The sequence below is a fragment of the Bidens hawaiensis genome, unplaced genomic scaffold, assembly GCF_021521415.1.
Source record: "Bidens hawaiensis isolate Kalapana, Puna unplaced genomic scaffold, B.hawaiensis_p1.1 tig00007223_1, whole genome shotgun sequence".
Classification (NCBI taxonomy): Eukaryota; Viridiplantae; Streptophyta; class Magnoliopsida; order Asterales; family Asteraceae; genus Bidens; species Bidens hawaiensis.
In genome coordinates, this window is record NW_027491495.1 from 62,183 (window position 1) to 134,271 (window position 72,089).

Here is a 72,089-nt window from a genome sequence, read left to right on the forward strand (position 1 = left end):
GTGAGTTCTAGTTAATCAGACGACATGCAATACATTCACATATTTACATATGCACCCGATGGTCCATACATACTTTCATTCATACATGTACGTTTTAAAGAGCATTCCACCCTATAACCTTCGCCAATATTATTAGGGTCGGTTCCCTACATTCACCGATATTATTAGGGTCGGTTCCCTACATTCTCCGATATTATTAGGGTCGGTTCCCTTTTCTAACAATACCTTATGTTCGTCATATAACCATACGTACCTTTCTTTATATAATCGTCCTTTCGTACATACTCATTTCATTACATACTTTCATACATACATATTTCATACTAGGCATTCTATATATTACTTTCACTACCGATACGTGTAATATCCGGAGATCGTTCACGCACCGACAAGCATTCATTCATAACATTCATACATACTATCACATCAATCATTATGGCATACACTTACCATTTAAGGTAAGTGTATTAACGTTCACATTGAGTAGGCACACATCCCTGAAAACATAACAAGGAAGTAGGACTAGAAACTCACCTAAACTCGGTTACGTTAACCGTTAATGGTTATTCATTTCTTTAGCTGTGCACGACTAACTGTATAACATTTACACGTATCAATTAACTATCACTACCATGTCATATTTCTGGTTTATTATAACCCTCGACGAACCGGGGGTCCGGGGACAGCACCCCTGGCAGCGGGGTTCTAGGGGCGACAGCCCCTAGCAGGGTCAAAGGGGCATAGCCCCTGGCTCGGGTCGAGCTGCCAGGTCAGCTTGGAAAATTTTATTTCCATTAACTATCTTAAAACATTTTTCATTAGAATTCTAATTTATTATTTTATTTGCTAAGTCATAAAGTTCGAGAGCTTCTTTGTAATTATTTCAATTTATCCTAAGTCCATGGACCTTTCTGTCATTCTTTCAAAGTTTAATTCGTTATCCAGTTTCTTAACGAATGGGGCTCATCGTTACTTCTTGACGAATGGACTTTATAATGAATAGAACCTTTATAACGAGTTGAACCTTTATAACGAACTGGTCTTTGTAACGAATTGAACATTTTTAATGAACTGAACCTTATAACAAACTCGGGGTTCATTCATCAGTTCTCCGTTAACGAATTACTTAACGAATGGCTTAACGAACTGCTTCTAATTCGTTATCTCTTCTTAACAAATGGGCATAACTAATTGCTTGATAATTCGTTATGTCTCTGCTAACGAACTAGGGTTAGGTCAGAGAATGTCATAAACATTCTCCAACATGCGTTAACCTCGTACCCACATCTCCGGCACCGCCTTTCCGGCGCCGTCATCGCCGAAAACCGGGATCTCACCAGAAAAGCGAGATCTCAGTTTTTTTTCACCATTTTCATCGTTTTTTCGTCCCGTTCGATCCAGATCTGAGCTACCATGACCCCTAAGCTCATCTTTTGATCGGTTTATACCTGATTCCATCCGGATCTCATCACTTTAACGGTTTTGGGTGTCGGCTCTTCGTCTCACGACTAGATCTTGCGGGTTTGGATCCATACAATCTCACACTATCATTACCTCGGGTCGGGAATCGATTCTTTTTCTTGGTTTCGGCTAAGCGAAGGAGAGATGAGAGAAAGAGCTTAAGTGTGTGTTTTGGATGGTGTATGGAATGGGTGGAAGGAATGGATTAGGGAGTAATTGTGGTTTATATATTATGGGTCATGAGCTTAAGCCCATGGTATTTTCTTCCTTCATTTTTAACCTAAGTCCATTACCCATATCTATTTAACTCAACACTAGCCCGACTCATAATAACTCATATTTTATTCTATTAACCGAAACGAGAAAATGGAATGTTACATCAAAGGTTAAGTAAAACTTATGGATAAAAACACCAAGACTCGATTTCAAGATAACTTCATTTCAAAACCGCCACTTTAATTACTTAAGTTCTACACTTTAAACCCCAAAAGTCTGTTTATATATTTTTACTTGCCTTTTTCTTTACTTTAAGTTTTCTCAATACATCCTTACTAACTTAAGGATATTTTTAACCTAAGACTCGTACGTTAACTCTTTGAGCTCGTTTTCCCGAAGCATTCTCTTGAACAAATTCGTCACCAAAGTCTCATATCCCAAGCGAGTAATAACACTCCCCCTTTTTACGCTTTTATACTATTGGGGGTGGCATGCGTACCATGTTCAAACTTACATGTTTTATGACCTCATTACTAAACCCACAATTCAACATTTTGTGTTCATATGAATATTTGCTCGATCTTTGTTTATGCCTCAAATTAATTACGTGCATGAGTGCTTATTTTTATGTAGATGTTGAGCCTCAATAAGTATGATCATATGCACCCTTAACTACTTTAACCTTGTGCTAGTAGAATAGGGTCTCATACTCCGAGTAGTTTGGTTGTTACCTAATAGAAAGGAGCCACATTTAATTACTTTACATTTACAATGGTTGTTGCATTTTTCTATTCACATTGAATTGTGATTGTTGCCTCAATATATACATATATCAAAAACTAGTGTATTGTTCAGCAACATTCGTGTTGATCAAATCTATTTTTATGCATGCTATAGGTTTACTTTTAGGTTGCTTGTGAAGATTGAAGACTCATCACTTAGATTATACCTTTAGGATACTTTAATAAATTTATTGTTGATGAATTTGTTTGTGTTTTATCTTGAACAAGTTGTATTGTGATTATTGAATGAAATAAACGAGTTGAGTAAATATTTTCACTTTAATAGTGTCATAGTGTTCTTGAGCAATCCGTTGCACCCCGGCATCTTCCGCCGCCTTTGGTCGGGGTGTGACATGATGATAAAATAGGCGGTTAGACGTAACGGCTTAGTATAGGTTTTGCTTTATGGTCCTTATACGTGTTGTTTAAACGTGATTGCCCTACTTGATTGTTCATTGCACTTATTTACTTATCTACCTGTGTACTTCATTTAATCTCATATACACACATACACAAACACTCAAAACATTCTCAAGTATCCTTACCCTACCTTACCTTCATTTAATCTCATATATATACATGCATACACTCTCTCATATTATAGTAAGGTATCCTTACCTTACCACAAAAGTTAGTTTTATGATGTTTTATGGATCAAACTTAATTTGGATCCCGTTATTTATCATCTCCTTAAAGCTTGACTGTATAACGGGTTTGTAGCCACCATCGGGGGCAAAACACTATGAAACGATCATTTGACAAAAAAGATTCCAAGAATCGAAGGTGATTTACTTACATGGGATGATTGAATTGAAGTGATTTCCTCTAGGCCAACGAATCATGTTATACATGTCAACAACTTTAAGTTGTCGAATGCAAGCGTTCCGGTTGCCTCCTCATATTGTTGGAAACATAAAAGCCACGGTGGTACGTGGACTAGTGTTTTCAACATCTCAATTATCTTATTTTTTACTTGTGATTGTTATTATTTCGATTTTTGGGACAAAACGTGTAAAACATGGTGATACGTGCACATGTTCGACTCCCCATTTTATTACAATTACATTTAAGATTTATTGATTTGAGCAAGATTCATGGTGGTACATGAGCGTTCTCACCGTTAAATTTTTTTTTTAAAAAAAAATTATCCTATAAATGTTTTTGAAGGGCTTATATATTCAAAGTATTTATTTAGTCACTATATATACATTAATTCCCCATTATGAATTTTCATTACATAATTTTATTTTTTCGTTATGAATAATTCTTTTATATTTTTATTTCACATGGTAAATTACTACACAAATTTTCTCACTTTGTTTCTTCACAACATTTTTCATTACATAATTTTTATTCATTATGATTTCTCACAACAAGAAATTTCATCATACAATTTCAATCATTTTAACTTTTTTTCTCATGACAATTTTACTTAGATATCTCACGTAATTCTCATTGTATATTTTTTTATTCTTTGATTTTTCTCATACAACATTTTCATCAAAGTTCTAGTTTGATGACAATATTATTAATCTTGATTCCTCGTTTCTCAAGAAAAATTTATATTAAATTCTCATAATCATTTATAATACACAAAATATTATATAACCCTTTTGGTAAAATTCTTGTCACGTAATTTTGTTCTCATAACGATTTTCATTATATATCGTGATACCTCATAACAAATACAATATACTTATTATGAACCCTCATAGTAAATTTTATTCCCATAAAGATTTTTGTTGATTTCTCATAACAATTTTGTTTTATTCCTTATGGTAATATTCAATATACGATTTTGTTCATTCTTTTCTAGTTTGTAACTTGATGATAAATTTCTCCCACTTAGTTTTATTCAATTCATGGACTATTTACATTAAAAGGATTCGTTTAATTCAAAATTTTCTCTTATAAAAATATTTGAGACAAGGCAAGCACGGCCCAGTGTTTTCATGGCAATACTTATTTTAGTGGGAATCGTAAGCAAGGAAATTGTGGTGGTTCACTAACTTGTTTCTCAATCTTTCTATAAAACCCTAAGTTTTAAATTTTTTTAACAATACCTCATACATACATACATAAATACATACACACACACACACACACACACACACATATATATATATTCCTTTGTCTATAACATTTATATCGAAATATTCACGTCGTTATTGAAATGCAAACAATCTATGGTGATTCACAAAGAGTTTTCTGTTTCGCATAAAAACTTTAATTTGTAATTTGGTCCACAAAATTTCTTAAGTGTTTTAACCTTTTCAATTTAAATTTAGTGGTTTGTAAATTATGATACGTTCCATTTCAAACGTAATGTTGGTCAAGTTCCTTTAAAAACGCAATCACAAGTTACCGAACATCCTCACTCAATCCATCACTACAATCAACATGTCGTTACCACTATTATCATCGCTACAACTTCCTCCTTCAAATACCATATCTTCACACGCTATCGATTTTGCCCCAACCTCGAAGAGAAACGAAACCTAACTAACCGAAGTTATGCCATCACCAACTCAAACTCCATGCAAAACCAAGATGTACAAAATCAACCCAACAAAGAGCCCCAATACCGACACTTTAACCCTAAATAACACCTACTCATTTCACTATCCTACTACTACGAAACACTGATAAGAATCACATTAACTCATTCCTTGGACCCACACCAACCAAAGTTTGCCCAACTATGATTCAAACATTTGACCCATACTATCTCGAGCTAAAAAACATGTTGTCATACCATTACCACCCAACCTTCAAGTTTTAGTACCACAATAGTCATCCGAACCATCTTCGCAAAATGCATATGCGCCCCATATCCAAGCCAAGCAAGTCAGTCTCAACTTACCCAACCCATCAAGCTCAAACAAACCCCACAATTACCAAACCCAAGTAAACCTAGTTACACAAGATGCTCGAGAACCCACTCATTTCTCAAAAGGTACCCAAACCATCAACCATTAAAGCCTAAACCTCTATACACACGCAAGCCTCATTTCTCGTATTGAAATATTACACACACACACACACACACACAAGTAATGCATTTAAAACGACTCCTCGTACTCAAATTTTAGGTTTATAACCTTTGTTTTCAAGATAATGATTTACACTTATTCATAATGCTCCTTCCTTTTGAAATCCTTTTGTATAAAAATGATATGGTCATAACAACTTTACACACTCGAAATTTAATAATCGGTCTTGTTTTCAAACATTTTCAACAACTATTTTACGTGTTTCGCGATATCTCCTTGCCGCAATACTTATTACACTTATGATTCCTTTTTAATTAAAGTAATAATACCATAATGACTTATGCACACAAAGTTTCAACTCGAATGTTGTTTCAAGATTTATTCGATAACAGTTTTCAAATTTCATTATTTCGCGTTGCCTCAATGTTCCTTTTCGTCTTATGAATTATTTTTTTGAATGTTTCCACAACAACCTTATATACTCGATATTTCGGTATGAAATTTCTTTATCGAGGATTATTCAATAACAATTTATGCGTTTCATTACCTCACATTTTCACATTTCTTATTTCTTTTACGGTTTATTTTAAATAGAAGCGATAATTTCATAACAATTTTATATACTCAAGAAATTTCGTTTAAGAATTTAACCATCGAGATTAACTTGATTAATATTTTTGAATTTCTCTAATTACACGTTACCACGATGCTCAGTTATTATATTTCTTTGTTGGATGAATGTAACCACTTTACTCGAAGTTTTGTTTTAAATTTTATTTTTCGATGATTTACGATATGCGATTTATATATTTCACCATTATCCAAATCTCATTTCTTATGATGTTTTTTACATTTTAACGAGATATTTCCATAACATATCTATGTACTCGAGATTTCATTTTTGTGTTTCAATTATTCATGACCGGATCCAGATTATTCGACAACAATTTGTGTGTTTAGTATGCACTACTTCAAATTTCAGTTTCACTACAATTTCGTTTTATTTTAAACGATATTTCTATCGCGCTAATATTGTTCATTTTAAACTATATTTTATGCATTTCGTTGCATGATCTTATTTATGCAATTAACGGCCTACGCATGGCTGTCCATAAGCTTTGGTGCTATTGGAAACAGTTTCTATAGTCATGATTATATGAAATGTTTCACAATTGAAGTTGTATGCACATTTTATCACATTTCTTCGATGTTTTGTTAAGTTAAACAATTGATATTTCATAATTGATATATGGTTACGTTACCGCATAAAACTCACCCCATCCTTATGATATTTAAATCGTATTTCACGCAATCATATCCTCAAATACTTATAACCTCAAGTTTGTTTCACGTATGAAACTCATCGTACGATGTTATTGTTAATGACATCGTTGTTTATCCCAACCTCATGTATTCACTTATCGGATTTCTCATTTTAACTTATCGGATTTCTCGTTTTCACTTATCAGATTTCTCCTTTCCACTTATCGGAGTTCTCATTATCATGTTTCACTTATCAATTTATAGTAATTTAGTGTCTCGACTTACAACCATTATTTTTTTTTACCTTGATGACTTTCGACTTCAAGTCTCGTTTCATATTTTTTACTCTATAACTCTATCTATTTAACCATCTATACTTACTTAACCGAATTATTTTAACCCCGGGTCATATCATGTGACTCATTAAATTTTTAGTTGTTTCAGTTATATACCTCATCTTTTTCTTTTTTTTTCCAACTTATTTAAAAGCCAACCTCGAAATGTTTTTTCAATTGCTAGTATTGGTTTGTCAATGCTGGTAAAAATCAACAGGTTTTATTTACATTTCTAATATTAAAAATTTCAAAATAAATATGTATTTCAAACCACATAATGGAACAAACCATGTGGACCATACGACGATCTAAATAATTATGGGTGCACACTTAATTATCGAAATCCTCGTATGGAAGCCATAGTAAGTACGGTTGTGTGAGATAACTCGGACTTGAGAATGATAGAAGAAAAAAACAGTGTAAATGCAAGATGATAAGAGCATGGTGGATACGCCGCTGGTACATCACACACACACACACACACACACACATATATATATATATATATATATATATATATATAAGTGCCCTTATTATATTTCACATTTGTGGCGTTTTTCGAGTCATGCAAAGATTTGACGTTATTCTTCTAATTTATAATTTTTCTTCTAACTATTTCTTTACTAAAAACAAAATCCGTTGGTAATTGGCTATTTTTCTTAAGTTTATTTTAATTTCGGGATAAAATTTCTTAAAGTATGGAAGACTATGACATTCGTCATTTTCGATATAAAGTCATATTTGTTTTTGTACGGTAAAACCACCCGTTTTATCTTTCGGATTCGATGATATTAATATAAATAGTGGTTTTTATGTTACAAATTTGTTTTGACACTTGTTGGATCACGAAACGTCCTTTTCGGTATTTTTAAACGCCCTTGTTATTATTAAAAATGACTTAAAACGAACTTGAGGGACCTAACTTAACCAAAGATAAAGACCAACCCACCCTTCCAAAATGCCACGCCGCACGGCCATGAAGGGCATGGTGGTCGCGGGTGGTGGCCACCCACCTGCAGATGCATCAACTCGTTTTTTGTTTGTATTGCACCTTATTTGACCCTCTAAACCAATCAAAATGCATGCAAATCCCTTGATAGGGACATTATAGATAACCCTTACTTTTTCCCCTATAAAAACAAGGTCAATACACCCATTTTAAGTTGCTCTTTCACATCAAACACTCCCCATCTAAGTTCTAAGATTCATCTTTCAAACTCTTGATAGTTTGACTTCTTAAGGTCAAACTAAAGCTAATCATTGATTCTAACTAATTCTTGGTAATTAAAGCTTGTTATTATAGTTATTTTAAAATATATTTCCCTTGTTTCCTTAGCTTTTCCTTCTCCAACCATGGTTGGAATAGGTGTATTGCTATTATAAGGCAAGGCTACATGGAGGGCTATTATAGTCCTTGTTAACACTTTAATTATTTTAAGCTTATTAATATTGTTTAGTTTCTAATTATTTTAGTTTCCAAATTATTTTAATAGTTCAATGGTATTTGGGTATGTGGTAACCATCCTCGGTTTCATTCCGAGTCAAGGACCGAACCAAAACCGAATTCTCGTATAAATACATTATTATTATTAACATGTTGTATGTAAGACTTGAGTATTATCATTTCTAAGTTTATTTTAATTGTTCAATGGTACTGGGTATGTGGTAACCATCCTCGGTCTCATACCAAGTCAAGGACCGAACCGAAACCGAACTCTCGTTTAACTCTTTATTTAATTGTTTTAAAACAAGTTGTATGTAAGATTTAAGTGTTTAAGTTCTTTTATTTACATTTTGTATTTGTTATAATAATATGGATTTGTTGGACCCAAACTTAGTCACATACCAAGTCTTGAACCAACCAAATTAAACAAACCGAACTAAATCGAGTTCACTCGCTTAAAACACAATAGTTGTGTTTCGGGCCACCGAATCTCACATTTTCTTTTTAAGATCTTTTACAAACTAATTATAGTTTTTTTCTTATAGTACTTGGTATGCCGGGTCTAACTTGATCTTATAACAAGTTTGGACCGATAAAACCGAACAGTCGCTTAACATTGGTGTTTGGAGTTTCTCCTTAATAGAATTTCTAACATTAGTTAAGTTTCTGTTTTAAATAATTTATATCATGATATTTATAACTTTGGAATGTCGGGTTTGGACTTGAGAATTTATCAAGACCCGAACCGAATAAACAGAACACTCGTTAAAATCCCGCTTAGGTATTTATCTAACAAGGGGTCGTGCACTATTGCATTTAACCATTCCCCACATATTTACTTAACAAAGGTTAAGTAAAACTTATGGATAAAAACACCAAGACTCGATTTCGGGATAACTTATTTTCAAACCCGCCACTTTAATTACTTAAGTTTTACACTTTAAACCCCAAAACTTTGTTTATAAATTTTTTACTTTCCTTTTTCTTTAGTTTAAGTTTTCAATACATCCTACTAACTTAAGGATACTTTTAAACTAAGACTTGTACGTTAACTCTTTGAGCTCGTTTTTCCGAATTCTTCTCTTGAACAAATTCGTCACCAAAGTCTCATATCCCAAGTGAGTAATCACACTCCCCCTTTTTACGCTTTTATACTTTTGGGGGTGGCAGGCGTACCATATTCAAACTCACATGTTTTATGACCTCATTACTAAACCCACAATTCAACATTTTGTGTTCATATGAATATTTGCTCGATCTTTATTTATGCCCCAAATTGATAACGTGCACAAGTGTTTATTTTTATGTTGTTGTTGAGCCTCAATAAATATGATCATACGCATCCCTAACTACTTTAGCCTTGTGCTAGTAGAATAGGGCCTTATTCTCCGAGTATTTTGGTTGTTACCAAATAGAAAGGAACCACAGTTATTTACTTTACATTTACAATATTTGTTGCGTTATTCTATTTACACATGTGAATTGTGATTTTTGCCTCATTATATACATATATCAAAAACTAGTGTATTGTTCACCAACATTCGTGTTGATCAAATCTATTTTTATGCATGTTACATGTTTACTTTTAGATTGCTTGTGAAGATTGAAGACTCATCACTTAGATTATATCTTTAGGATAGTTTAATAAATTTGTTGTTGATGAAATTGTTTGTGTTTTATCTTGAACAAGTTGTATTGTGATTATTGAATGAAATAAACGAGTTGAGTAAATATTGTCACTTTGTATATATATATATATATATGTGTGTGTGTGTGTGTGTGTGTGTGTGTGTGTGTGTGTGTGTGTGTCATAGTGTTCTGGAGCAATCCGTTGCACCCTGGCATGTTCCGCCGTCTTTGGTCGGGATGTGACATATGGAGGAAGATGAACATCAAAATATTAATAATGACTTGGTTGTGACTTGGCACGTTGAACGCGAGTGGATTGGGTTTCTTCATTATTCAAATTGTAGTGAGTGGTACTGTTCTCCATTATAATTTCATTTTTTGGAGTTTGTCTCTCGGCTTCTGGGCTAGGATGTTCAGCGTTTGGGTTTGGATGAAGCCCACAAGCTTCGTGTTGTTGGTCTTCAGTAGTTGGGCTCAAGGTCTGTTGATTAGAGTGATGATCAAGCCCTAGAGACTCATTATGGTCCAGAATGGCAGAATGAATAGGTTCCACAACACCTTCATTTGGTTTTTTTTGCCACACAATGGTCCTCATCAATTATGGGATCAAACAAATTGTGTTTTTCTTCGCTACTGTCAAGTTTATCAAACGGAAAAATGCTTTCGTGAAATTTAACATGCCTTGAAACACAAATTTTTTATTTTGGATATCATATATTTTATATCCTTTGGTCCCTTGCGGGTACCCTAGAAAAACGCCGGGTCTTTACTCTCTCTTCAAACTTGTCACCTTTAGTTTCATTGCTACAATAGTAAATCAAACAACCTAAAGTTCGCATGAAGTCGTAGTCGGGTTTTTGATTAAAAAGAACTTCATAAGGGGTTTTTTTGTCGATTACTTGTGGAAGGTAATCGATTAATAATATATATGGCAGCCAAAACACATTCACCCCAAAAAACTTTATGTAAGGCCAAATTGGCCTTACACTTTAGGTAAATTGTCTTCAAATCTTAGTGCACGGATGGTTTCAATGATATGCCTATGTTTTCATTCCACAACCCCATTTTGTTGTGGAGTGTGTGGACATGTTATTTCAAGGAGGTTTCCTTGTTCACTATAAAATTTTAACATCTAGTTTGATGTAAATTCACCGTCATTGTCACATCTAATCCTTTTAACCAATGTCGTAAAAGTAGGTCTACAAGGCCCAGTACTTCCCGATTACTCACTACAAGGTCTGGCGTCGAGGGGAGTTTCTTTAACTCCACTTAGTTACTAAGAATCGATCAAAGGTGTTCAACATCAGCCATAATCACATCAAGTTAATCAACTTAGCCCAATTTTGACTTAAAAAATAAAACATAATTCACATTTCGATAATCTTTAAACATGAATATCACTTTCTATAACTAATGATTAGAAAATTTTAGAATAATTTTGTGTTTAAAAACTTATTTATATTGATATTCATTTATATTGTTATAAATATTAGTAAACTTATGATATTTGACATATATATAATAAATAAAAGTTGATTTTCTTTATATTTACTATTTCAGAGTACTCCCAACTCCCAGTCGGCAGCCTAGGGTCCGCCTAGCGATTTTTGCAACCTTAGTTTTAACCAATTTCCCAAATTGGGTGTGTACCATTTTATGAAATTTATAAGCAACTTGCTTGCTTGACATTTGAATTTTAGTAGGAACACTACTAAAATCGCCAATAATGGTTAAAAAAATTATATTGACCCCCGAGTGGGAAGGAAGTCTATATCTTCCCCAAATTTTGTGCCAAGTATCAATAGTCGTTATCACGGCTTTTATATCATTTCCGATCATCCTCATCTAGTATAGACCACTCTTGCTTTAACTCGCACCAATTATGCTCCTTGTGTGAAGCTTCTGCATAACACAAAATTCTGGAAAAAAGGTTATAGTGGATTGAAGGTAATTACTTAAACGACTAAACGAAAAAAGGTTGCAAGTAAATTTAGGAATAAATAAAACGTCTTTTATATATATCCCCCTGGTAAAGCACATTCTTTACATCCTTCAACGGGTATGGCATTACCGTTTGGAATAACGATCGGTGGTTCAATCCAGTTTTTAATTTTGTTTCGGAGTATCTCAGCTTTATAAGTGATATGATCGGTTGATCCCAAGTCTATCAACCATTCATCATGATCAACTCATATTTCTACCATGCATGCCATACGCTTTGGTCCATCTTCATTTAAATCACCATGTTCTGAAAAATGCTTCAAAAAAAGGTTGTATTGTTCATTTGTCAAACCTAGGACGTGGCTTGAAACCGAATCAACGCAAGCTGCCTTAGGTTTGGTATCTTCTCATTTTCGATTAAATGGACTAGTTATCATTTAATCAAGCCCGTATCCTATGTAACGATAGAGCCATCGACATTCGAACACCCAATAACAAAACCATTCGTATAACCGGAGATAAAGAAGGAGGAAAGGTAGGAATCATTTCCAAGATTAAAGGAAGTCATTGCATAGGTAAGGGGTGCCTTGCATTCATGGCTTATGTAACGAAAGAACCTGAACCAAAGAAAATGAAGGAAGTGCCAATTGTGTCCGAATTTCAAGATGTATTTCTTGATGAACTACCAGGAGCCCCGTCTGATAGAGAAGTAGAATTTAAGATCGACCTCGTGCCAGGAACATCACCAATTGCCAAATCACCTTATCGTCTAGCACCAACGGAAATGAAAGAACTAAAGAAACAGTTAGATGAACTTTTGGAGAAAGGATTTATACGACCGAGTTCTTCACCATGGGGAGCCCCAATTTTATTTGTAAAGAAGAAGGACAGATCGATGAGGATGTGCATAGACTACCGAGAACTGAACAAGGTCACGATCAAGAACAAGTATCCATTACCAAGAATCGACGACTTGTTCGACCAGCTTCAGGGAGCAAGTTGTTTTCTAAGATTGATTTAAGATCGGGTTACCATCAATTGAAGGTGCAAGAAGAAGATATACCAAAGACAGCCTTTAGAACCCGATATGGACATTATGAGTTCCACTGTGATGCCTTTTGGACTCACTAATGCTCCGGCAGCTTTTATGGACATGATGAATCGAATTTGCAAGCCATATTTGGACAAGTTTGTTATTGTTTTCATCGATGACATACTTGTTTATTCAAAATCCAAAGACGATCATCAAGTTCACCTTAAAATCAAACTTGAAACCCTAAGGAATGAGAAATTATACGCCAAATTCTCGAAATGTGAATTTTGGTTGTCCGAAGTACAATTTCTTGGTCATGTTATAAATGAGAAGGGTATTCAAGTAGACCCAGCAAAGATTGAAGCTATAACCAAATGGGAGAAACCCAAGACACCGACTCAAGTCCGAAGCTTTCTAGGCTTAGCCGGATACTATAGAAGATTCATACAAAATTTCTCTCGAATAGCTGTCCCATTAACTTCACTTACAAGGAAAGCAGTTAAGTTTGAATGGGGACCGAAGCAAGAGGAAGCATTCGAAATACTAAAACAAAAGTTAACTAATGCAACGATTCTGGCTTTGCCAGGAGGGCTAGAAAACTTTGTCATTTACTGTGATGCTTCGCATACGGGAATGGGAAGTGTTTTGATGCAAGGGACAAAAGTGATTGCTTATGCTTCGAGACAATTGAAAACTCATGAAAGGAATTATACCACACATGATCTTGAATTGGGTTCTATAATCTTTGTGTTAAAGTTATGGCGACATTACTTGTATGGTGTATGATTCACGGTATATACTGATCACAAAAGTCTGAAGCATATATTCGATCAAAAGGAATTGAATATGAGGCAAAGGCGTTGGATGGAAACACTTAATGATTACGACTGTGAGATCGTATATCATGAAGGGAAAGCCAACGTAGTGGCTGACGCCTTAAGTAGAAAAGAACATGAAAAGCCAAAGAGAGTTCGAGCTCTTAGATTAGAACTTAAAATTGATCTAACTAGTCAAATCAAAGAAGCTCAGAAGTTGGCACTAGAAGAAGGGAACATTAAAGCCGAAAAAAAAATGGTACAATCGATCAGTTAATTAAAGGAAATGACGAAATCCTTAGACTTGGTACTAGGATTTGGGTACCAATGGTCGGAAGTCTAAGAGATAAGATTTTAGAAGAAGCACACAAGTCAAAGTACATGATGCATCCGGGAAGCGATAAGATGTATCATAATCTAAAAGATGATTATTGGTGGATCGGGATGAAGAAAGACATTTCTCTGTATGTAGCTAAGTGCCTGACGTGTTCAAAAGTGAAAGCTGAACATCAAAAGCCGTTAGGATTACTACAACAACAGGAAATCCGGATATGGAAATGGGATATGATAACTATGGATTTCATCATGAAGTTACCTAAAACTTCTTGTCAAAATGAGGCGATCTGGGTTATTGTCGATAGACTTACCAAGTCTAGTCATTTCATTCCAATTCAAGAAACGTTTAGTATGGATAAGTTAGCACATCTATATGTCGAAAACATAGTATCCTTACATGGTGTGCCGCTATCCATCATATCCGATAGAGATAGTCGTTTCACTTCAAATTTTTGGTCAAGTTTTCAAAAGGCTATAGGGACACGATTAAACCTAAGTACTGCTTATCATCCCCAAATTGATGGCCAAAGTGAACGTACAATTCAAACCTTGGAAGATATGCTTCGTGCCTGTGTTATCGACTTAGGAGGAAGTTGGGACACTCATCTAGCACTGATGGAATTCTCGTACAACAACAGCTATCATACGAGTATCCAAGCAGCACCATTCGAAGCATTATATGGACGTAAGTGTAGAACACCTGTATGTTGGTCAGAAATAGGTGATAGTCAGTTGTCAGGACCTGAAATTGTTCAAAGAACCACTGATCAAGTTATACAAATCCGAGAACGATTAAAGGCAGCAAAAATTGACAAAAGAGCTATGCGGACGTTCGTCGAAAGCCATTAGAGTTTAAAGAAGGCGATAGAGTTTTATTGAAAGTGTCGCCTTGGAAAGGTGTAGTAAGATTCGGGAAGAAAGGAAAACTGAGTCCAAGATTCGTTGGACCATTCAAGATACTTGAAAGAATTGGACCAGTTGCTTATCGGCTAGAATTACCCGAGGAGATGAAGGGTATTCACGACGTGTTTCACGTATCCAATCTACGCAAGTGTTTAGCTGACGAAACTATTGCTATGCCATTGAAAGATGTTAAGATCAACGACAAGCTTAAGTTTGTGGAACAACCTATTCAAATAGAAGATAGCATGATCAAGTTTCTCAAACACAAACAACTCAAGCTCGTAAAAGTCAAATGGGATACAAGACGAGAACCCGAGTATACGTGGGAACTCGAGTCAGTAATGAAGAAAAAGTATCACAATCTATTCCAATAAATCTCGAGGACGAGATTATCCAAAAGGTGGGGAGGATGTAACACCACGTCCCTAACCCTCTTAATTTAAGCTTAAAAATACTAACTTAAGAAGTACAAGGACCAAAAGTGCTAATTCTGAAACTTTGTTCCCATCGCGATACGTGACGGGGTAACAATCAACCCATCGCGTAGCGCGACGAGCTTGGTGAGTCAACAAACACGTGTCGAACACCGTGTCGACACGTGGCACAATATGACAGGCCACGTTTCATCACCGCATAAGGCTGTGTAAAATGGCGGCGTCGCGATACGCGATGGGCCACAAGGGACCTATCGCGTATCGCGATAATCTATTCCAACAAATCTCGAGGCCGAGATTATTCAAAAGGTGGGGAGGATGTAACACCACGTCCCTAACCCTCTTAATTTAAGCTTAAAAATACTAACTTAAGTAGTACAGGGACCAAAAGTGCTAATTTTGAAACTTTGTTCCCATCGTGATACTTGACGGGGTAACAATCAACCCATCGCGTAGCGCGATGAGCTTGGTGAGTCAACGAACACGTGTCGAACACCGTGTTGACACGTGGCACAATATGACAGGCCACGTTTCATCACCGCATAAGGCGGTGTAAAATGGCGGCGTCGCGATACGCGACGGGCCACAAGGGACCTATCGCGTATCGCGATAGGGTTCAAAAACGACTATAAAAGGGGAGGACGGGTATGAACCCCATTCATCCCAAACTCACCTTCATTTTCACATAGTTAACCTAGGGAGGCGTGCCCAATAGCTGTGACAAGCCGACGTGCCATTTTCTCGTAATACGTGCAAGAAACGAAGATGGAGTTAAGCTGGCTATCACATAAGCGAGTAGATCAAGTCCAGTCTTATCGTGTTATCAATCTAAGCATCCGAATTAAGGTAGGAGTTATGTTTAAGTTATTTGAATTATAGCTTAGACTATCAATCGAGGCTATGGCCTTTAACCTTGATCATATTTTACAAACATTCATTCACAATCATGTTTTCATAAAACGTTACTTCATGATGAAGTAATGTTAAACGAAAGATATATTTTGACAGGCGTGTAGTAACTGGAAGGGGGATATCATTAGTAGTAAGTTTCTTGCCTAAGGAATAGTAATTCGCATAAATCCCAATCAACCGAGGGACCCGTTTACTTACCTGGAAAAACTTACCAATGTGATAGAACCTATTAGGCCAACGCATGCTATATCAAACGTCACATAAAACTAAATGTTTTCATTCACAATCAAAGATAAACGATTTCAAGGTTAAGCCTACAATCATAGCTTAACATAATTCAAAACATTCATATGAACCTATTTATGTATAGGTTAATATCATTCACAGTCGATCAATCAATCAGCCAAGGTTTACAACACCGACGGTACAGGTGAATACATTCAAACCTTTTTGATCAGTCAAAATATATTTATACTCAATGAGACGAATGGGTGTTTGTCTTAACGAGTCAATCAATGTCTACATGAGATCGATTAATCTCTAAAACTTTATAATACAAGATAGAAAATAAAGTCAACTCAGACCGAATACACATGTGTCTGGATCCAAACATAACCGTTCAGCCTAATCATTCTAAGGCTACGTGGCCGCGGGCTAATGGTCATAACTAGTCTCCCGGAAAGGGCTACGTGGCTCGGGAACAATTGTGTGTGTAGGGCAGTGGTACATAGACCAGAAGTAGAAATGCTTCTGATGGGCTTGTAGATAAAATTATATTTGTATTATATTGTCATTCAAATGTTTTATTGAGTCATACGTGTTCACCAGCATATAGCTGACGTATTTTTCCAACCCATTGCAGGTAATTAAGCATAAGTAGCATTAACAAGGATCAGAGTCTTATTGAAGATAGAAGCGCGTACAAGATGGCTTCATTTTTTATATAAAATCCTTGTAATATGAAAACATATCTTTTGTAAACCAATACTCGGGTATTTAATTCCCGAGTAAATTTTCAATGTAAATTAATATTATATTCAACCTAAAGTCTTCCGCTAAAATTAACCCATAAACTCTTATATATTTACAAAACAGGTACCAACTTGTGGTCACGCGCCTAGGCCCTAAATCGGGGTGTGACATTAGCCAGTAGCGAAGTTAGGGAAAACTTCGCCAAGCATGTTTGGCGAAGTCGTCGAATTCTATATAACCTAATTTCGTCTGGTTTGTTTTGAAGGGTTTGGTCATAGCTTGTGCAGCCGTCTTGCTTATTGGTTAAGAGCTCTAAGTAGCTAATAACAATTAAGTGTTTGGTTTACGTGTTTGTTCTTGTTACGTGTTTGTTTTGTTACCTTGTCCATACACTCGTAATTGTATACCTAGGGGATTCCGCACCCTCCGTGTATGAGATACTCCTGTGTAGATCCGGCTGGGAACCTACAATTGGTATTAGAGCTTTTGCTCTTGATTGTGTGGTTCGGGATTATCACACGAGTGTTAGAAACCTTTCTGTAAGAGTTTTGTGAATTATTTCACGTAAAAAACGAGCATACAGTCCATCCTTATACCCTACATTCATTTACGTCCACCCTACCACCTTCAACCATTCCAAAATCGTAAAAAATGTGCTCGAAATCAGATCCAAAAAATTCCAAATTCAACTAGCGAAGTTGTCGTCTTTGCATATTAAGGTTTTGTCGAAGATATAACCTGCGAAGTTGTTATTTGGCGAAGTTGTTATTTGGCAAAATTGTTGTTTGGCGAAGTTGAGAATTAGCGAAATTAAAAGACTTGATTTTAATTAACTTCTCCTTACATTGTTCACAGAACAAATTTGGAAGAATTTTAGTTCTCGTTCATTTAAAGATGACATCGATAAACATCTCTGATCAGGTAAAGGTGGAGGTTGAGGCTGGTTAAGTGTATAAGGCTCCAAAGTTACTTAAAGGTACTGACTGTGTTGCTTGGAAAGACATATTTGAGCAATATGTACCAAGATGCAAAGATGTGGGTATGTATTCAGGATGGTTATATTCCTCTAACCATAGAATTTGAAGGTCGTGAGCAACTAAAGAAGTATAATAAAATGGAGGATGATGAGAAGAAAATGTATGAAGCATAAAGCAAAGCCCTAGCAGCTATAACTATGGCGCTAGCTCAAGAGATCTTACATACATTCAGAAAGTATAAATATGCTCGAGAGTTATAGGAAGCATTAGAAAATCGTTTTGAAGGAAATGTTGGCATTCAAAACTCAAAGACAAAGTTGCTGAAAACTCAATTCTTTGTATTCAAGCATTTTCAAAATGAATCACTTGATGAAATTATCATAAGGTACTACCATTTGATGACCGAGTTGACCAACTACTCCATTAAGTATACTGAGTTTGAAATAGTCGAAAGGCTTCTAGATGCTCTTCCACCAAAATGGGAGATGTATACTGTGTTGATAAAAGAAGACAAAGAGCAAGAAACTTTGACCTAGAAACGGTAGTCAACAAGTTACGTATGTATGAGCTAAATATGAGAAGAAAGGAGAGATTTACTGATCAGGTTCAGGATCCGGGAATGTATGGTGCAAAGGGTTCTCCAAGTTCAAGTTCAAAAGTAGGATCCATTGCCTACTATTCTAATTGAGAAACTAATTCAACTCAAGATGGTCAAGTGATAATGAACATAGATGGAGACTTATTCTTTGTCGCTAGTGGTAGCTCTTCTTCAAAACCTCAATCTGCTACTAGCATCTCTACTATAAATTCTTCAGGTATGAATTATTCAAGGATGCCTATGAGTGTGAAATCTGTTGAACAATAATTTTCCCTCTATGCGTCTTTCATTGCCTCATATGAGAACTACATAAAGGGGAAGATATTAGACCCAACCACTTTAGATGAGGACTACGATCAAATTGATGCTGATGATATGGAAGAGATGGATCTTCAATGGCAGATGGCCATAATCGTGATGAGGGTGAAAAGGTTCATGAAAAAGACAGGAAGAAAGTTCGTGGGGGAGAAAACGAGATTCGACAAGTCCAAAGTCCAATGTTACAATTGCCAACAAAATGGACACTTTGCAAGAGAATGTACTAATGAAATGGTTGAAAGGAGTCAGAACAGGTCGACTTCTCAGAATGGAAATGGAGCTGAGACGAAGGCTATGGTTTCTCAACACGAAGGTGGATATAATTGGAACATTCAGGTAGAGAAGGTCAGTGAACAAGCGAATTTGGTGAACATTGTGTCAGGAAAAGATGAAATAGACGTAGTGGAGGACCAAGCTTACATGGCTGAGATGAACGATCAACTCTCAGAGGTATGTTCTGAACCCCAATGTGAACAATGTGAGAAATTTTCTGAACAATTAATTGCCTTAACTGATCAGAATTTAAGTTTGGAAAAAGAATTAAAATGTTTAAAAGAAGAACACCGCTATTCTAAACAAAAGGAAAAAAGTTACTCAGTTAAAATAAAATCTAGTGAAAAGACATTAGAAGCCTTAAGGCCACTTTAGCTTATAAAAATATAAGTAATTGATTTGAGTTATGAAGTTGTGGAAGAAAAGACCAAACTTATGGCTGAAAAAGATAAACAGATAGCTGATTATCAAGTGAAAGTGGTGGAAATAAATAAAAAACTTGAACAGTTTAGGAATTATTCTATGATGTTAAATGATGTACTAAGTGTTCAACGTTCCTCGATCAACAAAGAGGGAATTGGATTCTCTGAGGTTCCACCACCTTATAATAACAACTATACTTATAATCCTAGTAATCAGCCACCTGTTTAGGTTCAGACTGATCAAACCATACCGGGTTCTATAAGCATGGACATGGAACCCGATAAGGTTCAGTTAAGCAAAACCTTCGTTAATCCTGTCAACCTTGAAGAGGTAGACAAGATAGTTAACGAACCGGTTCAGACAAATTCCTCTGTTACCGATCAAGAGTCCTAATCTAGTGGTAAGTCTGTCAACACTAATAAAGTAGATGATCAAGTTGTTTTACTGAAAAGGGGGTCGAATGTCACCTTTGGCGCAAAGATATCTTCTTTAAACCCATCTGTTCCCCCCTATGTGAAACTAAATGTCAGTAAACCAACCTCATCTTCTAAAGCTACTTCTGAAAAGGGTGTTCAATTGAACACAGGAATATTGAATAAGAGTTGCTTCAGATGTCATAACAAGGGACATGTTGCCGGTACTAGTCCCTTGAGAAAAGAGAAAACTAATAATATGAGACCAAAGAAGACTGAGAATAAAACGAGACCTAAAACTAGTGTTCGAACTAGAGTCAATTCCACAAACACCAAACCTTGGATTAATCCAAGATTTTAAAGAAATCAACCTCGTTTTTTCCCAGTTAACCATAAAACCCGTAACTTTGAATCATCAGAAACTTTTAATACTAGAAATCAGGGCTTTTTGGTTGGTCTCATAATCATTTCTCTAGAAATCCTCCTTTCAGACCAAATAGCAGGTTTCCCTAAAGGAACTTTCGACAACCAGCTAGTTGGATGTCGTTTAACAGGTTTGAACACCCCATGACCGGAAGGTCTTGGGTCCCCCACTTTTAATTGATTTCTTTAAATGTGCAGGAACAGTCTGAAAGGACTGTGAACAACAGGTGGGTTGTTGACAGTGGCTATTCCCAGCACATAACAGGTAACAAGAAATTGTTACTTGACTGGAAGGCTGTACAAGGAGGTAGAGTAAGTTTTGCAGGAGAAAGTGTAGGAAGGATTTCAGGCATTGGTACGGTTACGAATGGAAGGATCAAATTGGAAAAAGTAAATTTTGTGGAAGAATTGAAGCATAATCTTCTGAGTGTTTCTCATATTTGTGACAAAGAATACACTGTGCACTTTATAATTGACGAAGCCTTAGTGCTTTATCCTGGTTTCAAGATTCCAGAAAGTTGGATTGTCATGAAAGCTCAAAGAGAGAAGAATACCCGTGTGATGGACATGAGGTCCACCAAGATAGCAATAGAAGAATCATGTCTTTTGTCCAAAGCAACATAATCTGAATCTGAGTTGTGGCACCGAATAATGGGACACATCCATCTACGTAAACTGAATTACATTGTCAATAATGGGTTGGTACTGGGGATTTCATTGAAGAATTTCAACTTTGAAGATAAATGTCTGTCATGCAAGAAAGGAAAACAGCACAAGAAGCCACATCACTCCAAGCTGATTAATTCGATTGTCACACCTCTAGACCTGCTCCACATGGATCTCTTTGATCCTATAAAATGTTAGAAGTTTGGGTTGGACGTCTTATTGTTTAGTAGTGACCGATGACTACTCCCGATACTCATGGGTGTATTTTCTGAAAGCTAAGGATGACACAGTGCATTGGTAAATAACTTGATTACCAAGGTGGAGAACCTCATTAGAGGAAAAGTCAAATTCATCATAAGCGATAATGGGACGAAGTTCAATAATTATCAAATGGAGATGTTTTGTCTGCAAAAAGGGATAGAGCATCAGTTCAGTGCACCATACACTCCACAACATAATGGAGTAGCCGAGCGAAATAATAGGAAGCTAATCGAAAGAGCCATGACTATGCTGGCAGATGCTAAGCTTCCAGTGGTGTTCTGGGCTGAGGCTGTCGCTACAGCCTGCTATATCCTTAATCGTGTTTTGTTTGTTAAAAGATTAAACAAAACTTGTTATGAATTAATGCATGGTCGAAAACCTAATTTGTCTGGTCTCGAACCTTTTGGTTCCCCTTGTTCGATATTAAAGACTAATTCAAAATTTGGTGAGAAAGCTAATGAAGGTATTCTCGTTGGTTACATGGTTGGTTCTCTGATGTGTGTATAATGATGCTCTCACATTAGCTAAACTATTTTAAACTAACAAACAAAACAAGTAGCAAACAAGGTAACTCCTAACTCGAGTCGTTCTCAATACGCCTCTAACCGTGTCCCCGGCAACAGCGCCAAAATTTGATGTGTATATAATGATGCTCTCACAACTAAGCTTTAAATTTATTAGACGAAAATCCTAACGAATCCACACACAACAGGCAAGTGTACCGATCACTAATAGTACAGACCTAAGGAAGTCCAAGTATCGAACACAAGGACACGAGAAAACGTACTTAATACTTAACCCTAACCAAGACTCACCTAAGAATAATATATTTTAAATGATTTTTAATTATTAACTACTTAACCTAACTTAAAATAACTTAAAAGACTTATATTAAGAAAACTAGACGAAACTTTGAAAATAAGATTTATCAATAGGAAAAACGTCTACCTAGGTAAGAATCGTATTGAAGGTATAATAAGCTAACGGATTGTAGAATCTCACGACACCGGTTCCTAAGGATGACACAACTAAGGTTCACTCAGGAAGCTAGATTACCTCTCGGTCTCACTAACAAACCCTAACCTACCTTTAATTGATTTTAAGAACAAAACCGGGTGACGAATTGTTAAAGTGCTCTAATGCCGACTCTCCTCTAGGTCTCGCCGACACACTACCCTAATGGAGACGAATACTACGCAACCAAGGATAGAGGAACAATTTAGTTTAACTTAAACTAGGTCAACTTATCGCTCACAAACCCAAACCCGACAAGAACCGAACCCGCTCTCGCGCGATCCTAATCCTAACAAGTAAAAGCTATGAGACGACCCTACTTCATATCACCTCTCGGTCTCTAAGAAGGTGCCTAACAGCTGATTTTAACTAATTAATATACCCACTTAAACCCTACGGTTGTACTTCCCGCAAACAATCTCTAAACACAAAGTAAAGAGTTTAAAGAAGCTAAAATCAACTAAAACCGATTCAATCAATCAAAGCAAGAGGTAATTGAGTATAATTAATCAAAACACAGCCACTAAACACAACCTAATTCAATATTAAACCAAACTTTACATTAACAATTCAAGTCATGATCATCAACAATCCAATTTACTTACTAAAACCTAACAATATTCATCTAACCTAGGTAGAATTAACTAGTTTAGCCTAACATATAATTTGGACAGCAGAAAACTCTTAATTTAAACATCATATAACTCAACCAAAATATAATTAAACTCATTCAATGATCAATGAAGATCAATGATAATCAATGGCAACTCAATCTTCAATTCAAATGCAAAACAAGCCAAGTTAAAAGATCAAAACAACTAGTTATGAATCTTGAACAAAAGACCAAAGTTTATGAGATTAATACTTAAGATTAGGGCTGAGTTTCTTGATGTAGATGATCCCTAGCTGTTGTACCAAGTCTCCTTCGATGATCTCCTTCTTCTCCTAGCCACCACAAAGCCACAAAAAGATTTTTCCTCTCTTCTTCCCTTGTTGAATTGCTGATCGGACTGTATGTGGATGTTAGGGACTTTTTCAATCAACTAGTGCTACCCACGTGAATTAGCAGCCCCACAAACCAAATTTGTGTGTGTTTCCTTAAAAGAAACAGCCCACAAATCTCTCTTGCCGACCAGAACTTCACCACCACTTAGATTATTAGTTTTTTTTTTGTTCTTTTCTTGTTTCTGTCTGATCGCAACTTTTGGACAGGAGTTAGGGTTTTTGTTTTTTTATTTTCCTTGATATAATATGCAAGATAGGCTTCTAATTTGTGGGCTTGGTTCGGGCCTTGACTTGTAGTATTCAAAGTTGCTCAAATAAGCCCCTAGAGTCTTCAAATTTGCCACTTTTTTCCATTAAAGCTCAAAACCTACAAGTAATCAATCATCTTTGTAAAATCAAGCATAAACAAGCCAAAACTCTTAATAATTAAACTAAAAAGCAATTAAATCATGATAAAACGATAAGGAAAGTAAGTGTGTTTTACAACACATCAAACATCCCCACACTTAAGTCTTTTTCATCCTTGAAAAAGTCTAATGTAGTTGGATCAGAATCGGAAAATTATAGTCTTACAAACATATAGGTTAATTTTTAAAGCTCAGAAAAACACAAAAACCGCAATCACCGATATTGTTGTCCATTTAAACCCATGCCTTAATCTTTACTGGGACAAATAAGATCCGACAATAATATTACTCAGTGGTTTACACAACTAAGACCCGCTTATTTTCAGCTTTAACGGACTAGACCACCCCAACTTGACTTAAACCTCAAAATTAGCAGAAATTAAACTTTTGTTGCTCTATTTTTTTTCATGAATAGTTAAGACGATCAAGGGTATTGTTTATCCACCTAAGCTTAAGCATCAAAGTCTACCAAGCAGCCATTAGATATGATAAAGATTCAATTAATTAATAGCTAGTGTTCCCCACAACATGACATACCCCCGTTATCAAGCAATACACCGAAACCATCACCATAGGTGAGTATGCAAAATTTCATCTGTAGGGCTTACATGTACCGTGTCCCTTGTGGTCCGTTTCTTAATGGTAATGAGACGCGAGCAAGGGGACCCCGCATGGCTAACAGCGTGGATGATCAAGTTTGTAGTGTATTTGTACTTTGTACTTTTGTGATCACGTTTAAAGACTTATAAGCGTTTGCACTTTTTGGCTTTATTTTAAATATCCACAACCCCACTTAGAAATTGTGAATACCCAGATGAATAGATTGCATACAGACCCATGGTCTCAGGACCCGAGGCATCCCATCAATACAGGATTTAAGGTTATAAAACCATACGCCAATGAGGTGTAAAACACTAAACTAGCAGTTTAAGATTTATATCACAGGCTACACGGCATACTCTAACGTTAAACCTACCCAAGCATCATATGATAACGTATTCAATTTTTTTAAAACTCATGATATTTCCACTTTTTTCATACCAAAATTTGAGGCTTGAGTATGGCCCGACCTTTCATTACTTATTTTCCACGGACAAAAAGCTTTACCCACAAAAGATTTCCGTTTTAACCATTTTATCAAATTTTCCCTTTCATTTTCAAGGCTGAGCCTACCGACACATCCCAAGTTAAGTGCGTTTTCTTTTATTTATCTCATATTATTAGTAGTTTGAAAAACCGATTTCCGATAAAATCATCATCTCCCACTTTAATGCAAAAGAAACTAAAAACAAAGGACATTTTTTTTTTATTATTATTATTACTATTATTTTTTTTTCACAAACTTGAACAACGTACGAAAACGAAAAACAAATGAGAACTTTTTATTATTTTTTTTTTTATTTTTTTTTCTACAACTAAGTAAAATAAATTCCCATCCCCACACTTAGAACGAAATCGTCCTCGATGAGAACAAGGAAAAGAAATAAAATGAGATAAAAACTTAAAAAATAAAATTAAAACTTAAAATAGCAAAAAGTAAAATAGAGAACGGGTTACTCCCCTGATTTATATGCATATTATTCATCAGCTGTGTATCAAACGAACGACCGTATAACATTTCATTCGCGGCCGCAACCTCGAAAGAACCAGTTCCAAAAACGCCATCAAAGCTAGCATGCGCATAATAATACCTGTAATAACTCAAACTCGCTCACATGTAGCGGCGTACAAAATAGAAAACAGAAACATAAGAAATAAACATATTTTTTTGTTTTTGTATTTTTTTAATTTCTTTGATTTTTATTAATTATTTATTTTTTTTTTTGTAATTTTATGTTTTTATAAATAACAAAAATAAAACAAATAAAAACAGATAATAAAGAGAATCATAATACAAACTCTACAACTCGGGCTGTCTCCCGAGTGATACATCCAACACATATACGCCTCGGTGAATGAGTCAAGGTAGAATACCTCGATTGTCTGATCAATAATCGGCTCTCCTATGTGGTGCTTCAATCTATGACCGTTCACCTTAAACTTCCCGCTCGAATCTTGTAACTCAATGGTGCCATACGGGAATACCTCAATGACCGTGAACGGTCCCGATCATCGGGATTTCAATTTTCCCGGGAATAACCTCAACTGGGAGTTATACAGTAAGACCTTATCCCCACACTTGAACTCCTTATTACCCTTCAATTTCATATCATGCAATTACTTCGTGTGCTCCTTATACCTAAATGATTGTGCATATGCGTGATCCCGGAGCTCCTCTAACTCGTGTAACTGATGGAAACGATTACCCTCTATGGCGGATAAATCAAGATTAACCCTCTGAAGGGCCCAAGACGCGCAATGTGCCAATACAACAGAAAGATGACAGGCCTTCCCATAAATCATTCGAAATGGTGGTGAACCAGTCGGAGTCTTGTAGGCTATACGGAAGGCCCACAAAGTGTCATCTAATTTGTCGGACCAATCCCGACGATTTGAACCAACCGTTTTCTCGAGAATACGTTTGATTCCCCGATTACTCACTTCCACTTGCCCACTAGTCTGTGGGTAGTAGGAGGTCGCAAGCCGATGGGTGACCCCATAGCGTTGCAACGCCTTATCCATCCGCGTGTTGCAGAAGTGAGTACCTCCATCACTGATCAAGGCTTTCGGGATTCCAAAACGAGCAAATAGACTTTTTAGAAAATGTACTACCACTCGGGCATCATTGGTGGGTAGAGCTTTGGCCTCAACCCACTTAGACACATAATCGACAGCCACGAGTATGTACTTGTTCCCACGCGAAGATGGAAACGGTCCCATGAAATCAATGCTCCAAACATCGAAAACATCACAAACTTGAATAGCATTTTGGGGCATTTCGTTTCGCGAAGAAATGTTGCCGACACGCTAGCAACGATCACAACTCTTAACGAACAAATGAGCATCCTTAATGATAGTCAGCCAGTAAAAACCAGAATCAAAGACTTTCTTCGCTGTAGAACTCACACCGTGGTGACCTCCTGTCGGTCCCACATGACAATGGCTCAGAATCTGCCATCCCTCCTTCACATCTACACACCTCCTAATAAGCTTATCAGCACCGATGCGGAAAAGATACGGGTCGTCCCAAAGGTAAAATTTAATGTTAGCAAATAATTTCTTCTTTTGCTGGTAAGGCATCTTCGGGAGGTACCCGTCAGCGAGATAGTTCGCGAAATCAGCGAACCATGGAAAACCTTCCTCTCATGCCGTAACAAACATGAGACTCTCCGTCGAAAAACGATCGTAGATCCTGTCCCCCGAATCTCCTAACTCAACTCCCTCTAGACGTGAAAGATGGTCGGCCACCACATTCTCGGCCCCCTTTTTATCACGGATATCTATATCAAACTCTTGAAGCAACATGATCCAACAGATAAGGCGAGGCTTAGCATCCTGCTTGCTGAAAAGATATCGAATAGCAGCATGGTCCGTGTAAACAATCGTCTTGGACAGAACCAGATAGGACCTAAATTTCTCGAAATAGAACACCACAGCTAAAAGCTCCTTTTCGGTGGTGGTATAGCTCCCCTGTGTGCCATTTAAGGTCCGGCTAGCGTAGTAGGTCGGATGGAAGTGTTTATCCTTCCGCTGTCCAAGAACCGCTCTGACTGCGAAGTCGCTCGTGTCACACATCAACTCGAATGGTAACGACCAGTCGGGAGCAACCATGATCGGGGCGTTAACGAGTTTGTCTTTTAAAAGATCAAACGCCTCGATACACTGCTCAGAAAAAAAAATGGAGCATCCTTCTCCAGTAGTTTGGTCATGGGCCTCGCGATTTTTGAAAAATCTTTGATGAACCGGGGTAGAACCCGGCATGACCTAGAAAGCTACTAAAGGATCTCACAGAAGTGGGCGGGGGAAGATTAGAGATGGTCTCGACCTTCGCTCGGTCAACCTCTATCCCCGCACTTGAAATCCGATGCCCCAGAACAATGCCCTCGCGAACCCTGAAATGACACTTCTCCCAGTTAAGGACTAGGTTGGTGTCGACACAGCGGGACATCATCTTCTTAAGATTAGACAAACAATGATCGAAGGAACTCCCAAATACGGAAAAATCGTCCATGAACACCTCCATGGAGTCTTCGATCATATCATGGAAAATGGCCACCATACACCTCTGGAATGTGGCTGGAGCGTTACAAAGTCCGAACGACATACGTTTATAGGCAAACGTTCCGTAATGGCAAGTGAAAGTGGTTTTTTCCTGGTCGTTGGGAGCTATCAGAACCTAGAAGTACCCGGAGAAACCATCTAAGAAGCAGTAGTACTACTGACATTCTAAACGCTCTAACATTTGATCAATGAAGGGTAAAGGAAAGTGGTCTTTCCTGGTGGCATCATTTAGTCTGCGATAGTCAATGCAGACACGCCATCCCATCACAGTCCTAGTGGGAATAAGCTCGTTCCTCTCGTTGGTGACGACAGTCATGCCACCCTTTTTAGGAACCACTTGGACTTGACTCATCCAGCACTAACAGAAATGGGGAAAATGATCCCCTCATCAAGGAGTTTAATGATCTCCTTATTTACGACCTCTTGCATTTTCGGATTAAGCCGTCGTTGCGGCTGAACGACAGTTTTGAAATTTTCCTCCATGAGGATTTTATGAGTGCAAAACGAAGGGTTGATACCCTTAATGTCGATGATCTTCCATGCAATAGCCTCTTTGTACTCTCATAGCACCCTCAACAACTTCTCCTTCTCGTCCTCCGTCAAAGCAGATGCAATGATAACCGGCAGCTTCCTCTCTTCATCTTAAAATGCATACTCAAGGTGGGCAAGAAAATCCTTAAGCTCTAAGGAAGAAGGAGGAATCTCGACAGAAGGTCGGCCAATAGGATCGTCTCGTACGATCTCAGCAGACATGCTAGGTTCAGGATTATGCGACTCGGTGTCGTCATCTAAGGACTGATTGGTCAAGGCAACCATCTCAATCTCTAGAATCTCCCTATCAAGAATCTGGGTGTCGGAGGCAGATCCTCCACAGATTTTGCTGAGAAACTCAACAACATATTCCATGATGGTATCAATGAAGTATAAGGAGTTGTCAGCAGACTTGGGGTGCTTTAGTGACTGTCGAATGTCAAAGGTGACATTCTCATCCCCAACTCTTAAAATCAACTTACCCTCGCAGACATCGATCAACGCATATGTAGTGGCAAGGAATGGTCGGCCCAAGATAAGTGGGACACTATCGTCATCGTTCATCGTTCATGTCCTAGATGACAAAGTCCACCGGGAAGATTAACTTGTCGACACGAACAAGCATATTCTCGACCACCCCTCGGGGGTATTTCACAGAACGATCAGCAAGATGGATACTCATACGGGTAGGCCTCGGTTCGCCTAGACCCAACTTGCGATACACGGAATACGGCATGCGATTAATACTGGCACCAAGATCTGCCAGCGCATGAACAACCATATTATCACTCAAGATGCAGGGAATTGTGAAACTCCCAGGATCAGACATCTTTTCTGGTAACTTTCTCCGCAAGACTGCAGAGCAACCAGCACTCAGAGGAATGGAAGAGACTTCAGCTAACTTCTCTTTATTCGAAAGAATATCCTTAAGGAACTTTGCATATTTGGGCATTTGCGTAAGTGCCTCAAGGAAAGTAATATTAAGATGAAGTTGCTTTAGAAGATCAAGAAATTTGGAGTTCTGCTCCTCGTCTCTATCCCTACGAACTCTCCCGGGGTATGGGAGTCTAGGTTTGTAGACTCTCGGTGGTGTGCTGGGTAATGGTTGGTTCTCGGCCTGTGCTGTACTTCCTGGGTTGCGCCTCTGATGCACCTTGGCCGATGGAGACTCCAACTGAATCTCCTCGTCTACCTGCTCCTCTACATCTACTGTAGGCTCCTCCTGACTCACGGGCTCGCTATGTGTCCCTGCACCATTCCTCGTCGTCACAGCCTTCGCGAACGCCTTAGGATTTTGTTCAGTGTTACTTGGAAGTGTTCCTGGCGACCTCTCATTCAGACGACTTTCTATTTATCCCATCTGCCGCTCAAGATTTTGAATTGACGCTCCTTGATTTCTCATGAATGACTCGTGCTCCCGAAATTTCTCTTGAGTCTCTTTGTGACGGGAGTCCTCTCGAGTCACAAGTTGCGACAACATCTGTGTCTCCTGTGCCATCATCTCCTCTAACGTGGGCTTCTTCTCCCCACTACTCGTTCCCTCATCGGAATCCTGGAATAGGCTCTAACGCTGCTGGCAGCTGGACTGATTTTCGTTCCTCCAGTTGGAATTTTGGTTACCTCTCCACCCCGAGTTATAAGAATTGAAAGAGTGTTGATTTCGGTTTGGATTACCAACAAAGTCTACTGCCTCATTCTGGAAACCTACAGGGAACTGAACGGTATCATACCCCCCTCTACAGATCTCGCACAATTTACTTTTCACTTGCAAGTCCTTCACAATCTTTGCCAACGCCTCAACCTGTGCCGCAAGTGCGGTGCTCGTTTCGACTGGATGCATGTCGCGTGATAGGGAATCGACGGTCCTGGTACTCTTAGCTAGTGGTCGCTGGTATCCACTCATGGCTAACCCGTTAAACAAGGCAATACATTCATCTGTATCCTTCGTCGTCAATAAGTTACCTCCTGTAGCCGTGCCGAGCATACTCTGAGTCGCGTACGTCACACCGTTATAGAATTTTTCAACAACTGCGTAGTCTTGTAGGCCGTGGTTCGGACATAAAGCGAGTAAATTTTTAAATCTCTCCCACGCCTCGTAGAAGCTCTCGGTGTCCTCCATCGGAAAAGAATGAATCTGGTTGCGCAAATGAGCGGCCTTAGCCGGAGGATCGTATTTTTCTAGAAACTGGGTCTGCATGGCAGCCCAAGTAGCAATGAATCCCTATGGGAGGGACTCAAGCCACAGACTCGCATGATCAACAAGTGAGAAATGAAAGATACGGAGTTTTATGGCGTCTTCGGATACGCCAGCAAGATAAAACGTGTCGCAAATTCGTGTAATGCGAGTGAGATGAGCATGTGGGTTCTCATGGAGCAACCCGTGAAGTTGAGCAGAATGAGCAATCGTGTTCAAAATATTAGATGGTATCTGCTAAGTCGTGAGAACTCCGATAGCTAGTGGAGCAATGCTGGATTTCGCGCCAGCGTCTACCGGACGGGCCCGGTCTGCAACTGTCCTCCTCGGTGGTGGACTCGCGTCGCCCATAATCCTATCCCTAATGACGGGTTCAGAAAAAGTAGGAGAAGAGAATGTATTACCGACGGACATAGATGAACTGGAAGACGGTTTTGTACGACGTCTCTCACGAACCTCTCTCTCTGGCTTGGAAAATCCTTCGGTTTCCAGTGGTCCTATAGATCGAGTACGTCGCATACAACTATTAAAATAAACAAAGTAAACTAAAATTAGCTAAACTATTTTAAACTAACAAACAAAACAAGTAGCAAACAAGGTAACTCCTAACTCGAGTCGTTCTCAATACGCCTCTAACCGTGTCCCCGGCAACAGCGCCAAAATTTGATGTGTATATAATGATGCTCTCACAACTAAGCTTTAAATTTATTAAACGAAAATCTTAATGAATCCACACACAACCGGAAAGTGTACCGATCACTAATAGTATAGACCTAAGGAAGTCCGAGTATCGAACACAAGGACACGAGAAAACGTACTTAATACTTAACCCTAACCAAGACTCACCTAAGAATAATATATTTTAAATGATTTTTAATTATAAACTACTTAACCTAACTTAAATTAACTTAAAAGACTTAGACTAAGAAAACTAGACGGAACTTTGAAAATAAGATTTATCAATGGGAAAAACGTCTACCTAGGTAAGAATCCTATTGAAGGTATAATAAGCTAACGGATTGTAGAATCTCACGAAACCGATTCCTAAGGATGACACAACTAAGGTTCACTCAGGAAGCTAGATTACCTCTCGGTCTCACTAACAAACCCTAACCTACCCTTAATTGATTTTAAGAACAAAACCGGGTGACGAATTGTCAAAGTGCTCTAATGCCGACTCTCCTCTCGGTATCGCCGACACGCTACCCTAATGGAGACGAATGCTATGCAACCAAGGATAGAGGAACAATTTAGTTTAACTTAAACTAGGTCAACTAATCGCTCACAAACCCAAACCCGACAAGAACCGAACCCGCTCTCGCGCGATCCTAATCCTAACAAGTAAAAGCTATGAGACGACCCTACTTTCTATCACCTCTCAGTCTCTAAGAAGGTGTCTAACCGCTGATTTTAACTAATTAATATACCCACTTAAACCCTACAATTGTACTTGCCGCAAACAATCTCTAAACACAAAGTAAAGAGTTTAAACAAGCTAAAATCAACTAAAACCGATTCAATCGATCAAAGCAAGAGGTAATTGAGTATAATTAATCAAAACACAGCCACTAAAAACAACCTAATTCAATATTAAACCAAACTTTACATTAACAATTCAAGTTATGATCATCAACAATCCAATCTACTTACTAAAACCTAACAATATTCATCTAACATAGGTAGAATTAACTAGTTTAGCCTAACATATAATTTGGACAGCAGCAAACTCTTAATTTAAACATCATATAACTCAACCAAAACATAATTTAAAACTCATTCAATGATCAATGATAATCAATGGCAACTCAATCTTCAATTCAGATGCAAAACAATCCAAGTTAAAAGATCAAACCAACTACTTATGAATCTTGAACAAAAGACCAAAGTTTATGAGATTAATACTTAAGATTAGGGCTGAGTTTCTTATGTAGATGATCCCTAGCTGTTGTACCAAGTCTCCCTCGATGATCTCCTTTCTCCTAGCCACCACAAAGCCACAAAAAGATTTTTCCTCTCTTCTTCCCATGCTGAATTGCCGATCGGACTATATGTGGATGTTAGGGACTTTTTCAATCAACTAGTGCTGCCCACGTGAATTAGCAGCCCCAAAAACCAAATTTTTGTGTGTTTCCTTAAAGGAAACAGCCCACAAATCTCTCTTGCCGACCAAAACTTCACCACCACTTAGATTTTTAGTTTTTTTAGTTCTTTTCTTGTTTCTGTCCGATCGCAACTTTTGGGCAGGAGTTAGGGTTTTTGTTTTTTTATTTTCCTTGATATAATATGCAAAATAGGCTTCTAATTTGTGGGCTTGGTTCGGGCCTTGACTTGTTGTATTCAAAGTTACTCAAATAAGCCCCTAGAGTCTTCAAATTTGCCATTTTTTTCCATTAAAGCTCGAAACCTACAAGTAATCAATCATCTTTGTAAAACCAAGCATAAACAAGCCAAAACTCTTAATAATTAAACTAAAAAACAATTAAATCATGATAAAATGATAAGGAAAGTAAGTGTGTTTCACAACACATCATTCTCCTAATAGAAGAGTCTACAAGGTTGAGGTTGTCTGTGACACTGACATTACCAGTTAGAGGTCTCCAAAGCCTAACATGGGACCAGATGAGGTTTTTGATTATGACAAACTATTTAAGTCTTTTAATCTGTCTTTTTATGAATCTAAAGATATGGAAGAAAGGATGGCCACTCAGATGTTAATTGACGAAGAAGAGAGCTTCATGAATAACTCAAAGGTTGAAGATAAAAGAAAACCGTGAATGGTACTGAAGAAAGGCATGTTGTCTCCGATGAAGAAGAGTTCATAAATCCGTTTCATAATCAACATAATTTTGATGAACTCACTCCTAATCTGGGAGAAGACTTGGTAATTGCTCCTGTCCAAACAACAAGAATTCACAAGGATCACCCTCTAGAGAAAGTGATCAGTAATCCTTCTGATGGAGTGCGAACCAGAAGGAGCTTGGAAGAAAACACTTGTGTGTATGTGAGCATCAAAGATACTGGTATTATGAACGAATGTCTGTATGCATGCCATATCAGTCAAATAGAACCAAAAATTTATCAGATGGCGTTGAAGGATAGCTCGTGGCTTGAAGCCATGCAGGAAGAATTGGCTCAGTTTAATAAAATGGAAGTATGGAGTTTGGTTGAAAAGCCACACGATGTGCACGCAATCGGTACTAAGTGGGTATTTAAGTTCAAAAGATATGAGAAAAGGGTAATCGTTCAAAAAAAGGTGATGCAGCTGTGTAAACAAAAACGAAGAACGAATCACGTTCATTCAATGAATACCCGTGATGAACTTCAAAACTACCAAATCCCACCTAAAGGTCTAGGGAAAATGAAGAGAAAAACGAAATTTATTAATATTCAAGTTTGTCTTTCTGAATTACATAACCAACATATAAATAAGTGTTCTAATACGAAATGGGCCTAAAACGGGCCATGGGCCAAACACAAACCCAAAAACAAAAACATAAAAACTGCTGAAAAAACATTAAAAGACCCATAACTTTATTTAGAAGGCGTTTTTGGGCTTCGAACCCGAAATTTCAAAATTATGGGAACCAAAGAACTACCCTTCATTTCTTTTTGGGCTTCGGGCATAGCTTGTGCCACAATGTGCTCCTCATCTCAAGCTTCGATTTGACTGGTAATAGGCCCGAAACGGAGCTTCGTGGGACAAGTAATGCCCGTTTTCGTGGGCCACCTTTGAAGACACGATCATGGGCCTCCAAATATAACATGGCCTGGTCGTCAATACTTGGGCCTTCATCATTCCCTCCTGGATAGAAAAAATTCGACCTCGAATCTGCAGTGACCTCATCATCAGACGAATCCCCATAAAATGGCAGCAAGTGTTTGACATTAAAAACATCCGAACAACGAATATGACTTGGTAACTTCAGACGGTAAGCATTCGGATTTATTTTCTGCACAATCTCCACTGGCCTGATTTTCTTGGCTGACAATTTGTTATACTCCCCAACTGAAAAACGATCTTTAGTTAAAACAGCCCACACAAAGTCTCCTACTTCAAAATCAACTTGTCTTCGCTTTTGATCAGCAGCCTGCTTGTACTTTGAATTGGCTAGAACCAGGTTGGCATACACATCTTTATGAATCTCATGTAGCCCTTCAACGAAATCTTTCACCTTCTTAGGTACAGAACCAGAAACAGGAAGTGACATCAAGTCAAGGGGACCCCGTGGCTGAGCAGAATAAACCACCTGAAAAGGACTAAATCCGGTACTTCTATTGACAGCATGATTATGAGCAAACTCAGCTTGACATAGCTTTTGATCCCAAGACTTCACATGATCACCCACAAGACATCGTAAAAGATTACCAAGTGACCTATTAACAACCTCCGTTTTCCCATCCGTTTGAGGGTGATAGGCACTACTGAAGTTAAGCTGAGTGTTCACCATTTTCCATAGGCTGCGCCAAAAATGACTCAAGAAACGAGTGTCCCGGTCAGAAACAATAGAAGATGGCAAACCATGCAAACGATAAACATCCCGAAAGAATAATTGAGCCACATTAACTGCATCTGTCGTCTTCTTGCAAGGAATAAAGTGCACCATCTTGGGGAACCAACCAACAACAAAAAAATCGAATCGTTACCCCTCCGAGTCCGAGGTAACCCCAACACAAAATCCATACTAATGTCAGTCCAAGGCTTTGAAGGGACTGGTAAAGGCATATAAAGACCCGCATTAGTAGTTATGCCCTTTGAGACTTGGTAAATTCGACACCTTTTAACATAACGATCTACCTCTTTCCTCATAGTAGGCCAAAAGTAGGAAGACTGCATCAAATGTAAAGTACGGTCACGACCAACATGACCCTCCCCATGTAACTCCTGAATAATTTTCAACCGAAGACTGGAGTCAGGAATACATAGTTGATTCCTTTTGAACAAAAACCCATCATGCAAAAGAAAGTCTGACTTCTGACCCGCTTGCACATCTTGCAACAAAACTGAAAAATACGGATCAGTGGTTAACTGCTCACGAATAACATCCAACCCCAGCACATTGATTCTCACAGAAAACAAGCAGATTTCCTCTCCTTCTCAGGGCATCAGCAACATGGTTTGAAACACCAGTTTTGTGTTTGACCACAAAAGTAAACTTTTCAAGAAAAGCTAACCAACGCCCGTGCTTATGAGATATCTTGTCTTGCGTGCGAATATGCCTTAGAGAATCATGATCAGTGAATAAAACAAACTCTTTATGAAACAAATAGTGACGCCAATGCTTTACAGCTTGGACCACTGCAAAAAACTCCAGGTCATAAGTACTATATCTCAACTTTGCCCCTGTTAACTTCTCACTAAAATAAGCAATTGGTCGACCCCCTTGACTGAGGACCCCGCCAATCCCAACCTTTGAGGTATCAGTATGAAGTTCGAAAACTTGTGAAAAGTTAGGCAATACCAGATTGGTGCGGTAGTGAGCTTTTCCTTGATAACCTGAAAAGCTAACTCTGCTCCCTTTGTCCATACAAACGTCTTTCCCTTCATGCAATCTGTCATAGGGGCAATAATGGAACTGAGGTGTGGAATGAACCGCCTATAAAAAGATGCAAGCCCATGAAAACTGCGGACTTCAGAAATGGTGGTAGGAGTTGGCCAGTTTTGAACAGCTGCCACTTTAGATTCATCCACCTGTATCCCATCACCTGAAATAACATACCCTAAGAACAAAACTTTAGGGGTCATGAACACACATTTCTTTGTTGTTGCATAGAAACTGTCTCTGCGAAGCAAGGCCAAAACCTTCTTGAAATGCACGATATGCTCACTAAAAGAAGCACTATAAATAAGAATATCATCAAAATAAACCACCAAAAACTTCCCAATAAAAGGCCTGAGCAACTGATTCTTCACACGCATAAAAGTACTAGGCGTGTTTGATAAACCAAAAGGCATCACCAACCACTCATAAAACCCTTCACGAGTCTTGAAGGCTGTTTTCCACTCATCCCCATGTCTAAGACGAATCTGGTAATAACCACTCTTCAAATCCAACTTTGTGAAAATAGTAGCACCACTAATCTGGTCAAGCAAGTCGAGGAATAGGAAACATGTACCTCACAGTAATCTTGTTGATGGCTCGACTATCAACACACATCCGCCAGGTGCCATCCTTCTTTGGAGTTAACAAAGCAGGAACCGCACAAGGGCTCATACTTTCACGAACATGACCCTTAGAGATCAACTCCTCAACCTGTCTACGCAACTCTTCGTGCTCCCTCGAGCTCATCCTGTAATATGGCCTATTGGGCAATTGTGAACCAGGCTCCAAATCAATATGATGTTGGATGTCACGCAAAGGTGGCGGCCCATCCGGCAAGTCATCAGGGAAAATATCAGAAAATTCCTCAAGTAAAGGAATCATAGCTTCAGGAATCTCAACTTCCTATGGCACCGGTTTCCCTACCAAAACAAACACATTGTCTGCCTCCACCAACTCATCTTCAAACTGACTAATGGTCAACAGGTTACCCGACTGCTTTGTTGCTAGCTGCTTGGGCTTTCTAGGAACAAGCGTTATCTTTACCCCACCAAACATGAAGCTATAAGAATTTGACCGTCCATCATGTTCTATACTTCGATCATACTCCCAAGGTCTACCCAACAACAAGTGACACGCATCCATAGGAACCACATCACACACATCATCTTTATATGTGGTCCCTATAGAAAAAGAAACAAGGGCCTTTTTTGAGACCGTTACCTCTCCCCCCTTTTTAAGCCATTGAAGCTTATAAGGCTTGTGGTGACTCTCCGTCTACAAGGCCAACTTTTGGACTGCCTCTTCAGAAATAAGATTGTCACAACTTCCAAAATCGATAACAAAGGTGCAAACCTTCCCCATAATGGTACATGTGGATTGGAAGATGTTATGCTTAAGGCATCCGTCTCCATCAACCTTTGGTGTATAGCAAGAACGCCTAACCACCAAGTTCACCCCCACATCACCGGTCACAAACTCCTCCTCATACTAGGGTTCTTCATCATACTCTGGGGCCTTTTCATATTCTTCATATTGTTCATCATCGAATTCAACAAACAAATGCCTCTTACCCGCCTATTTACAGTCAACTTGCTGATGACCTGTCTCACCACATTTAAAACACTTCACCCCGCTACTACTAGCCCCCTTAGAAGTCAACCCAGTGTTGTTGGCCCCCGACCTCTGCTGACTTGGCACGACACGAGGTCCTCCACTACCCGACCCCGAATTTCCTCCAGCAGGGGTTGGTGAATACGAACCGCCCACCCGACAGTTTTGTTTTTCAAAAGCCAACGCCCGTTGGTATGCCTCGGCGACCGTTAACGGATCAAAAAGATTTACAGAGTCCATGATCTGAACCCTTAAACCCCCAATATACCGAGCAACGAGTTGTTCATCAGTTTCTTGAATATCATTACGAGCAACCAAATGATAAAACTCGGTCGTATATTCATCAACCGATTTGGATCCCTGCTTCAGATTCTGCAAACGATGATACATCAACCGTTGAACGTTGTGAGGTAAAAAAGTATCCCGCAAACACTTTTTCATCTTGGCCCATGTCACGATCCGTGACTTCCCGAGTCTATTTCGTGACATCTTCAACTGTTGCCACCATGTTGACGCCCTCCCACGTAGCCTGGTAGCGATCAAAGAGACCTGCTTATTTTTAGGGACCTCTCGGAACTCAAACACCTCTTCAACAATAACCAACCAATCGATGAACCCTTCCGAATCCAAACTAGTCCCATCAAATTCTGGGATATCAGTAGGGATCCCAGCATCCCAACGCCGGTTTCCATCTCCACAATCCTGTCTTGGTCCCCTCTCGTAACCTTCTTCGGAAGACGAATCATCATTACCAAAAAACGGATTATCAAACTCCCTGTTTTTTGGGGCCGGCCTTCTACGATTCATCAAGTCAACCATTCGATCAGTGAGTTGATCGACCACTTGATCCAATCGTTGCTCCACTCGCGTCATAAATCATTGTTCCAACTCTCGTTCGTAAACCTCATCGAGCGGTCTCTGTTGTCTCCTTGGAGGCATTTTTGAGCCAGAAACCTGGCTTTGATACCAACTGATGTGGGAACGGAAGCATTCAAATGGCTCATGACACTTTCGTTAATCAAAGACCGATAATCTAAACCATAGGTTCCAAGAACAAAGTTCTCTTCAATTGAAATTCAATCAAAAACTAATGAAACAAAAGACCTAACAACTTTATTTATAAATAAAAATAAACGTTTGGGCCGGGCCGACTTAATGGACCGGATGCTCCTGCATCATACTCTCCCTCTTCGAAAAACTCGTCCTCGAGTTTTGTTTTTAGACCGAAGCCGCCTGGGTCAAAAGGAACATCAACTCACTCCTTATTCAACTACATCACGACCCGCCGCAGATAATATGTTCCATCTTCTTTTAATGCATTGAAGCTGTTCAAATGCCTTGAAGTTATACCATTATGCATGCCTAGAGTGTTGAATTTAATTCCACAATTAATGAGACCTACAACCTCCCCACTAACATGGTTTATTTTTGAGATTTTTTCACCGTACTTATCATTATACAAACTATTAAGTTCAACTGACCCGTAAAATTCGTCAGTTTCTGAATTAATAGGACCTCCACCACCATCATCATACACAAAAGTTTGATCACCTTCATCCCTATCTTCAATGTGAATAACACTATATTTAAAATTCAAATTGTTTTGACTTACCAAAATACCCGACTGACCTTCCTTGTTCCTCGGGTTTTGACCATCAACCACAACCGATCCCACGCCACCCTCAGCCACCCGAGAACCACACGTAGAAACCACATCGTCTGCAATATTAATTACAACACCATTATTTGCCGATGCACCCCTTAGTATTTCATTAAAAAAGGGCATATGTTTTCGCGTATTCCGTCATCTTTCGATCCAAAGATTCACCATACATCCAAGAATACCAATCCTCGTCCCGATAATCGTCATACACGGGCAAAGAATTATAGATAGTATCACCACTGGGAGGATAGGTTAACTCGTCCATGACGGGTGTTTCCTGTTCCGTTTTCTTCCATGTTGATGATGATTCAAGATCTCGGATCCTTTGTTGGAGCTGCATGATCTCTTGTTGTATTTCCTGATCTCGGACTCGCTTCCGGAGCCGTTTGATCATCTTAAGGTCCCGTGGTTCAGAATAGACTCCACCGCTGCCTCGATCGGCGAATCTGCGAGTAGGACGTCGATCTTCTTCACGATCACGCGAATAGAAAACACTCGTGTCGTTGCCTCTGTCGGCGAATCGACGAACAGACAAGTATTTACCTCCACGTTGAGCCATTTGAGAACCAAAAGCTTTGATACCAACTGATGCGGGAACGGAAGCATTCAAATGGCTCATGACACTTTCGTTAATCAAAGACCGATAATCTGAACCATAGGTTCCAAGAACAAAGTTCTCTTCAATTAAATTTCAATCAAAAACTAATGAAACTAAATACCTAACAACTTTATTTATAAATAAAAATAAACGTTTGGGTCGGCCCGGGTCGGGCTGACTTAATGGACCGGATGCTCCTGCATCACAAGGCTAGACTGGTAGTTAATGGATTTAATCAACAAGAAGGAGTCAACTACAATGAGGTGTTTGCTCCTGTTGCCAGACTGGAAGCAATTCTGCTTTTCTTGGTATTTGCCGCTCTGAAAGAAATGAAGGTGTTTCAATTAGATGTAAAAAGTGCATTCTGAATGGAAAGGTAGACGAAGTGGTATATGTCGAACAACCTTCAGGCTTTCCAGATTCAGACTTTTCAGATCATGTGTATAAACTAAGCAAAGCATTATATGGTCTGCATCAAGCTCCATGGGCTTGGTATGTGACCTTATCTGATTACCTGCTGGAAAATGGTTTTGTGAGCGGAAAGATTGACAGCACGCTGTTTGTGAAGTGGAGTGGAAAGGACTTTCTTCTTGTCCAATTCTATGTGGACGATATTATCTTCGGAGCCTCAAAGATTTCCATGTGTCAGGAATTCGAAGCGGTCATGAAGAAAAGATTTGATATGAGTGCCATGGGTGAACTAACCTTCTTTTTGGGATTACAAGTAGATCAGAAGAAGGACAGGATGTTTATTCATCAAACTAAATATGTTCACGACGTACTCAAAAGATTCAATATGGAAGAAAGTACTCCGTATGATACTCCAATCTATGTCAACCACAAACTGGGTGCTGACTCTGACAGTGATGAAGATGTGGATCCCACTCAATATCGCGTAATCATAGGTTCTTTAATGTATCTAACGGCTTCTAGACCTAACATTATGTTTGTGCACGGTTTCAGGCTAATCCAAAGGAGTCACACATGAAAGGCGTGAAGAGGATACTTCGGTATCTCAAAGGAGAACCTAAGTTGGGTCTCTGGTATCCAAAGGGAGGTGAACTGGATTTAGTGGTATACACCGACTCTGACTATGGAGGATGTAACCAGAATAGGAAGTCGACTATCGGTGGCTGTCAGTTTCTTGGTGGGAGATTGATGTCTTGGAAGTGCAAGAAGCAGACCTCGGTTGCAATATCCACATGTGAAGCAGAGTATATGGCAACATCGAATTGTTGTTCCTAGGTTTTGTGGATACAACAACAAATGCGAGATTATGGTCTGAATTTCACTCATACTCCTATTTGCATTGATAATACTGTTGCTATCGCTATCACAGTAACTAACAATCCCGTAAAGCATAGTAAAACTAAACATATTGACATTCGTTGTAATTTTATACGGGATTGTGCTTAGAAGAAATTAATCGTGCTTGAAAAGGTTGATTCTCTGGATAATTTTGCCGATCTTTTACAAAAGCTTTTGATCGATATCGTTTTCAAAACCTTATTGAGTTAAATGCGATGATCAATCCCGAGTAACCGTGTCTTGTTTGTTTGTTTTAAAAAAAATTCACTCTCGCTTAAAATTATGTCGATTTCTCAAGTTTGAAGGACATATACTTGTATATGTTTGGTCCACTGATCTATTCACCTGAAAACTGAAAGCATCTGGCATGATTGTGATGTGTTTGGTGGTAATTCCTTCGCTGAAAATTATGTCGATAGCTCCAAGTTTGAGGGACACATATTTATATGTGTTTGGTCCTATTAACCAACTGGACATACATGATGGCCATTTACCTAAGAACTAAGAAGAGATCGGGCGATTGAATTTAAACTGATTTCTGTTTTCTCTGGGAAGAGATATAATCATTCAGTCTATAGCTTTTTAAGAAGCTTCAAAGTTTGTTTTAAATTGAAAATTGATTCAACATTTGGAAAATGATAGGTAAATTGACTTTTGTACGCCTAACGGGTGAAGTTATTAAGCTTAAAAGGCTCTAGAACAGTCATTGATTGGCATGGTAGCTTTCCATGATGCGTAAAAGTTGAAGTGATACAAACTAAATCTGCTAGATTTACTGTGAAGAGTCATTTTGAAGAAATGTGCATGTCTCCACATATACCTCTCCGAATGATAGACAGAAAAGTGATTACCCAGTCATACACGAGCCCGTTAGTGTCTTGATCACCAAAAATATTTCATTTCTTTACTTTAAAAAAAATGTGTGTGTGTAATATTAAGTTGTTGCTTTTACTTTTCGAAAGCTTAAAGGATCAAACTAGAACTACATGGGTGGGGCATTCAAATAAGTCCTAAACACTCTGAATGAAAGGCATGTAAGTCTGAATGGCTTGTAAGTCCAACGTTCAACCTTAAAGCTTTAAATCTTTTCTTTTAAGTTATAAAATATTTTTATCAAGCGCTAGCGGGTTGGAGTTAAATTGGGGTGATCTGGGGAACACCAAATACGCTTTGAGAAAAGATAAGTGGCATCACATGTCCATAAGTGATGTTCATCTAAATTCTAAGCCTAATTGAACCTAACTCGTATAACGGACGCAATGAAAAACATGCTAAGTTTTATATACCTGCTTTCAACCTGTTTCTCTATGTCATACTAACGCTGAACATGAATCCTTGTGACAGCATCTTAATCAATATGATTCCATGTTTGGATCTTTTCATGAACACGATGGTTTTTCTCAAAGACTGAAATTTGATCACGCATTCTTTTTAAATACTTATTTTTATCTGCTTTCATTAAATCACGGGTTACTCGTCATTGGTTTTGTTTTAAATATCTTTAAGATCCTTATCTTTTTTAAATTCGCTGTGTGCGAAGTTGTCTCCTTGGCGAAGTTAGCCTAACTTCGCCTCAAGGGTTTTCCAAAAGGTTTATAAACGAGTTCTTAGTCAAAATAGGTCAAACTTCACTCTTAAAACCCTCGGCGAACTTAATCTCAGAATCAACCTTGTTCAAATCAGCTTTTGTTCACCTATTAAGGTTCCTTTTCTCATAGCGTTTCACAATTTACTACCGGTTATTGTTAATTCAATCTATACATTTTGTTTTGATTGATTTTATCGGATAGTGACTAAAGGTCATTAATACTCCTTCGTTATTAATGTTTATGTGCTATAGAGTATATGTTGACCTTAATCGGACCTTACTTGACCTGTGATGGCCTTCTGATCGTTTTTCTTTGCAACAGAATAGAAATTAATTCTAATCAGTTCATGGAGCGAAGTTACCTTTATGACGAAGTTGTTCTCAACTTCAACTGGACCTTATCTTCGCTGCTTATATTGTGTTGAGCTTAAGTTCGCTGGAACCACAACTTCGCCATTATCATGTTAGGCGAAGTTACTAACTGGTTATACATTTATCTAACTTAGCTCGTTTACACTGCAGATATGACTGAGGTTGCAGGTGCTGGTGGCATAAGTGGTGATGGAGGTGACGGAGACAAAAGGCAATTTTTCTTGGCTCATAACATGTATGTTACCCTAGTTACCGATACCTGTGGAGCCGAGGACTACACGGAGATCATTCAGTTTCTTATGTGCCCACGGATTTTTCATTCTATCTCCACAACTCTTCCGATTTCCTTGCCGAATATCGTAGATTTTTGGGGAGCAGTTGAGTACGATTGTCGCGTGGAACCTCCAGTTATGCGTGCTACTGCCAATAAACAAGTTGTTCAGTTTTTGGCTGATCAGATACGGGTAGATTTGTAGTTTGGGTCTGTTGCTGAGAATGAGGGTCCTACTAAGTATCCGACAACGTTTAGGAATGGTGGTTTTTTTCGCATGGGTTACTCAGGTCCTTTAGATGAGTCTCAACATCGCAAAGGGTTCTTACTTGTTCAATGGCGTTTCTTTATGAATGTGTTGATTGTTTGCATGTCTGGTCGTAAAGCTGGTTCTGATGGTATGGGTGCAACTATGCAATCTGCAATGACCGTGTTGACATACAATAAGCCATTTCGTTTTGGTCAGATGGTGTTTTATGAGATTGATCGTCAACAGAGGGCTGTGGTTAGGGAACGGTTCTTGATGTATCCCAGATTTCTACTGATGATCCTTAATCATGTAGCTCTGAATCTTCCACAACGTCGTCCTATCTCGTTTGTGGACAGTGTGAACACGAGAATTTTTGCTCAGTGTCGGACATCGAGCACATGAAGCAATGTTGAGCGTCGTCCGAGACACACTACTTTGTTTGGTTATCTTGTGAATCCAGCTTATGTTTGTAGGTTCCCTAGACGGATCACACGAGATATCCCGATATACACAGGTGCGGAATCCCTGTGTAGATCGTTACGGACGTAGAATATAATCACACAAACACACGTACACACAATACGAACAACCACACGTTATATTGATAACTTAAACCGAGATGCTTAAAGACTCACGTCAATAGACTTACACGTAACTGAACTCTCTAACAACTGATTAACTGATTAAAACTTAAACAGCCCGTAACCTATCAATATAAATACACGACAACTTCGCCTCAGGCGAAGTTGTCAATAACTTCGCTCGTTGAACAAGTTCGCCTAGGCGAACTTGTCAACAACTTCGCTTGGTTAAAAAGTTCGCCTAAGCGAACTTGTCAACAACTTCGCTTCTAAACAAACAATTACATAAACAATATTACAGACTCGATTACAGACTTTAGACATATGAACTATTGACATCTATGCACCAACAGACTCCCCCTTGGCAGTAGCTTCATATCTTGATCTTTCAGCTCTTGTCTCGTAATCCTGTATCTTCAAGCGTGCACTCCTTCTCTAACACATACCGTCACAACTCGTTGATACTTTCTTGCTTCATCCTTCCAAGCTGGAATATAAAAGATCTTTTTCTCGTTGAGCATCTTCAGATCAGCTTGCGATAAGTTTACAAGATGCATCGGATCGTAAACTCTAAGTATCTCTTGTTCATACTCATCTTCCATCACAGCTTCAGCAGTCTGGCAATCAACGTACCACCATTTTAGATTCTTCAACACATCTTGAGGCATATTCTTCATCGGAACCTCCTTGATGCATCGGATCGGCTTGTACTTCATCACCATCCATGGCTTGCCATCTGCTCTCAATCCCCTCTCTGTATCCTCCACGAGCTTTCCCTTCTATGGCTTTAATAGTTCAAACTTCTTTTCTTTTATGTCTTCTTTCCACACAATCTTCTCAATCATTCTTGCCATATTGTTGTCACTTCTATTTATCAGGCCCAACCTGGCCAAATCCTTCACCTCGCATTCCGGCAACGTATTGAGAGATCTCAACATTCTTTTGAAGTATTGAATGCCATCATAACGCTTCACCACAAACAACTTGATATGTTCATCATAAATCCAACAGATAATTCCCTTCTTCGACTCAGCATAGCCTTTGATGTTATAACTTTTCTTGAACATGGCTGGAACAGCAGGCTTCTTGGTCTTGATAAACCAATGAGCACAGCCTTCCTTCCACCTAGGCTGCTCCTCCCACTCAGTCTCATCCATCTCAGCACTCACGTCGGCTTTCTCAACCTCAGGGATCTCGTGTTCAACGTTTTCTTCTACTATCTCCCCCTCTTCTATTCCATCTTCAATCACAATCTGCTCACCGATCTTCTCAATCATATCACTAAGCAGCACATCTTCATCGAACAACACCTCATCACTGAACATGTCGTCGTCAAGCTCTTTCAGCGCATCAATCACATCATCTTCAACTAACACCACATCATCACCAGAACCACCAGCCACGTCGGTAGACTCCCCCTCAGCTGTGGAAGTACCAAGAGCTTCAGAAGTTCTTGGCAGCTCACCACCTGCATCTTTCGATGCATTGGGATCATCGTCTCGGTCGTTTCTCTTCTTCGTTCTGAGCTCGTCGCCTTTACAGCTCATCTCCCCTTGAGATGCCAAGAACTCCTTCAAGGCATCTATAATCTTCCCGTGCTCAACCAGGAGGGATGCCTGTAGTTGATTTGCTTCCACTAGGCTTTGAATAGTTTTCGATTGTTCTGCCACGATCCGCTCTAGTGAAGCTATTCTTTCTGAGTCTGACATTGGCGAAGGCGAGACTCCAGAAGCAGGCGTAACCACAGGTGGTACCATACCTGATAACCCTGCAGCAGTGACGACCGTTGACTCTACAAATCGTGCAGCTACCACCGACTGAGTAAGCGTTGGCGGTGGTAGTGACACGATCTCCGGAGTCGACGTCTGGACAGCAATGATGGATGGAGTGCCAGCCGTTGATGTAGCCACCACGGGAACATCCGCAGCGCTTGTACTCGTCACCTGTACAGAAGAAGGAACAATGGACATACCAGACAGTGCGGCCGGAGCAAATCGTACAGTCCTTGAAGTCTCTCCAGCTCCCATGCCAGCACATGTCCTCTCCCGTCTTGATCTTCTAATCAGCTTATGTATGTCTTCTTCTTCTTCCGACTCATCATCATCCTCTGTTCTCTTCCTCTTCCCAATCGTTCTCTCTCGAGACACCATCAACCGTCTCCCCTCATTCATAATCTCGTCCAAATCGGAGTCAGCCATCGACGTAGCTGCTCTAGTCATACTCACACCCAAACTTTGTGCTGCCGTGACCTGCACCTCTTCAACGTGATCCATGTCAAAATAGCCTTGACCTCCAAAAACAGCGTCAAGGTCTATATCCTCTGCAGTAGACACAACAGGCACAGCAGGAGCAGGAACAGCTTGAGTTGCTCTTGCCTGTCGTGGTTGAGGATCTCTGAACTCATCCCCACCAGCAGGAACATACTCTGGGTTGATTAAAAACCCAAATAGAGGAGTATGCCTGGGACGACGTTCAGGGTTGCTCCTCGCACTTGACGTGCGGCATTGAGCAAAGATACGTTTGCTCACCGATTCCACGTATCTGATCGGGCGTCTCTGAGGTAGAGCCGGAGCGACATGGTTCAATATCATCTGTAAAAAGCGTGGGTACATGATGAACCACTCCCGAGACATCGCCCTTCTTTGCCTGTCTATCTCGTAAAAGACCATTTGACTGAAGCTATAACGCTTGTTATAGGTCAGTGCCGTCATGGCAGACTGCATGATCGCACCCATACCATCTATGCCCGCCTTCCTCCCCGACATGCACACGATCATGACGTGCATAAGGAAGCGCCACTGATCAAGAAGGAAACCCTTCCTCCTCTGGGTATCTCCTAATGGACCAGAGTAGCCCATTCGAAGAAACGCTCCATCACGAAAGGGAGCTACGAACTCTGTAGGATCGTCTCGAGTCTCTTCTCCAAACCGTAGCGCCACCCGGATCTGTTCAGAATTGAACTGAACTTCTTGATTGTTCACCGTTGCTCTCATGACCGGGGGCTCCACACGGCAGTCGTATTCGACCGTCTGCCAGAAGTCTTCGATATTCGGCAAGGATATCGGCAGAGTATTTGTTATGGCGTGAAAAATCCTCGAGCGTAGGAGGAACGTGATAATCTCGCGGTAGTCGTCCACACCGCTCGCCTCCGGGTCAAGAGTAATGTACATATTGTGACCCGGGTAAAATTGTCTCTGATTGTCACCATCATCGCCTCCTGCACCTCCAGCACCAGCTACCGCAGCCATATCTCCAACAAACTAACCAAGTTAGAATGACAAAAAGACATAGCACAAGTTCTCTTTGTTACCATGAGCGAAGATGTGATAAACTCTGTATAGGCGAAGTTAAAGTTGAGGCGAAGTTGGGAACAACTTCGCTTCAGCTTTAAGTTCGTCTAATTAATATTAAGTAAAATGATCTTAGGCGAAGATAATGTTAACTTCGCCTCATCACAACATCGCCTCAGGCGAATTTAAGTTTCAGGCGAAGTTACGGATAACTTCGCCTTAGGCGAACTTAAGCTTCGGGCGAAGTTACGGATAACTTCGCCTAAACCCTAACTTCGCCTGAATCTGAATCGGCGACAGTGAGATTCATGGAACAACGTGCAGTTGATGATTCGGCTAGTTTTAGACGATTAAGTACTGTTAACCACAAGTTATAAGGACATGTTGACGATCAATATAGTGTTCAACACGTAAAAACACCAGTTATGAAGATCGGTTTCAAAACCGATGGTTCGAAGTTAATAACCGGGTCGAAACGACCCTTGATTAGCATGAACGAACTTGTAACATATGATAAAACAACATCTCGAACCTTTGATCGGTGTGTAAATCGGAATAAATAACACGTAATCGATGTTAATAACAAGTTCGCCGGAGAATAATGTGACTGTGGATATGTTCGCTGATATAATGAAGAGTTAAACTGTTGAAAATCCTTATATATGGGCGGAGTTATACAGGCGAAGTTACGGATAACTTCGCCTAGGCGAAGTTAACCACAACTTCGCCTGTTCAACAACATCGCCTATATATTTACAAAATCAAACCTTATAATTTTAACAGTTGTCAATTAAGTTATAAATTTTCCTTTAAGAAATAAATAACATGATCAATTCTAAGTAACCAGATAAAAATTCATAAAACTATCTAAGTACAAAAACTTTAAAAAATTTAAAGTGTAAGGGATCAAATTTCAGTCTCGATAGGGACTGCTACATTTTAGAAAAGATCCGAACAGGAATCATACAAACTACGTGACTGTCACATAGATCCGTGTTTAGCTGTATTATGACATATAGAGACAGGTTGTAAGCAGGTATTACTTAAAGTGGTTTTCATCGTTTCTGTGATACGAGTTAGATTCGATTATGCCTCAAAATTTAAGTGGGCAACAACTCAGAAATATTGATGCCTCCTATCTATCCTCAAAGCGTATTTGGCTTTCCCCAAGTCACCCCGAATTGACTTCGACCCATAGTGTCTGATTAAGTTGTAAGTACTCTTCTTCTGGTTCCCGTTTTTCTTCTTACTCAACGATTGTGAAGTCTTTATTTTATCATCACTAATATGTTTCAATAACTTCAAATAATAATTTTTTTTTTTTTTTAATGAACAACATAGACTTCAAAGTAGAAATTAACCGCAAGTCCCGAATCTGGATCACTGCAGTATCTTGAGACGCTATCTTCACGGGAATCAGAACACACATGGGCTCGTGTATGACTGGGTAATCGCTATTCTGCCTATCATTCGGAAAGATATATATGAAGACACGCAAAACTCTTAAGGAGTTTCCATGTAAAATCAAGTAATATTAGTTTGTATCACATCTACTTTTACGCACCATTAGAAGTTACCATGACATACAATGATTGTCCTAAAGCCTTTTAAGCCTAATAACTTCACTAGTTAAGCACACAAAGTTAGTATATCTATCATTTTCCAAGGTTGGATCAATTTTCCGTTTAACATAGCTAACGAACTTCTTACGAAGTAACAGACTTGAAAAATAATTTCATTTCCCTTTTCTTTCAAAATTTAAACCAAAATCGCCCCGACCAAGACAAAGTCTTCAGGTAAACGGCTATCCCAAAGATCCAATGGATCAGCTGGACCGACCACATACTAGTATGTGTCCTTCTAACTAAGTATGATCGACTAATTTTAAGCGAAAGAAAGAAAAACTCATCATAAACCGCCCCGGTCACTATCAGTAATCTGGTTAATGGCTATCCTCAAAATCTACAAGTAGAAAATGATGACCAAAACATATCCGAAGACAAGTCCTTCAAACTAATGTAACCGACATAATTTTAAGCGATTAGTGACGTTTTTTTTTTTTTTTTTTTTTTAAATAAATAACACAAGAAAAGCATGGTTACTCGGGATTGATCATCCCATTCAGTTCAATAAGGTTTTGAAATCTGGATTTGTCAAACGCTTTAGTGTATAAATCAGCGAAATTATCAAGCGTATCCACCTTTTCAAGAATTATCAGTTTCTTCTCAGCACAATCCCGTATGAAATGATGACGTATGTCAATGTGTTTAGTTTTACTATGTTTCACGGGATTGTTAGTTACTGAGATAGCAGCTGTGTTATCAATGCAAATAGGAGTAAGTAAGAAATTCAGACCATAGTCGCGCAGCTGTTGTTGTATCCAAAGAACCTGAGAGCAGCAGTTGGATGCTGCCATGTATTCTGCCTCACAGGTTGAGATTGCGACTGAAGTCTGCTTCTTGCATTGCCACGACACCAATCTGTGTTGGTGCATGTTTTGTAACAGATGATCTTTCGTGTTTTGTCAGAATTGCATAGCGACGGTCACAAAATGCACCAACAGTCTCCCCTTTGACCGTTGCTCTCAATTCTAACAAAACACGAAAGATCATCTGTTACAAAACATGCACCAACAGACTCCCTCTTAACTGATGATCTTCTGTTTGCAGTCAACCAGCCGTGTCTGAAACTGTCCTGTAGCTTCACAAATCTACCAATCACCCAGCGTCTTCCATATCAGATCTCCCCTTCAGTGTAAGCTTCTCCGACTATAACGATTGAGGTCTTTGTAATGCATGCATCCCCGTGCCAGTAGATCATCTCAACCAATCACGTGAGTCCATCTGACTTCACCAACACGTGAAGTTGGGCTTCCTCCACAACTTCACCAACTCGTCGGCATATGATAAGGTTTTAATCTTCAACTACTCAACATCAAGTGATCAATTTCATCACAAAACCACCCTGACAGAATCTAACACACGACCATTAAAAAATCTGAAGCATCTTCAATCACCAGGGATAACGATCAAGAACATAAACACTTTAATTCCCGGTTAAATCCAACTTGTTCCAGAATCTTCACTCTAATAAATAAGCATCACGTTTCAGGATCCAATTCTCGAACGCCTTGAAGATAACATAAATAATATGCTCTGACCGCAATCCAGTAATGACGAAAAACCTTCAGTTCAATTTGACTTTCTTCGGTTGGTCACCACGAACAACAACAATTTCATTGCCCACAAACACTCGAATATGTGTCAATATCCAGTTACAAACAATAACCCATTCACAACCTCAACTCCAAATCAGAGTTGACACGTATTTGTTCACACGTAAAACCAAAAGATAACAAGATCACTCGTTGACGAAACAACTTTTAGGTTTTATACAAGCTTATCAAAGTTCAAGTTAACCATTTTAACAAGAAAACGCAACGGAAGCTTAGATTTTAAAACTTGTTATGAACATACCATTATGTTAAAATTAAAACCCAATGAACAAGGATCAATATTACAAGAACAATATGCTCACAAAATGTAAATGTACCTCCTTATACCTTATAGGATGATGTAGGTTGTTGAAGGGGATGATGGATGAAAGGCAAGCCTCCAAAGAAGAAAACCTCAAGAGAGTGATACCCCAAGCCTTTTGCAACAACACCAAGTTATTTGCTAGGATTCTTGAACACCAAAACAAGCTCACAAAACCCCTTTTTTTTCTGCTGCTGCTGCCGTGATTAATTAGGGAGAAAGAGAGAGTTTTGAAGCTTGATTATACTTGAAAGGATTCAAAAACAAGACCCAAATGCATGTGTGTTGAATGGAGGAACATAAAAGGAGAACCAAAGAGTATCTTGGTCTTTGATTGGGCAAAACCACCACCCCCACATGGGTGGCCGGTTTTGTTATGTTTCCTTTTTTTTTTTTTTTTTTTTTTTTTTTGTTTTGTGTTTTAACATTTAAAACATCTCCATTCATTTTATAAAACTCATTTTCATAAAATGTGCATACATCTATTTAATTATTTAACCAATTAAATAATTAGTTTATATAAACAAATTATCCAAATAATTTATTTGAATCCTCAAGTGTGTTTGTTTAGAAAACCAATTTTCTAAACACGTAGTGTTCGGTATTCATTTAAATGATCAAATCGTTAAAAGAATACATTTGGTGTCGTCTAGCTTGTTATTGGGTATGACCCGACTTGGACCAAACACAGTTAGCCACATTAGTATAAGTATGTGTCTCGGGCATACGTAATTCCAACAATCTCCCACTTGCACGAGATACATAGAAAATTAATGCAAGTGGTGAATACCGCCTAACAACAGTTCACCACCCCTAATGTGTTTGACGAAGTGCCATTCAATAACATCATCCCTTCAAGTTCCTTACTTGATATGATTTAGGTGAATCTATCATTATATCCCTTTGTTGCTAGATGTCATGTTGGATCTAAGAGACATAGGTGATCATTCTCTTTTCAATTCAACTTTATCAGGCCTTAGACATCTAAACTCTCAACACATAAGAGGAACAAATTCCGTCTTGACTGTATACGCCTCTCACTATCACTTTATACTCCACCCGAGCTCATCCTTATGTACCATCTTTTACGAATAGCGAAGGGGAGAGTCAAAGTGTAATACTCGGTGAAAATCAAGACCCAATATACATCTCAGGTCTAAGGATAATATGAAATTCTCCTTTACTCAAGATTACTAATGATCAAGTCAATCGACTCCATGTAGTAATATTGAGAGCGGGTCAGTCCAATATTTGTATCCCATAAATATCTATGAACTTTGGCAGCAAACCTATGCTCCATATTCATTCCTTATGAATATCCACCAATCCTAGTTCATAATAGTCTTGCTTCATATTTGTTCCCACAAATGTGATCGACTACGGACTTTTAGAATAAGATAACTTATTCATGGATTAAACATGCAAAATTAGAATTTAACTCAAGATTCCATAATCATATAAAAGAGTTAAATTACAAAAGTCTTTTAAACTTTAATACAAAATAGATCAAATCCAATTACTAGAATATCGAAGTCCTAAGCCACTCGCATGACGCTCATGTTTCGGTCTTTCTAGGAGCTTCGTGAATGGGTCCGCAAGATTTTGATCAGTTCCAACTTTGCGAATACATATCTTTCCCTTTTCAACTTCATCCCTTATGTAGTTGAATCTCCGCTCTATGTGCCTTGTCTTTTGGTGCGAACGAGGTTCCTTGATTTGTGCAATCGCACCCTCGTTGTCACAAAAAATTTCTAGGGGGTCTTGAATGGAAGAGACCACCCCTAGATCGGTAATGAATTTCTTCAACCATGCAGCTTCTTGAGCTGCCAATGAAGCGGCGATGTATTCTGATTCTGTAGTGGACAATGCTACCACTTCCTGTTTTGAGCTCTTCCAAGAGACAGCTCCTCCATTAAGAGTGAACACATACCCAGATTGTGATCGAGAATCATCTCGATCAGTTTGGAAGCTCGCATCCGTGTAACCTTTTATAGCGAGTTCCTCCTCACCAGATCCATATATCAGAAACATATCCTTAGTTCTCCTAAGGTATTTCAATATGCTCTTAACAGCCATCCAATGACTGTCTCCTGGATTCTGTTGGTATCTGCTTGTCATGCTCAAAGCGCATGACACATCCGGTCTAGTACATATCATCGCATACATGATGGATCCTATAGCAGAAGCATATGGGATTTGTTTCATCATGTCTTGCTCACCCTTTGAGCTTGGACATTGAGCTGAACTCAATATGGTCCCTCTTTGAATAGGTACAAAACCTTTCTTGGAGTTTTCCATCTTGAACCTTTTCAAGATTTTATCAATGTATGTACTTTGGTTCAAACCTATCAAGCGCCTTGACCTATCCCTATAGATCTTTATTCCCAAAATATAGGCAGCTTCACCAAGATCCTTGATGGAAAATCTACTTCCAAGCCAAGCCTTAACGCTTTCCATGGTTGGAATGTCATTTCCAAATAGTAGAATGTCATCGACATACAATACTAAGAAGGTAATTATACTCCCACTAGCCTTTTTATACACACAAGCCTCATCAGCGTTCTTGATGAACCCAAAATTTTTGATTTCTTCATCAAAACGATGATTCCAAGTTCTAGATGCTTGTTTCAATCCATAGATTGATTTCTTTAACTTGCATACCTTTTTAGGATGTTTCGGATCGACAAAACCCTCAGGCTGAACCATATAGACATCTTCCTCAAGATATCCATTTAGGAAAGCGGTCTTGACATCCATTTGCCAAATTTCATAATCATAATGTGCGGCTATGGCAAATAATATCCTAATAGACTTTAGCATTGCCACAGGCGAAAAAGTTTCATCATAATCAACCCCTTGAGTTTGAGTGAAACCTTTAGCTACAAGTCTTGCTTTATAAGTATCCAAGTTTCCATGCATATCCGTTTTTCTTTTGAAAACCCACTTACTTCCAACGGCTTTGGAGTTGAGTGGTGGTTCAACCAATTCCCAAACTTGGTTGTCATACATGGATTGCATCTCAACGTTCATGGCTTCAAGCCATTTGTCACAATCATTCTTGGACATTGCATCACGGTATGTGGTTGGTTCATCCGAATCTACCACGTAGCAACCTTCTACAAAAAATCCATATCTTTCGGGTGGATTGCTAACTCTACCAGATCTGCGAACGTTTTGTGTGTTTTGATCAACCACTTGATCACTTTCAACAACCTCTTGTTGAGTGCTAGTATCAACCAATTGTGTATCATCTTGTGATTCTTGATCCTCATCAAATTTCACTGTTCTACTATTAGTTCCTTCCTTAAGGAACTTAGTTTCCAAGAACTTACCCTTTCGAGCAATAATAACATTTTGCTCACTAGGATCGTAAAAGTAATATCCTATATCATCTTTAGGGTAACCAATAAAGATACACTTAGTGGATCGGACTTCTAACTTGTTTGGGGTGTATTGCTTTACATAAGTTTCACAACCCCAAACTTTTAAGAATGATAGCGATGGAGCCTTTCCATGCCATATTTCAAAAGGTGTCTTCTCCACTTTCTTGGTTGGAGCCATATTCAATATGCGAACAGCGGAAAGTAAAGCATAGCCCCAAAATGATAGAGGTAAAGTGCTTCTAGCCATCATCGATCGAACCATATCTAATAGGGTACGATTTCTCCTTTCAGACACACCATTATGTTGTGGTGTTCCAGGTGGAGTAAGTTGTGAAATAATTCCACAACTCTTAAGATGATCTTGAAAAATACCACTTAGGTATTCACCTCCTCTATCACTACGAAGTACTTTGATTGTGGTTTTGAGTTGTCTTTCTACTTCAGCTTTGAAGTCTTTGAACATTTCAAAAGCTTCATCTTTGTGTTTCATTAAGTACACATAACCATATCGACTATAATCGTCAATAAAGGTAATGAAGTATCTTTCACCATTCCTAGTCATTGGTCTAAAAGGACCACATACATCCGAATGTATGATACCCAATAATTCTTTTGACCTTTCAAAAGTTTTATTAAAGGGTTGCTTTGTCATTTTGCCTTGTAAACAAGATTCACATACATCAAATGAATCAAACTCATTGGTTTCTAGAATACCACTCTTGCGAAGAGTTTGCATGCGATTCTTGCTTATATGTCCAAGGCGACAATGCCAAAGATAGGGATCACCCAAGTCCTTCTTGAGTTTCTTGGTGTTGACATTATACATTGAACTACTATGTGACATACCACTTTGATCTATTTCATATATACCATTCATGGGTATAGCTTTAAAATAAAATATGCCATTCATCAAAACATGAATATCATAATCCATAAATTTAAAATCAAAGCCACATTGTTTCAAAAGGGACACGGAAATAATGTTTCTCCTTAACTTAGGAGCATACAAAACATTCTTCAAAATTACTTCCAAACCACTTGGAAGCTTTAACAAGTAGTCTCCTTGAGCTTGGACTTCAACTCTTGCTCCATTGCCCATAAAGAGACTAATGTCCCCTTTGTTGAGTTGTTTATTTCTTTTGAACCCCTGCAACAAATTGCAAATGTGAGTTCCACATCCGGTATCAAGTACCCATGTATTTGAAGAAATAACATTTAGTTCAACATATATAGTAAAGATAATACCTGAGGTATGCCCCGCATCCCTCTTATCTTTTAATGCATTGAGATAGGTCGGACAATTTCTTTTCCAATGACCTATCTCTCCACACTCAAAGCATGGATCTTGCGTCGCAACCTTTTGCTTCTTTTCCTTCGGTTTGTAGGGCGTAATGGCTTTTCTCTTTCCCTTTCCTTGGACGTGGCCCTTGCCCTTAGCAACACTTGCTTTGGGTTTGGAGTTATGTCCCTTTTTGCCTTCATTGATTGTTAGAACGGGTAAAACCTTTTTACCCATTCCCGCTTCGGCCGTTCTTAGCATTGCGTGAAGCTCACCAATGCTTTTGTCCCATCCATTCATGTTATAATTTATGACAAAAGTTTCAAACCTTTTGGTCAATGAGTTGAGGATCAAATCCGTAGCCAACTCATTAGACACGGGACAATTCAACCTATTTAGCTTTTCAATGTAGCTTTTCATCTTTAGGACATAAGATGAGACGCTTTGGGTTTCCTCCATACGACATGCATGAAACGCTCGAACCGTTTCGAAACGTTCCGCTCTAGCTTGTTGAAGGAACATTTCCTTCAATTGAGTTATCATGTCGTATGCCCCATGATGCTCGAAATCCTTTTGGATTTCGGGAATCATAGTTGCTAACATGAGGCAAGAGGCTTGTACCGAATCTTTGGTGTACTTGACCCAATCGTAATAAGCCTCCTCATCTTCCACGTTAGGCTCGTCGGGAATGGGATCGTCTAAGACATATGATATCTCTTCTTGCTTGAGAACTATTCTCAAGTTGCGATACCAATCCATAAAGTTATTATGGTTTAGACGATCCTTTTCAAGGATGGTTCTTAAGGATAGGTTACGGGTGTTATGGGTAGAGGTGTTTGCATTGTTAGCGGCCATCTACAAAATTTAACAAAGTTTTATTTAGTATTATAAACAATTTTAATTATTAATACCCTTTTATTCCAAATTTTAAAATAATAATTAAATTCTAGAATCCAACGATAAATCAAATTTCGGTTAGGTGACCTTTATCCCGTTATTTGATTTTAACAAGGTAGTCAACCTTGACGATTGCAACCCTTTGCAACTTCTAGAGGTATGGGACCATTCGAAATCCTTATTTCGTGTTGGCATGTTTATCCCATCAACACCATTGGACCCCATGCTTAGGTGACCTTTATCACATGGTTTCCAATTCAAGTCGTCCTACTTGTATAAACATGTAAGATTAACATACAAGTGGTTAGGTGACCTTTATCCCACAAATATGTTAATATTACCCTAAGTATATTAGTTTGCTCAAAATGGTTAGGTGACCTTTATCCCATTTAAAGTTCCCTAATACGTTAAGTGTCATACAAAAGGATGGTGTTAGACTTGTTTCCTTGGTAATTATGAAAAAGGGATTTTTAAAGTTTTCCAATATTCTAGTTTGAAAAACATTATGCCATATCCTAACATGCATTTAGTAATATGGCGATTTTGAAAACCAATTTTCAAGGTTCTAGTTATAATAAAACCAATTTTATTATATGTGAGTAATCGCTTAGTTTTAATAAACCCATTTTATTAACTAATTGACGCGATATTACCAAATATATATTAGAACCCGTTTTATGCTAGTTGTCGTTCCTATGTGACGGTTTGGATATCCTAATATCTATCAACCACACATTACATAAAGTAAAACAAACAACCAAGCATACATGCAAAATATAGTCATAACCGAGAACCGCTAAGTTTGACCATACTTGTTAGCCGAAACAAGTATAGGTCATAAGTCTCACCTAAGGGACAAAACATGACACAAGGATGGAATGTTGACTCCCACTTGATCTTGCATCCAAATGCTTCAAGTATCCTTTCCAAGTTGTTGTGTTCTTGTTGGGCTTGTAAATGGGCTCCAAACTTCCAAAAGTCTTCTTGGGCCCAAGAGTGAAATTTATGGGCTTAATGGGCTTGAATCCCATGATGGGCCGGTGAGGCCCAACAAGCCCAAAATTTGGTCCAAGGCCCAAATCCACCAATTCTTGCATCTTCAATTTTTTACAAAATGTATCCTAATACATATTTTTCTAAAACAAAGAAAATGCAACTAATCTATTTATTACATACCAACTTATGAATAAATAAATTACACAAGCCTAAAATATGAATTATTACAACCATATTGAATAATAAATATAACCAACATACACATAACAACAATCAACACATCCAAGGTCTCGGTTTCGGTTATGACACATCCAAACATACCAAATGTTCTAAGCATGCAACCTAAGCAACCATTGCCCAAAAACATCAAAAGGAATCGGCCCCCCCCCCCCCAAGAGGCTACGGCCCAAAACCCCCCCCCCCCCAAAAATGCAATTTTGATATTTTCAACATCCAAATGTTAAATGGTTTCCTAAGATCTTTGCATGCATGTCAAGATCTTACAAAACCATGAGGGGTTAAATCCACCAAAATTTCGGACCCCCTTTTCACCCATGAAAAAATCCGAAATTTATGAACATGCAAGGAGCATAAGTCCTTGTAACCGGCTCTTGATGCCATTTTAGGTTTTATACAAGCTTATCAAAGTTCAAGTTAACCATTTTAACAAGAAAACGCAACGGAAGCTTAGATTTTAAAACTTGTTATGAACATACCATTATGTTAAAATTAAAACCCAATGAACAAGGATCAATATTACAAGAACAATATGCTCACAAAATGTAAATGTACCTCCTTATACCTTATAGGATGATGTAGGTTGTTGAAGGGGATGATGGATGAAAGGCAAGCCTCCAAAGAAGAAAACCTCAAGAGAGTGATACCCCAAGCCTTTTGCAACAACACCAAGTTATTTGCTAGGATTCTTGAACACCAAAACAAGCTCACAAAACCCCTTTTTTTTCTGCTGCTGCTGCCGTGATTAATTAGGGAGAAAGAGAGAGTTTTGAAGCTTGATTATACTTGAAAGGATTCAAAAACAAGACCCAAATGCATGTGTGTTGAATGGAGGAACATAAAAGGAGAACCAAAGAGTATCTTGGTCTTTGATTGGGCAAAACCACCACCCCCACATGGGTGGCCGGTTTTGTTATGTTTCCTTTTTTTTTTTTTTTTTTTTTTTTTTTGTTTTGTGTTTTAACATTTAAAACATCTCCATTCATTTTATAAAACTCATTTTCATAAAATGTGCATACATCTATTTAATTATTTAACCAATTAAATAATTAGTTTATATAAACAAATTATCCAAATAATTTATTTGAATCCTCAAGTGTGTTTGTTTAGAAAACCAATTTTCTAAACACGTAGTGTTCGGTATTCATTTAAATGATCAAATCGTTAAAAGAATACATTTGGTGTCGTCTAGCTTGTTATTGGGTATGACCCGACTTGGACCAAACACAGTTAGCCACATTAGTATAAGTATGTGTCTCGGGCATACGTAATTCCAACAACAACATCTTCGGTCTCACAATAATCGTGTACACCCGGCCATACAGACGAAAACTTCAATTTTTTTTTTTTAACTTCACCTGGCTGCTAACTTCGCCTGGCCATAACTTCGCCTGGCCATAACTTCGCCTAGAAGTCAACTTCGCCTAAAGTCAACTTCGCCTGTTCATAACTTCGCCTGACCTTATATCTTCGCTGAAACCCTACGAACAGTGACGGCAACTTCGCCTGATGAACAATAACTTCGCCTGAAGAACTGTTCGGCCAGAAACGCACAGAAACGTGCCAAAAACACCAAAACGCAGATCTCGAACCATAGCGTAAGAGCCTAAGGCTCTGATACCACTTGTAAGTCCCCCCGGGGCGTCGGCGATCGATACGAGATCCGCACGAGGTCTAGGAGTGCGGAATCCTCCTAGACTCGTTTATGGTGTACAGACGAATAACACAAACACGTACACGATCAAATACACAAACAAATACTAGAACGGGATAAACAAATCTGCAGATTCATATATAAAATAATCACGTTACATACCGTAACAAAAACAGAAAACACGACTGACCCGAGGTGAGCTCTACCTCGGGTCGTCTCACACGACTCTAGTCTCTTACTCTCTCTTAATAAACAAGCTGCTCAAACACACACTGATTTCTAGATTTTTTCTAAAACTAAACATGACACAACAATATATAGACCTAACATTCTCGGGCCTGGGCTTCAGTAGGCGAAGTTGTGCTAACTTCGCCTAAGGCGAAGTTGTGCTAACTTCGCCTGTGGCGTTCCGCTGGTCAGAATTGCATAGCGACGGTCACAAAATGCACCAACACCTTGATCAGGGTTGTCATCACCCTCTTCATCAGACTCCTCAGAGTCATCCTCCTCATCATCTGATAAATCAATCATGGCATCTATTTTGGGTTCATTAGAGGCAGGATGATCTGGTTCATCATTATTTTCATTTTCATCAGAAACATTAACATCATCTTCTTGACCATATTCTTCGTTTAGGTCAAATCTCCTCATTTGGGTCAAATTCTTTACCCAACAAGGTGAGGAAAAAGTGGCGCCAAGAAGAGCAAAGGCCACCATTTTGTGGAATTTCCAAAAACGCAATGAAGGGAAGAGCAAAAAGATACGAACGATGCTTAGGTTGCGGAAACTTGTCCCACGAAGGAAGATGTAGAAGGAGTCAAACTCAGTCTCAGCATGAATATACCGAACTAATGAGGGTGGGGGCTATTAGGCTCAAATCCGAACGGTCCACTAGAGTTGGAAGTTATGTTTAGAACATGATTGAGGAAGAACTGATCCACATCCTCGAAAAAACTGGTCTTGACAATCTGACCTTAAAAGAGTCACTAGGTCTCTAAATAAAAAAAAATATCATCGGGATGAAAAGCTAATTATCGAAGACATCTCAGAATCCCCGATTACTAGAAAAGTTGTATTTACCATCCTCCACCAAGAGCCCTTATCCACCACAAAATACCTAAATTCCAACTCACACAAAACCAAACCGTATTACCTTCTGATTTATGCAACCCTTCACAAAGGTGGAGGTTTGAACTTGTTACAAGCTTATTTATCACAAGTTGCATTCTGACTAAGAGTGTTCACATACATACATCACAGGTATGATCAGATATAAAACCGAGTGTGAGTGAACATTGTGAGAACGTGACGTTTTACATAAACGGAAGCTCATAAAAACAAAATTTTCTTTTTATTTATCACTAATTAAGATTGGTTATTTTGTTTCCATTTTCTCGGAGCTCGCTTAAGGGATGGCTATAATCCAAGTTTGCTGTTTTTAGAGAATATTTATAAAAAGATTGCTTGAGGACAAGCAATGTTCAAGTGTGGGGATGTTTGATATATATAAAATTATACATCTTTTCGGCATCAAATAATCTCTAAAAACTGCAATTTTTATCAAATAACATAGCATAAAAGGCTACTTATCATAATAAAATGTAATTTCAGGTGAAACCAAGCCCCAAACGAAGAAACAAGCGAAAAGACGAAGAAAAATAGAAAAAAACACAAGAAAAACAAAGAAACATGCCCACATGCCTCAAGAAACACGCCCCCATGCTTCTGAACACCAGAAAAGACAAAAATCTACAAGAAAAGACAAAAACTGGGAACAAAAGCATGGGACCGTGCCACTCAACCACGGGGCCGTGGTCACCTTTCAGAAAAGACAAAATGAAATTGGCACATGTCATAAAAATGCACGGGGCCGTGCCTCAGGAAGCACGGGGCCATGGTGAGTCATCATGTACGATCTGACAACATGCAACTGGGACACGTAGACACAAGACCATGCTTAATATAGCACGGGGCCATGCTTCTAGCTCCAGACAGCCTATAAATAGAGGCAATTGTGTCATTTGAGAAGTGTGCATTGAAAAGAATTCTATCCGGTTTTCTCTTATAAAAACACACTAACAATCACATAGAAGATTTAGTGAAGAGTATGAAGGCTTGGAGGTCATCACCATCAACCATCATCATCATCCATGTAACATCCCGAAATTGCCAAAATGATATTAATTAATTCATATCGAGTAAGGAGCGGATCATGGACTTGGATTAATTGAGATGGGTTAAATGAGAATGGGCCTTAGGTCCAAGGGATTTAAGGGGTATAAATATCCCCCAAAACCCCAAACCACCATCCATTCCATCTTATCCTCTAACACTCCAAAACACACACACCACACACCAACACCGCCGCCGGCCGAGGGAAGAACCGAGCCAGATCCGAGAGAGAGAGCGATTAGTTGTGATAACAAGTTAAACAAGATCCAAACAAGCTCAAAAAGTATGATTCTTGATATTTGAAGTTTAAAGATCCAAGCTTCATAGTGTATAAACGACCGAAAACGGTTGGGGAACGTAGTGGGTGATGTTGAACCATAACAAGGGTGTTAAATTCGCCCAAAATGCTGGACAGAAACCAAACAGCGGCTGATCTGAGCAACTTCGCCTGCAACTGGGCAACTTCGCCTTCAAAGCGATAACTTCGCCTTCAAAGCGATAACTTCGCCTGAGGCCAAGTTCGCTTAATGGATAACTTCGCCTGAGGCCAAGTTCGCTTAATGGATAACTTCGCCTGAGGCCAAGTTCGCTTAATGGATAACTTCGCTTACGGCTAAGTTCGCCTGATGACAACTTCGCCTGAGGCCAAGTTCGCCTAATTGATAACTTCGCTTGCGGCTAAGTTCGCCTGATGACAACTTCGCCTAAAGCTAAGTTCGCCTAAGGTTAACTTCGCCTAAAGCCGAGTTCGATGAGAAAATAAGTTAAAAGCGATAAGTAAAAGTAAGCTAATACTAGGCCACCAGATTAGATCAGGCGAGTATTGATACGTGTAACTTATACAGTCAGCCGAGCTCAGTTAAAGAAGGGATTCACAACTACCAGAGGAAGAAGCAGAGTTCAGGTGAGTTTCTAGCCCCATTCTTTGTTATGTTTTCGGGGCTGTGTGCATACTCGATGTGAAGTGTGAATACACTTACCTTAAGTGGTAAGTGTATGCTATAGATGTTATACGAGGTATATATTTTATAATGCTTGTCGGTACGTGAACGATCTTCGGATATTGCACGTATCGCCAAGGATAGTAAATTCCAAGTGGTTGATAGTGTGTACGAATGTTATGATGTGACTGGTTTATTACGTAAATACCGAACTGATATGAAGTGTGATATAGGCAGGTAGAGGTAGAGTGTGTTAAAAGTGGCAAGAGTCTAGCAAGGGTGTTAGTGGCATAACGTGAGCGCGTGATAGGGAAAGCCTGTACGTGCCATCGTTATTATGTGTGTATGATTGTGGATGTGACATGCTTATTATGTAAATGATATGAAGCGTGTTGTAGACAAGTAGAGGTAGAACGTGTTAGAAGTGGCAAGAGTCTAGTAAGAGTGTTAGTGGCATAACGATAGTACGTGGTAGGGTAAGCCTATACGTGCCTTCGTTATTAAAGTGGCAAAGTGGCATAACGTTTTACGTTATTAAAGTGGCAAAGTGGCATAACGTTTTACGTTATTAAAGTGGCATAACGTTTTACGTTATTAAAGTGGCAAAGTGGCATAACGTTTTACGTTATTAAAGTGGCAAAGTGACATAACGTTATACGTTATTAAAGTGGCAAAGTGGCATAACGTTTTACGTTATTAAAGTGGCAAAGTGGCATAACGTTATACGTTATTAAAGTGGCATAACGTTTTACGTTATTAAAGTGGCAAAGTGGCATAACGTTTTACGTTATTAAGTGGCAAAGTGGCATAACGTTATACGTTATTAAAGTGGCAAAGTGGCAAGGTGGCAGGTGTAAATAAGAGGCTAAGTGGTAAGTTAAGCAGGTTAGATGCGAAAGTGTGAATACACTTACCTTAAGTGGTAAGTGTATAGATGTTATATAAGTAGCTATTATGTAATGCTTGTCGGTACGTGAACGATCTTCGGATATTGCACGTATCGTCAAGGAGAGTGATTGTCAAGTGGTTGTTAGTGTGTATGTATTCTATGATGCGACTTGCTTATTATGTAAATATTGTATTGGTATAAAGAGTGCTGTAGACAAGTAGAGGTAGAGTGTGATAGAAGTGGCAGTGTCTAGGAAGAGTGTTAGTGGCATGACGATAGTACGTGGTAGGGTAAGCCTATACGTGACTTCGTTATTAAGGTGGCATCAAGTGGCATAAAGTGGCATAAGTGGCTAAGCTGTAGGGGTAATTAAGAGGCTAAGCTATAGGGGTAATTAAGTGGTTAAACAGTGGCATGTTAGACAATGGACTATGTGCCTTCGGATACGTATATATATTGTATGTAGTGGTTGTATGATGAGTTGCTTGATTAACTAGAACTCACTCAGCGTAGCTGACTTTTAGTATGCACGCAGGTGAGCTGATTATAGAGTTATCATGAGGATGGCACATGGCATGGATTGAACGGCTGGCATCTGAAGAAAAAAAGAAAAGATGTTTTAAACATAAAGTTTTGTGTTATGGTATCAAAGAAAAGATTTAATGTTTTGTAACAAATGATTGATGTTTTATATTCCGCGAAAAGTTTTAATGAACTCTAATTTGTAAGAACTGTATTTATGAGTAAATCCGATGCTAAAGTAAGGCTACCGGGTTCAGGGCCTTACAAGTTGGTATCAGAGCAAAGTTCGAGAGATTTAAGCATCCTACATGCTTAGACTCGAACAGAGAGTGGGATTTAAGTAAGAAAGGAAAGAAGATGCCAGTTCAAGAATGCCATGTGTCGCTCAAGCAAGATCAGTAAAGGTAAAGTGTATGATTAAATGATATATGTTAATGAGAAAGGAAAGATATGTGAACGACAGGATAGGAATAATTGATTGCTTGATTTGACTAATTGCTTAAGTAGAACCAGCACAAATAGACTCATAAAGGGGAAGTGTATAGGACACGGAAAGCAACGTGATCCGCTAGTCACAGCGGGCCACTGTTATTACCTGCTAGCCTTGCTATCCTTCTACTAAATAGTTCCTTGAGTGATGATGTTTGTGTTTTCCCTTTTAGAATACTAATGGCTGGTGCTGGAGAAATTGTTGGAACTGGGGGTCGCACTGGACGTCGTGGCAGGCCTCGTCCTGTCCGGTAACCCTCGGTAGAAGAAGCTTCCAACACCGGAGACGAGGGAGGCGCAGCTGGAGGAAACTCGAGCAACAACGAAGAGGTTCAACTTAGCCCTGCAGTTCAAGCAGCCATCGTTCAAGCTGTAGTTGCTGCTGTGAAGAACCTGAATCCCGAAGGATCTGCTGGAAGCCGTGAACGAACTGCTGAAGGGGCGGGTGGTGATGGTAGGAATGATGGGGAAGGAGAAAGAGAGGCCTCGAGTGAGGATAAGTCTGTGAAGGTCGATGACAGGAAAAGAGGCCAAGATGGGTGCAACTATAAGTCCTTCAAAGGATGCGACCCGCCAAAGCTGACTGGGTTGGGAGACGCAATCGCTACTCTCCAATGGATAACCGCTATGGACAAGATTATCCGCATTAGCGAATGTCGTCCCGAACAAGCTGTGGGTTATGCTACTCAGTCATTTGAGGAAGAAGCTATGTATTGGTGGGAAAGTGTGGAGCAGAGAAAGACTAGGGATGAGATCAAGGCGTTGAGATGGGACGATCTGAAAGAGTTGGTGATAAAGAATTTCTGTGCAGATGCCGAGGTTGAAAGGACGGAGATGAAGTTCCTGAATTTAAAGGCCGGTGTGATGACACATCGTGAGTATACTACTGAATTCAACCGACTATCTAGGTTGGTGCCTGATATGGTTGACACTGAGGTCAAGAGAATCAAATGTTATGTGAGGGAATTGCCACAAAAAGTCCGCATGTTAGTCAGGGCCAACAAACATGTTACCTTTGAGTCTGCGGTCGAGTTGGCGGAGATGGTCTATGTTGATCTGGCGGCGGATGATGTGGGAGTGGAAGATGAGGAAGAAGGGAAAGGAACTAAAAGAGCTAGGGATGTCATGGAGCGTGCAGGGAGAAAGACACAGAAGATGGCAGGAAGGGAAGCATGTAAGGTGTGCGGGAAGATGCACTTGGGGGAATGCAAGGCTGGTCCAAATCAGTGCTACCGATGTGGGAGGAAGGGGCACATCTCCCGTGAATGCACCGAGGACCAGAAGTGTTACAAGTGTGGTAAGTCAGGTCACATAACTAGGGAGTGTGGAGAAGCCGTGGCAGTGGGGGAAGGAAGAGGAGACGCGTGAAAGGATGGTCTATTAGCTGCTGAGGGGGTTGCAGGAGAATAAGTGGCATGTCACAGTTGTTTTATGTTTAGTAGTTAAAGAGTGTTTTATGTTACAGTTGAACCTATGTTTGTTTAGCAAGCTTGAATGATTTCCTTTTATGTTATAAAGTACTTGTGACTTCTTGTGATTTTGTATGAACGACCTATGAATTTATCTTGAATGCGTGTTGGTTATGATAAATAGTTGTGTGAGGGTAAAGCGTCGCCTTAGGAGTTAGCGTTGTTATATAAAACAAGGTTCCTCGGGAAGGTGAGATGAGACTTGGCACATTGAGGGCCTCATGGACAAGCTACCTTAATAGCTAAAACATATGATCACCGCTCAATGACTACAATTCAGGAGTAAGAAGGATAACTCAGAAAGCAAAGGCGATTCAATAAAGTGTGTAAATATAAGAAGTTTTCCTTTTATAGCGAATAAGTTTGGTTTCGGGGACGAAACCTCTTTAAGGAGAGAAGACTTTTAACATCTCGAAATTTCCAAAATGATATTAATTAATTAATATCGAGTAAGGAGCGGATCATGGACTTGGATTAATTGAGATGGGTTAAATGAGAATGGGCCTTAAGTCCATGGGATTTAAGGGGTATAAATATCCCCCAAAACCCCAAACCACCATCCATTCCATCTTATCCTCTAACACTCCAAAACACACACACCACACACCAACACCGCCGCCGGCCGAGGGAAGAACCGAGCCAGATCCGAGAGAGAGAGCGATTAGTTGTGATAACAAGTTAAACAAGATCCAAACAAGCTCAAAAAGGTATGATTCTTGATATTTGAAGTTTAAAGATCCAAGCATCATAGTGTATAAACGACCGAAAACGGTTGGGGAACGTAGTGGGTGATGTTGAACCATAACAAGGGTGTTAAAATCGCCAAAAATGCTGGACAGAAACCAAACAGCGGCTGATCTGGGCAACTTCGCCTGCAACTGGGCAACTTCGCCTTCAAAGCGATAACTTCGCCTTCAAAACGATAACTTCGCCTGAGGCCAAGTTCGCTTAATGGATAACTTCGCCTGAGGCCAAGTTCGCTTAATGGATAACTTCGCCTGAGGCCAAGTTCGCTTAATGGATAACTTCGCTTACGGCTAAGTTCGCCTGATGACAACTTCGCCTGAGGCCAAGTTCGCCTAATTGATAACTTCGCTTGCGGCTAAGTTCGCCTGATGACAACTTCGCCTAAAGCTAAGTTCGCCTAAGGTTAACTTCGCCTAAAGCCGAGTTCGATGAGAAAATAAGTTAAAAGCGATAAGTAAAAGTAAGCTAATACTAGGCCACCAGATTAGATCAGGCGAGTATCGATACGGGTAACTTATACAGTCAGCCGAGCTCAGTTAAAGAAGGGATTCACAACTACCAGAGGAAGAAGCAGAGTTCAGGTGAGTTTCTAGCCCCATTCTTTGTTATGTTTTCGGGGCTGTGTGCATACTCGATGTGAAGTGTGAATACACTTACCTTAAGTGGTAAGTGTATGCTATAGATGTTATACGAGGTATATATTTTATAATGCTTGTCGGTACGTGAAAGATCTTCGGATATTGCACGTATCGCCAAGGATAGTAAATTCCAAGTGGTTGATAGTGTGTACGAATGTTATGATGTGACTGGTTTATTACGTAAATACCGAACTGATATGAAGTGTGATATAGGCAGGTAGAGGTAGAGTGTGTTAAAAGTGGCAAGAGTCTAGCAAGGGTGTTAGTGGCATAACGTGAGCGCGTGATAGGGAAAGCCTGTACGTGCCATCGTTATTATGTGTGTATGATTGTGGATGTGACATGCTTATTATGTAAATGATATGAAGCGTGTTGTAGACAAGTAGAGGTAGAACGTGTTAGAAGTGGCAAGAGTCTAGTAAGAGTGTTAGTGGCATAACGATAGTACGTGGTAGGGTAAGCCTATACGTGCCTTCGTTATTAAAGTGGCAAAGTGGCATAACGTTTTACGTTATTAAAGTGGCAAAGTGGCATAACGTTTTACGTTATTAAAGTGGCATAACGTTTTACGTTATTAAAGTGGCAAAGTGGCATAACGTTTTACGTTATTAAAGTGGCAAAGTGGCATAACGTTAACGTTATTAAAGTGGCAAAGTGGCATAACGTTTTACGTTATTAAAGTGGCAAAGTGGCATAACGTTATACGTTATTAAAGTGGCATAACGTTTTACGTTATTAAAGTGGCAAAGTGGCATAACGTTTTACGTTATTAAGTGGCAAAGTGGCATAACCTTATACGTTATTAAAGTGGCAAAGTGGCAAGGTGGCAGGTGTAAATAAGAGGCTAAGTGGTAAGTTAAGCAGGTTAGATGCGAAAGTGTGAATACACTTACCTTAAGTGGTAAGTTTATAGATGTTATACAAGTAGCTATTATGTAATGCTTGTCGGTACGTGAACGATCTTCGGATATTGCACGTATCGTCAAGGAGAGTGATTGTCAAGTGGTTGTTAGTGTGTATGTATTCTATGATGCGACTTGCTTATTATGTAAATATTGTATTGGTATAAAGAGTGCTGTAGACAAGTAGAGGTAGAGTGTGATAGAAGTGGCAGAGTTTAGGAAGAGTGTTAGTGGCATGACGATAGTACGTGGTAGGGTAAGCCTATACGTGACTTCGTTATTAAGGTGGCATCAAGTGGCATAAAGTGGCATAAGTGGCTAAGCTGTAGGGGTAATTAAGAGGCTAAGCTATAGGGGTAATTAAGTGGTTAAACAGTGGCATGTTAGACAATGGACTATGTGCCTTCGGATACGTATATATATTGTATGTAGTGGTTGTATGATGAGTTGCTTGATTAACTAGAACTCACTCAGCGTAGCTGACTTTTAGTATGCACGCAGGTGAGCTGATTATAGAGTTAGCATGAGGATGGCACATGGCATGGATTGAACGGCTGGCATCTGAAGAAAAAAAGAAAAGATGTTTTAAACATAAAGTTTTGTGTTATGGTATCAAAGAAAAGATTTAATGTTTTGTAACAAATGATTGATGTTTTATATTCCGCGAAAAGTTTTAATGAACTATGATTTGTAAGAACTGTGTTTATGAGTAAATCCGACGCTAAAGTAAGGCTACCGGGTTCGGGGCCTTACAAGTTGGTATCAGAGCAAAGTTCGAGAGATTTAAGCATCCTACATGCTTAAACTCGAACAGAGAGTGGGATTTAAGTAAGAAAGGAAAGAAGATGCCAGTTCAAGAATGCCATGTGTCGCTCAAGCAAGATCAGTAAAGGTAAAGTGTATGATTAAATGATATATGTTAATGAGAAAGGAAAGATATGTGAACGACAGGATAGGAATAATTGATTGCTTGATTTGACTAATTGCTTAAGTAGAACCAGCACAAATAGACTCATAAAGGGGAAGTGTATAGGACACGGAAAGCAACGTGATCCGCTAGTCACAGCTGGCCACTGTTATTACCTGCTAGCCTTGCTATCCTTCTACTAAATAGTTCCTTGAGTGATGATGTTTGTGTTTTCCCTTTTAGAATACTAATGGCTGGTGCTGGAGAAATTGTTGGAACTGGGGGTCGCACTGGACGTCGTGGCAGGCCTCGTCCTGTCCGGCAACCCTCGGTAGAAGAAGCTTCCAACACCGGAGACGAGGGAGGCGCAGCTGGAGGAAACTCGAGCAACAACGAAGAGGTTCAACTTAGCCCTGCAGTTCAAGCAGCCATCGTTCAAGCTGTAGTTGCTGCTGTGAAGAACCTGAATCCCGAAGGATCTGCTGGAAGCCGTGAACAAACTGCTGAAGGGGCGGGTGGTGATGGTAGGAAGGATGGGGAAGGAGAAAGAGAGGCCTCGAGTGAGGATAAGTCTGTGAAGGTCGAAGACAGGAAAAGAGGCCAAGATGGGTGCAACTATAAGTCCTTCAAAGGATGCGACCCGCCAAAGCTGACTGGGTTGGGAGACGCAATCGCTACTCTCCAATGGATAACCGCTATGGACAAGATTATCCGCATTAGCGAATGTCGTCCCGAACAAGCTGTGGGTTATGCTACTCAGTCATTTGAGGAAGAAGCTATGTATTGGTGGGAAAGTGTGGAGCAGAGAAAGACTAGGGATGAGATCAAGGCGTTGAGATGGGACGATCTGAAAGAGTTGGTGATGAAGAAGTTCTGTGCAGATGCCGAGGTTGAAAGGACGGAGATGAAGTTCCTGAATTTAAAGGCCGGTGTGATGACACATCGTGAGTATACTACTGAATTCAACCGACTATCTAGGTTGGTGCCTGATATGGTTGACACTGAGGTCAAGAGAATCAAATGTTATGTGAGGGGATTGCCACAAAAAGTCCGCATGTTAGTCAGGGCCAACAAACATGTTACCTTTGAGTCTGCGGTCGAGTTGGCGGAGATGGTCTATGTTGATCTGGCGGCGGATGATGTGGGAGTGGAAGATGAGGAAGAATGGAAAGGAACTAAAAGAGCTAGGGATGTCGTGGAGCGTGCAGGGAGAAAGACACAGAAGATGGCAGGAAGGGAAGCATGTAAGGTGTGCGGGTAGATGCACTTGGGGGAATGCAAAGCTGGTCCAAATCAGTGCTACCGATATGGGAGGAAGGGGCACATCTCCCGTGAATGCACCGAGGACCAGAAGTGTTACAAGTGTGGTAAGTCAGGTCACATAACTAGGGAGTGTGGAGAAGCCGTGGCAGTGGGGGAAGGAAGAGGAGACGCGTGAAAGGATGGTCTATTAGCTGCTGAGGGGGTTGCAGGAGAATAAGTGGCATGTCACAGTTGTTTTATGTTTAGTAGTTAAAGAGTGTTTTATGTTACAGTTGAACCTATGTTTGTTTAGCAAGCTTGAATGATTTCCTTTTATGTTATAAAGTACTTGTGACTTCTTGTGATTTTGTATGAACGACCTATGAATTTATCTTGAATGCGTGTTGGTTATGATAAATAGTTGTGTGAGGGTAAAGCGTCGCCTTAGGAGTTAGCGTTGTTATATAAAACAAGGTTCCTCGGGAAGGTGAGATGAGACTTGGCACATTGAGGGCCTCATGGACAAGCTACCTTAATAGCTAAAACACATGATCACCGCTTAATGACTACAATTCAGGAGTAAGAAGGATAACTCAAAAAGCAAAGGCGATTCAATAAAGTGTGTAAATATAAGAAGTTTTCCTTTTATAGGGAATAAGTTTGGTTTCGGGGACGAAACCTCTTTAAGGAGAGAAGACTTTTAACAACCCGAAATTTCCAAAATGATATTAATTAATTAATATCGAGTAAGGAGCGGATCATGAACATGGATTAATTGAGATGGGTTAAATGAGAATGGGCCTTAGGTCCATGGGATTTAAGGGGTATAAATATCCCCCAAAACCCCAAACCACCATCCATTCCATCTTATCCTCTAACACTCCAAAACACACACACCACACACCAACACCGCCGCCGGCCGAGGGAAGAACCGAGCCAGATCCGAGAGAGAGAGCGATTAGTTGTGATAACAAGTTAAACAAG

The 72,089-nt window shown here is 39.2% G+C and overlaps 1 protein-coding gene across 1 annotated transcript; it reads right to left on the bottom strand.

Annotated features, from left to right (window-relative positions):
* Positions 1-38,033: 38,033 nt before the first annotated feature.
* LOC143634710 (uncharacterized) lies at positions 38,034-39,240 on the bottom strand. The gene is made up of 2 exons (XM_077102728.1): positions 38,852-39,240; positions 38,034-38,813 (listed from the first exon to the last, which is right to left on the bottom strand). The coding sequence occupies exons 1-2, from the start codon at positions 39,031-39,033 to the stop codon at positions 38,249-38,251; spliced, it is 747 nt and encodes a 248-aa protein (XP_076958843.1). The 5' UTR covers positions 39,034-39,240; the 3' UTR covers positions 38,034-38,248.
* Positions 39,241-72,089: the final 32,849 nt, after the last annotated feature.

Excerpts from the sequence above, each read along its gene's own strand:
- LOC143634710 (XM_077102728.1), bottom strand. The coding sequence starts at position 39,033 with ATGATGATTCGTCTTCCGAAGAAGGTTACGAGAGGGGACCAAGACAGG. Across the intron at positions 38,814-38,851 it reads AGGTGTTTGAGTTCCGAGAG|GCTACGTGGGAGGGCGTCAA; the intron begins GTCCCTAAAAAT and ends GATCGCTACCAG.